Below are 72089 nucleotides of genomic sequence, written 5' to 3'. Positions count from 1 at the left end.
CAGTATGGAGGTGGAGCCTGGCACTCAGCATCAGCAGCAGTCTTTAAGGGATCAGTCCCAGGAAACACATGGACTTGTACGTTGCTGGGAGGAGGTGGCTGCGGACCATGTCGTGCCTAGTGACCCAGAGGACTCCGGACCGAATGCCTCAGCAAACCTACGCTACATGGCCTCCCTGATCCTGCAAAGCCTGCGTAAGGATCCTCGTATTTGTGGTATCAAGGAGAAGGACCAATACTGGCTGGCAACCCTCCTTGATCCACGTTACAAGGGTAAGGTTGCGGACCTTATCTTGCCATCGCAGAGGGAGCAGAGGATGAAACATCTTCGGGAGGCCTTGCAGAAAGGTCTGTGAAACGCATTCCCAGAGACTGGGAGGTTTCAAACTCCTGTTTCTGGACAACGTGTTGCTGAGGCTTCGGTCAGTCAAAGAAGGAGCGGTGGAGAAGGTGGCCGTCTGACTGATGCGTTCAGACAATTTTTTTGATCCGCAGCCCCAAGGTATGATCGGTTCCAGCAACCATCGCCAGCGTCTGTGTTACATGGTGCAGGAATACCTAGGGGCAAGATCTGACTTGGACACCTTTCCCACCGAAAATCCTCTGGGTTACTGGGTCTTGAGCATGGATCACTAGCCAGAGCTTGCACAGTATGCAATTGAGCTACTGGCCTGTCCTGCATCCAGCGTTCTTTCGGAACGCACATTCAGTGCTGCTGGAGGCTTTGTAACCGATCACAGGGTGCGTCTGTCCACCGACTCGGTCGATCGACTGACCCTTATAAAAATGAATCAGCCTTGGATCACCACCAGCTACCAAGCACCTGATGCTGATGTAACCGAATAATTTCTTTTGAAATCTCAGATCCCTTCAAAGACTGCCTATGCTGATGCTGAGTGACTATCCTGAGTAATTATCCTCTTTCTCCTCAATGATCACGCTGATAGCTTGTAAGAACATTTTTGGTTCTGGGCGCCAGCACCAGTGCCTAAGGCCCAATTTTTCAGCCCCTGTTTAACAGGGGCACGTAATTACAATTTTTGATGCAATACTTTGCAGCAGGGCTCGTTCCTGCGTTCCAACTAGAGTATCTGTGAGGGGTTTCAGTGTTGTGGCACCAGCACCAGTGCCTAAGGCCCAATTTTTCAGCCCCTGTTCAACAGGGGCATGTAATTACAATTATTGATCTAATATTTCACAGCAGGGCCCGTTTCTGTGCCCACCAAGAGCGAGTGAGGACTTGCAGTGTTGTGGCACCAGCACCAGCACCACTACCAATGGCCCAATTTTTCAGCCCCTGTTCAACAGGGGCATGTAATTACAATTCTTGATCTAATATTTCACAGCAGGGCCCATTTCTGCGCCCACCAAGAGCGAGTGAGGACTTAGTGTTGTGGCACCACCACCAAAGGCACAATTTTTCTGCCCTTGTTCAACAGGGGCATGTAATTACAATTCTTGATCTAATATTTCACAGCAGGGCCTGTTTCTGCGCCCACCAAGAGCGAGTGAGGACTTACAGTGTTGTGGCACCAGCACCACTACCACCACCTAAGGCCCAATGTTTCTGCCCCTGTTTAACAGGGGCATGTAATTACAATTCTTGATCTAATATTTCACAGCGGGGCCCTGTGAGGGCTTACAGTGTTGTGGCCACAACAACACCTAAGGCCCAAATTTCTGCTGAGTATATAGGGCAGGCCCCTACTTTTAAACATCCAACTTACAAACGACTCCTACTTGCAAACGGAAGGAGACAACAGGAAGTGAGGTGAAATCTACCCCTAGGAAGGGAAATTCTCTCCTGTAAGAGTTAATATGGGAAAAACATTTCTCCTTTCCACTGATGCTTTATCCCGAATCGTTGTTTCACAAAAAACCCAAAATTTTCAAAAAACATTTGTCATTGGGACAAAAAGTGAGGTGAAATCTTCTGAAGAGGAGCACAGACAGCAAAACAAATGTCACAGGGGTGATAACCCTTCCCTATGTTTTCCAAAAAGCTTAAAAAAGATTTTTTGGCTGGAGCTAAACATGTTAAAAATGTACCCGTTCAAAATTACAAACAGATTCTACTTAACAACAAACCTACAGTCCCTGTCTTGTTTGCACCGCCTGTATACTGCTGTTCAGAGTATATAGGGCCTGGTGGCCCCACACCTTTCCTTTTTTTAATTTGGGTGCGGGGTTCCCCTTAATATCCATACAAGACCCAAAGGGCCTGGTAATGGACTGGGGGGTACCCATGCCGTTTGTCTCACTGATTTTCATCCATATTGCCATGACCCGACATTACATTAAACCCGCAAGCAGTTTTAAATGACATTATTTTCTTTAAAAATGACATTTTGTGCAGGGACTGTTCTAAGCACGGGAAACACGTGCCACTTTACAGGCATACTATAGACACCCCCAGGTACGATATTTAAAGGAATATTTCACTTTTTTTTTTTTTTTTTACTTTAAGCATCATTAAAATCACTGCTCCCGAAAAACGGCCGTTTTTAAAAGGTTTTTTTGCATTGATACATGTCCCCTGGGGTAGGACCCGGGTCCCCAAACCCTTTTTAGGACAATACCATGCAAATTAGCCTTTAAAATGAGCACTTTTGATTTCAAACGTTCGAGTCCCATAGACGTCAATGGGGTTCTAACGTTCGTGCAAATTTTCGGTCCGTTCGCAGGTTCTGGTGCGAACCGAACCGGGGGGTGTTCGGCTCATCCCTACTCTTGATATGGGAGTTACTCTAAAGCAATATTTGGAAGTTACGGCTTCTTTTTGTCAATCTGACTTTCTCTTCGTTCTGTTCCATGGGAAATATAGAGGCTCCAAGGCTTCCGTCAGATCCATCGCTGCTTGGGTGGTCCAAGCTATCCAATGGGCTTACAGAGAGAAGGGCTTGGCTCCTCCTGAGGCAGTTACAGCGCACTCTACTAGAAGTCTTTCAACTTCTTGGTTGCACCTGATGTGATCTGCAGAGCAGCTTCCTGGTCTTCAATCCATACTTTCATGTCTCACTACTGTGTTGAACCAGCAACTTTTATCTTCTATCAATTTTGGTTTGAAAGTTCTGTCGGTTGACAGTGTTAAATAAATCTTTTGTTCAGCATTTTGCATACCTGGGTGTGTTTGGCGAGTTATTTCCCACACGTTGCTGCCATGGAGTCTGTCAGGAAAATGGAAAATTGCTATCAAAATACTTACAGTAATTTTCCTTTCCTGATGGACTCCATGGCAGCAGGAGTTCCCTCCCAAATGACTGAAGTAGGCTACTTACCGAACACGGCCGTGGGCAGGGAGCAAAGATTTATGGGAGTAGTGTCCTATAGGGTATTAGAGGCGGGACTAAACCCACACGTTGCTGCCATGGAGTCCATCAGTAAAGGAAAATTACAGTAAGTATTTTGATAGCAATTTTCCATTTCTATAGCAGAAAGTAAAACATTATATATATATATATATTATATATATATATATATATATATATATATATATATATTTTTTTTTTTTTTAATTGTCTGCCTATTTTTTTGTTTATAGCGCAAAAAATAAAAAAAACGCAGAGGGGATCAAATACCAAAAAGAAATCTCTATTTGTGGGATTAAAAGGAGATACATTTTATTTGGAGACAGCGCTGCACGACCGCGCAATAGTAATTTAAATTAACTCAGTGCCTTATCGCCAAAAAATGGCCTGGTCATGAAGGGGGTAAATCTTCTGGAGCTGAAGTGGTTAAAAATAACTCAAATAGCACTTTCAGTTTGTGGTACAGTTTGATTTCACGTTAGGGATATTTTTAACACATATTAAAATGTTTGGTAAAATAAAATTTAACCACTAGGCGTCCGCGCTATAGCCGAAAGACGGCTACAGCGCGGACTCCAATTGCCGGGAGGGCGTCCCTGGACGTCCTCCTGTTCACTTCCGCAATGCGCGCTCCCGGGAGCGCGCATCGGGGAAATTCTGCTCTGGCCGTGTCCCTTGGACACAGCCAGTCACAGATCGCCGTGAACGGCCAATCACAGCGGCCGTTTACAGCGCGATCCGAGCTTCCAATGAGAGATGATCTCAAATGTAAACATATGAGATCATCTCTCAATGCCGGCTTTCTCTCCTCACACAGAGACCGTGTGTGAGGAGAGAAAGCGATCTGTCATTACTGTGAGTTGCCGAGCCTTCAGTGAAACACCATACAGTGCCCATACAGTGCCCATACAGTGCCACATCAGTGCCACAGTGCTTCCATCTGTCATCAGGGCCATCTGTCAGTGCCATCTGTCGTTAGTGCCACCTGTCAGTGTCACCTGCCACATCAGTGCCACCTGTCAGTGTCACCTGCCACATCAGTGCCACCTGTCAGTGTCACCTCCCACATCAGTGCCACCTGTCAGTGTCACCTGCCACATCAGTGTCACCTGTCAGTGTCACGTGCCACATCAGTGCCACCTGCCACATCAGTGCCACCTGCCACATCAGTTCCACCTGCCACATCAGTGCCACCTGTCAGTGTCACCTGCCACGTATCAGTGCCACGTATAAGTGCCACGTATCAGTGCAATCTGTCAGTGCCATCTGTCCTCAGTGCCACCTGTCTGTCACCTGCCACATCAGTGTCACCAGTGTCACCTACAACATCAGTGTCACGTATCAGTGCCATCTATCACCAGTGCAATCTGCCAGTGTCACGTGTCATCAGTGCCACATATCTGCCATTTTTCATCACTATGTCACAAAGAGTATATTCAGCCGAGGAGGCATATAATATTCTTGCGGCCGACGAGAGCAACGGGGAGCTCTCCGCTTCAGATTCCTATTCAGATTCTGAGTCTGACGTGGACTACGAGCCTGTCCTCAGCAGTGGTACACTGACAGCCTCAGAGGAGGATGAGAGTCCGCCCGCCAGACGAAGACGTACTAGTGAGGATGCAGTGCCATCCACCAGCACCGCAATGCCATCCACTATCACCACAATGCCATCCACTATCACCGCAATGCCATCCACCAGCACTGCAGTACCTCGACAAAGTCCACGTACCAGTGGGGTGTCATCTCAGGCCCAAAGGGTTAGGTCCCATGCCAGCCTTCTCTACTCCCTTGAGAACCCCTTATGGCTGCCACCCAATTCAGGAGAAGCTATCATTCCCCCTTTTACTGCCCAGCCAGGAGTCCAGGTGGATACAGAAAATTTTTCACCATTAGATTTTTTCAACCTTATTTTTACTGAGGACATGCTTGCATCGATTGTGGCCCAGTGCAATCTATATGCCCAACAATACATAGCAAGTAACCCAACGTCCTATTATGCCCGTCCCTACGAATGGAGAGCCCTAACAGTGGAGGAGTTTAGAATTTTTTTGGGCCTCACATTCTGTATGAGACTAACCAAAAAAAATGTATTACGTTCCTATTGGTCTACCCTCCCCATCCACCACATGCCCATCTTTTCCTCTGTAATGCCCAGAACCAGGTATCTCATGATTATGAGATTCCTACACTACAATGACAATACGCAGTGCCCTCCCCGAAATGACCCACGATTTGACAAGCTATATAAAATTCGCCCACTACTAAAATATTTTTCTGATATCTTCCCCCAGTTATTTACCCCAGACCAGCACATATGTGTGGATGAGTCCCTGGTCAAATTTAGTGGCAGATTGGGCATAAAACAATTTATGGAAAAAATATAAGGGGTTGCGCTAATACCTGTGTTCCTCAATACAGTGTCTATAGTGAAAATAATTGAGTCTTAACTGTGAATAAACCAGAAAGTATTGTACAAACATGACATGTAAAAAATTCATCAAGTGAGACCATCAAAAATAATATCTTAGTGAGTCCCAAACACCAACAAAACCCAATAAGAGTCCAAGTGATGATAATAATTAATCCGTGACAGCGGGGAAGGGTCCACCACCAGAAAATAGAAGGGGTAGCTCCTTACCAGATGGCCATGACCCCCCACTACAGAGGATCACAGCAAGCAGAAATCTTTACAAGCCAGAGTTAGGAACTGCCCACGATAACCACCAGAGGTCCTCTCAACATCAGTCACAGCAACGAAACCATGGCAAAGGTCCCATAAAACACAGAGGAAGCTCACATAGTGTAAAACTGATAAATTTATTGGATAAAACGAATAACAAAATGCACACTTACAAAGCGTGATGGAATAAGCAGCCTCAAGTCCGGCTCCGTGGCCACCGGAGCTCGGACAAACCCGTCCTGCTGGAGTACAATTCGCTCGGGGGTGACGTCAGCGCGTCGTCTGGCTCCGCCCTACGCGTTTCGTGACCACATCACGTCTTCCAGGGGCACAGGCGGCACGCTGCGTCACCTCCCCTAAATAATCCCAGACCTAAACCAAACCTCATTGTGGATCGCTACACACTATGGGCGGCTCAAACCACCGCAAACACTTCCGGTATCCGGATGCGTTCCACAACAGAGGCTGCATAATCAGGGCAGTCTATGTGGGCCAATGCATATTTATACCATGCCTATACATTCAAATAGCCGATCTATACATAAACGTTCTGCAAGTGCATAATATGCCCAACTGATAAATAAAAAACACATAGTAAAATATAAAGTGAATGGGGTAAATCATTCTGACGTATCTTGATAATATTAAATAATTCACTAGTAACAGGAACTTTAAGTTGAATGGTTTGACCCAATATAACCATAGGGACCCACAGTATCTGTTTGATAAATTAAAAAAACTTAACATCTAAACCCAGATTTAGAAAGCCAGAAGTATCAAAATCAATGGATCATGGTCACTAATCTGTCTATCCCAAACGGGTACAGCGGCGCCACCTCGTGGTGGAGTCCTACATATCCATTGGGTGGCGAGCAACGTCGTTTCTTCGATTTAATTAAAAACAATCAAAAGAATGTGATAAGGCTGGCTTGACTCATAATCCATGAGTCGGGGCTGTGGAAAGAGGGATCCCCAAAGGAACCTCTATCCGATGGCCCAAAAAATTTTTTTATTTTAAATTCATCAACAGACCCCACTTCTAAGTTCTAAAAACCGGAAGTGTGGTCATAAATTGGTTGTAGTCTCCAGCCAACAATCTCATTAGTATGGAATAACGCCATCTAGTGGATGTATAAAAAATTTTTTTTACGAATGCCTGTATTGAGGACTACATAGCCAGTGTGTCCTCATTCAAATTAAAAACTATCAAACAGATATTGTGTGAATCACAAAAATATAAAATTAGATGGAAATAAAAAGAACTGTATTAATCTGTAAATCTATAAACATGACCTAACCTTCTACCAGCTGTTTCCTATACCACACAGACGTGCTTGGAGGAAGCTAAGACAAGCAGCGGGCTATTATACCCCCCCACCTTCCATACTCCATCAAGCAGGCTGTCCTTCCAGCCCTCATAGGGGGAAAAGAGGAGGACTGTGTCTGTTCCGCCTTATGGGGGACATCCTTTGTGAAGCAACCTCAGCCCACCCTGGCTTTCACTCCTGTGGTCTACTTGGTCTTTTGGTCTTTTCTCTATCTGCTTGAACCTTGGTTTTGCGATTCCTGTGTGGCCGTGACGGACGGCAAATTGCTTGAGTCGCACTGGATGCTGGAAATGTCCTTAGGAAGTTTTACATGATTTTCAAGGGATGAAACACCCACTCTGACCAATTATCGTTACCCCTGAAGAAGAGGTCAACTTTTTTGCATACCTCGAAACGTTGGGTTTCTATGATCATTGGTTATTTACCTGTATCATTGCAATTGGTCATTTTTCCTATACAATTGTTTCTTCCCATTATATGCATCCATTTTACTGTATATACGGTTAGGTCATGTGTAATGTTTTTAAAAAATGTTAAATAAATAAACTATAATACTTTTATACATAAATTTAAAATTTCCTACTATTTTCTACTTTATCAGAGGTGACCCCGCCAAAAAGTCCCGTTAGAGGAATTGCACTCCGATAGGGGATGCTTGTGTTTGGCTAGAAATTGGGATGGGGGCCCACCTCTAGAAATTTACAGTGCCTATTGGGATGACACCTCCTTTCTTTCATCATTCCACAATAACACCGTCATGGAGATAACCAGGAGGAATGGGGTAATCCAAAAGCCCACATGCATCTTTGAATACAACAAGTATATGGGGGGTGTCGACTTCAACGACCAGATGCTCGAACCCTATCTTGCCACGAGAAGAACATACCAGTGGTATAAAAAAGTTTCGATATATTTGTTCAATTTGGCCATATATAACAGCTATGTTATTTATCATAAATCCACTGCAAGCCCCAAATCCTTCCTTGGATACCAGGAGGAAATCATCACTGCCCTTATATACCCGAACGGCCCACCAGAAACCATTCGATCTGATGTGATTAGTAGACTGTCCGAACGCCACTTTCCCGAAAAAATCCCCCCCAGACCAACAGGCCAAAAACGGCAGAAAAAATGCCGGGTGTGCACCAAAGGAGGAGTGAGAAGAGACACTACTTTTTATTGTCCCCAATGTCCTTCCCAACCAGGCCTCTGTATAATTAACTGTTTCCGCCGTTACCATACTTCACTAAATTATTAGTAAACTATGGTAAACATAACCCTCACTTCCTGCCATTTACCTTCACACCCCTTATTCCTCTGCTTGCTCTGTAACTGACCCTGGCTTGTTTTTCGACCACGCTTCTGCCTACCGATTCTGTTTATATGTCTGCCTGATCTGGAACTGACCCTGGCTTGTTTTTCGACCACGCTTCTGCCTACCGATTCTGTTCATACCTCTGCCTGATCTGGAACTGACCCTGGACTGTCTGACCATTCTTTTTGCCTGCCTCTTGGACTGATCTTGTACCCTGCTACTGGACTAGTGGGATTCATAACACAGGGGTCTCACATATGTGAGGGGCTCCAGAATTGTTTTTCTGGATGAAGAAAACATTTTTTTTGTTTTCTCATTCCTAGATTAGGGTCTGGAGACTCGGAGGCTTCAAAGAGATTTGGGTGGGAGAAGCCTCTACCCCTGTCCCCATTCTGTCCTGAACGAGACCCTACTTCTGCCTGCTGCCTGTAGGACCTATGCCATCATGCCTCTGCCTGTCGCATGAACTGACCACACCACATGGACCTGCCTACTACCAGGACCAATATATTGGCACTGCTGACAATTTCTGCCTGCACTGACCCTGGACTGTATATGGACAGTATCCCTGCCTGCTGCCTGTACTGACTATGGACAGTGTTCCTGTCTGTTGCCTGGACAATTGCGTTCGCTTTTGCTGACCAAGTCCCTGCCTGCTGCCTGGACCAGTGCTATCCTCCTGTGGACAACTGTGCTACTAAAACCACAGGTAATCTTTTTTTTTACCCTTTGCTCAGCAGAATGTATTTTGGGGTGTAATTCTTGGTATGTGCATGCTATGTGTCCCTAGAACACCTGACGGTGTTCCTTGTATGTGGCCAGGCTGTGTAAAAGTCTTATACATGTGGTATCGCTATACTCAGGAGGAGTAGCAGAATGTATTTTGAGGTGTCATTTTTGCTATGTACATGCTATGTGTTGGAAATAGCTTATAAATGGACAACTTTGTGTAAAAAAAAATGCGTTTTCATTTTTTTCCACATTTTCCAAAAACTTCTGGAAAAAAATGAACCGTTCAAAAGACTCATTATGCCTCATAGATTATACGTTGGGGTGTTAGCTTTCCAAAATGGGGTCATTTTGTGGGCGTTTCCATTGTCCTGGTGCTCCAGGGCCTTCAAAAGTGTAATAGGTGGGTGAGAAATGAGATGTGTAATTTATGCTCCTAAAACCCTTGAAGATGCTGTTTCAATATTGTGCCTCTGTATGTGGCCAGGCTGTGTAAAAGTCTCACACATGTGGTATCGCCATACTCAGGAGGAGTAGCAGAATGTATTTTGGGGTGTCATTTTTGCTATGTACATGCTATGTGTTGGAAATAGCTTATAAATGGACAACTTTGTGTAAAAAAAAATGCGTTTTCATTTTTTTCCACATTTTCCAAAAACTTCTGGAAAAAAATGAACCGTTCAAAAGACTCATTATGCCTCATAGATTATACGTTGGGGTATTAGCTTTCCAAAATGGGGTCATTTTGTGGGCGTTTCCATTGTCCTGGTGCTCCAGGGCCTTCAAAAGTGTAATAGGTGGGTGAGAAATGAGATGTGTAATTTATGCTCCTAAAACCCTTGAAGATGCTGTTTCAATATTGTGCCTCTGTATGTGGCCAGGCTGTGTAAAAGTCTCACACATGTGGTATCGCCATACTCAGGAGGAGTAGCAGAATGTATTTTGAGGTGTCATTTTTGCTATGTACATGCTATGTGTTGGAAATAGCTTATAAATGAACAACTTTGTGTAAAAAAAAATGCGTTTTCATTTTTTTCCACATTTTCCAAAAACTTCTGGAAAAAAATGAACCGTTCAAAAGACTCAATATGCCTCATAGATTATACGTTGGGGTGTTAGCTTTCCAAAATGGGGTCATTTTGTGGGCGTTTCCATTGTCCTGGTGCTCCAGGGCCTTCAAAAGTGTAATAGGTGGGTGAGAAATGAGATGTGTAATTTATGCTCCTAAAACCCTTGAAGGTGCTATTTCAGTATTGTGCCCCTGTATGTGGCCAGGCTGTGTAAAAGTCTTACACATGTGGTATCGCTATATTCAGGAGGAGTAGCAGAATGTATTTTGAGGTGTCATTTTTGCTATGTACATGCTATGTGTTGGAAATAGCTTATAAATGGACAACTTTGTGTAAAAAAAAAATGCGTTTTCATTTTTTTCCACATTTTCCAAAAACTTCTGGAAAAAAATGAACCGTTCAAAAGACTCATTATGCCTCATAGATTATACGTTGGGGTGTTAGCTTTCCAAAATGGGGTCATTTTGTGGGCGTTTCCATTGTCCTGGTGCTCCAGGGCCTTCAAAAGTGTAATAGGTAGTTAACAAGTTAGATGTGTCATTTATGCTCATAGAACACTTGATGGTGCTCCCTGCATGTTGGGCCTCTCTATGTGGCTAGGCTGTGAAAAAGTCCCACACATGTGGTATCGCCATACTTAGAAGGAGTAGCAGAATGTATTTTGGGGCGTCATTTGTGGTATACACATGCCATGTGAGAGAAATAACCAATTACAATGACAATTTTATGGGAGGAAAAAAAAAAAAAATCTTAATTTTGCAAAGAATTGTGGGAAAAAATGACAACATCAAAAACCTCACCATGCATCTTACTGAATACCTTGGAATGTCTACTTTCAAAAAAGGGGTCATTTGGGGGGTATTTGTACTGTCCTGACTTGTTCGGGTCACAAGAAATGAGATAGGCCACCAGTATATCAGGTGTGATCAATTTTTTATGATTTGCACCACAACTTGTAGACTCTATAACTTTCACACAGACCAAATAATATCCACTAATTTTGGTTATTTTTACCAAAGATATGTAGCAGTATAAATTGTGGCCAAAAATTATGAAGAAAAATTAATAACTTGCAAAATTTTATCACAGAAACGAAGAAAAATGCGTTTTTTTTCTAAATTTTCGGTCTTTTTTCATTTATAGCGCAAAAAATAAAAAGCCCAGAGGTGATCAAATACCACCAAAAGAAAGCTCTATTTGTATGAAAAAAAGGACACAAAATTCATTTGGGTACAGTATTACATGACTGAGTAATTGTCATTCAAAGTGTGAGAGCGCTGAAAGCTGAAAATTGGTCTGGTCACGAAGGGGGTTTAAGTGCCCAGTTGTCAAGTGGTTAAGTTTTATACAAATGTTCAATTGTCCGTTTGTTGTATATGTGCACCTAAAAAGTCCCTCTTGTTTTATTTTTGTTTGTTTGTTTTTTGTTTTCTTCCTTGTTTCATATACATTACTATACTATCAGTGTTTGTATTTTTCATTCTTATTTTTATACTGTTGCTTATGCTCAGGGGTCTTGGGGACCACAGATCTTCGGAAAAAAAAGAAAAAAGTATCTACGCCAAAGCAACTCTCAAGGCGTGACCGCACAGCGAGATTTTGTTTAAAATAGCAAAACTGGAAAACGGGTTTGTCTCTACATAAGAATTATTCGGTCACAGACAGACACACGATCATGATGTCTTTGTGACCAGACTGGAAAAATTACTCTGCAAAGTACACAGAAGTATAGTACTGTATGTCATTTATGATAATGATGGATCTTGACGCCTCCCTCCACCCCACCCTCAGTGTAGTATATAAGAAGAGGTTTTGGAAACTGTCCTGCACTGGATGAAATCCAATATCCTTCCATCATGACAATGGCTTTAGTAGGTCTGCTGGTTCTCTTTGCGCTCGTACCTTCAGGTAAGGAATCCAATCAGCAAACATGTATTCATTTTTTCCAATGCATTAATTTTTATAGTGATTTATGGTATAAACCATAACATACGTTGTACATTTTTCAAATGCTCTATATACATGCTGAAAAACAATTTTCTCTGTATATTTGTTTGAATTGATTTTAATTAATAAGCTATCAGCTATTAACTTTCTCCCCAATGTACATATTTTGTTCAACAATCTAACTACCTGTTGGTAGCAATTTGTGACACAAACCATCCGATAATTGGTATCTTTTTCAAATTCATAAGCATGCTGTGAAAATATTTTCATGTGTGTTTTATGTTTAATTTGATATATTAAACATATCTATATATACCTATATATATAGATAGATATATCTATCTATCTATCTATCTATCTATCTATATATATATATATATATATATATATATATATATATATCTATAGATATATATATATATATATATATATATATATATATATATATATATAGATATATATATATATACAGATATATATATAGATAGATATATATAGATATATATCTATCTATATATATCTATCTATATATATATATATATATCTATATCTATATATATCTATATAGATATCTATATAGATATATATAGATATATATCTATATATCTATATATCTATATAGATATATAGATATATATCTATATAGATATATCTATATATATATCTATAAAGATATATATATATATATATATATATATATATATATATATATATATATATATATATATATATATATATAGATATATATATATATCTATCTATCTATCTATCTATATCTATATATATATATATATATATATATATATATAGTGTGTGTGTGTGTGTAAGAAAGAAATACAACAATCGGACAATTCGATGTGTGTGGGCTCCAGCGGACTTTGTTTTCTCAAAAGTTGGACGGACTTAGATTTGAAACTTGTTTAAAATTTATCCGTTGAAATTGAGTCCGGTCGAAAAGTCCGCCGTCTGTATGCTAGTTCGACGGACTAAAAAGCCACGCTAGGGCAGCTATTGGCTACTGGCTATGAACTTCCTTGTTTTAGTCCGGTCGTACGTCATCACGTACGAATTCGACGGACTTTGGTGGTTTGTGTGTAGGCAAGTCCGTTCATTCAGAAAGTCCGTCGTAAAGTACGTCGAAAAATCCGCCGGGCAAAGTCCGCCGTAAAGTCCGCTCGTGTGTACGCGGCATTACACACACGGAAGTGCTACTTATATAATTTTTTTTTTTTTGAATGGCACTTCCATGTGTTGAAAATGTATTTCTTTCTTATACACACACACACACACATATATATATATATATATATATATATATATATAAAAGTGTGTGTGTGTGTGTGTGTGTATAAGAAAGAAATACATTTCTAACACACGGAAGTGCCATTCAAAAAAAAAAAAAAAAATGTATTTAAGTAGCACTTTCGTGTGTTAGAATTGTATTTCTTTCTTACACACACACACACACACACACACACATGATGTGTGTAAAGCGCTGCGTAAATTGACAGCGCTATATAAGTGCCTGAAATAATGGTAGCCAATCCGCTTCCAACTTCAGCTTGTTCAATTAAGCTTTAACAATAAGCCCTCGCATAATTTCAAAGCCGTATTTCAGTCTGACTTCGGTGGGCGACTTGAAAGGCACCTGTGGGGGGGACTTTTGGAAATCGGTGCGGCGCCGCAAAGTTGACGTCACACCGATTTAGTAGACATGTGCAATTAGTTTCGTAACTAATTAAAATTGGGCCAAATTTTGCATCATTCGGATGCATCTGAATGTCCGAAAGAAAAAATTACCAAGTTTCAACTAATAGAAAAGAAATTATAGCAAAAATAACGAATGAATTCAACATGATGCGTTCATTGGTTAAGGGTCTAATGAAACAAAAAGGTCAACTTGGACTGTAAGATTTACTCCGATCAGCTGATTCATTTTGTGCTGGAGGTTGGATTGCTGGTAAAGTGTATTCCTGAGAAGGGTGTTGTATTGCAGAGGAGAAGAGATATCCGGGGTCCCAAACTGGCGGTCCTCCAGCTGTTGCGAAACTACAAGTCCCATGAGGTGTTACAAGGCTGACAGTTACAAGCATGGCTCCTCCCACAGGCAGAGGCATGATGGGACTTGTAGTTGTGCAACAGCTGGAGGGCCACCAGTTTGAGACCCCTGAATATTGTCCATTGTTTGGAAAGTAATTTGTTTATTGAATCCAATCACGTTGTGTGTGTACACACACAACGAAATTATGTATTTTACGAATGGAAATGGGCTGCGATTTAACATGCAATTGACCTGTCAAATTGTGCCGATGTGAACGGGGCCTAAACCTGGAAGCTAATTGGTTTGTATGCAGAGCTACACCCAATTTTGCACTCAAGTTTTAGTAAATCAACCCCATAGTGGCTTTATTTAGCGGTTTTAAAAAAATGTTTTCTACTGATGCTTAACTTCCCAATTTTATTGAGCAACTTAACCACTTGCTGACTGTTTCCTAATTTTAGACAGGAAATATGTAATGGTTTTGTACATATATTATCTGTATGCCTTTAGTCAAGCATAACAAGTTGCAGTTGACAAACCTGTGTGTGTGTGTGTGTGTACGCTAGGAATGAGCTCGAACATCTACTGTTCGCCAGTTCGCCGAACAGCGAACAATTTGGGGTGTTTGCGGCAAATTTGAAAGCCGTGGAACACCCTTTAAAAGTCTATGGGAGAAATCAAAAGTGCTAATTTTAAAGGCTAATTTGCATGGTATTGTCATAAAAAGTGTTTGGGGACCCGGGTCCTGCCCCAGGGGACATGTATCAATGCAAAAAAAAGTTTAAAAAACTGCAGTTTTTTCGGGAGCAGTGATTTTATTAATGCTTAAAGTGAAACAATAAAAGTGTAATATTCCTTTAAATTTCGTACCTGGGGGGTGTCTATAGTATGCCTGTAAATGGGCGCATGTTTCCCCTGTTTAGAACAGTCTGACAGCAAAATGACATTTCAAAGGAAAAAAAGTAATTTAAAATTAACGCGGCTATTAATGAATTGCCGGTCCGACAATACACCTAAAAGTTCATTGATAAAAACGGAATGGGATTTCCCCACAGGGGAACCCCGAACCAAAATTTAAAAAAAAATGGCATGGGGGTTCCCCTAAATTCCATACCAGGCCCTTCAGGAGCGCCCCTCCCTCCTGAACCATACCAGGCCACATGCCCTCAACATTGGGAGGGTGCTTTGTGGTCCCCCCCAAAGCACCTTGTCCCCATGTTGATGAGGACAAGGGCCTCATCCCCACAACCCTGGCCGGTGGTTGTGGGGGTCTGCGGGCAGGGGGCTTATCGAAATCTGGAAGCCCCCTTTAACAAGGGGACCCCCAGATCCCGCCCCCCCGTGTGAAATGGTAAGGGGGTACAAAAATACCCCTACCATTTCACAAAAACCTGTCAAAAATGTTAAAAATGACAAGAGACAGTTTTTGACAATTCCTTTATTTAAAGTCTTCTTCTTTCTTTCTAAAAAAAATGGCATGGGGGTCCCCCTAAATTCCATACCAGGCCCTTCAGGAGCGCCCCTCCCTCCTGAACCATACCAGGCCACATGCCCTCAACATTGGGAGGGTACTTTGTGGTCCACCCCAAAGCACCTTGTCCCCATGTTGATGGGGACAAGGGCCTCATCCCCACAACCCTTGCCCTGTGGTTGTGGGGGTCTGTGGGTTGGGGGCTTATCGGAATCTGGAAGCCCCCTTTAACAAGGGGACCCCCAGATCCCGCCCCCCTGTGTGAAATGGTAAGGGGGTACAAAAATACCCCTACCATTTCACAAAAAAACTGTCAAAAATGTTAAAAATGACAAGAGACAGTTTTTGACAATTCCTTTATTTAAAGTCTTCTTCTTTCTTCTATCTTCTTTCTTCTATCTTCCTTTGGTTTCTTCCTCCATCTTCTTCTTCCTCCGATCCTCTGCTTTTTGCTCCGGTGTTCTCGTCTGGCATCTTCCTCCATGGCGTCTTCTTCGCTCTCGGGCCGCTCTGCATCCATGATGGGAGGCTCCCTCTGTGTGACGCTAACGGGTGACCCTGCCCCCCTCTGACGCAACAGGGAACCCTATAGGGAAGTCCCCGTCGAGGCCCCGTGTGTCAGAGGGGGTGGGGTCACCGGGTGGCCCCGCCCTCCGTTATTTAAGAAGTGTCAGAAGACGAGAAGCGTCACACAGCGGGAGCCTCCCATCATGGAGGCGGAGCGGCCCGAGAGCTAAGAAGACGCCATGGAGGAAGATGCCGGACGAGAACACCGGAGCAAGAAGCAGAGGATCGGAGGAAGAAGCCGAAGGAAGATAGAAGAAGATAGAAGAAATAAGACTTTAAATAAAGGAATTGTCAAAAACTGTCTCTTGTCATTTTTAACATTTTTGACACTTTTTTGTGAAATGGTAGGGATACCCCTTACCATTTCACACAGGGGGGGGCGGGATCTGGGGGTCTACTTGTTAAAGGGAGTTTCCAGATTCCGATAAGCCCCCCGCCCGCAGACCCCCACAACCACCAGGCAAGGGTTGTGGGGATGAGGCCCTTGTCCCCATCAACATGGGAAAGGTGCTTTGGGGGGGACCCCAAAGCACCCTCCCCATGTTGAGGACATGTGGCCTGGTAGGGTTCAGGAGGGGGGCGCTCCCTCTTCTCCCCCTTTTTTCCTGCGGCCTGCCAGGTTGCATGCTTGGATAAGGGTCTGGTATGAATTTTGAAGGAGACCCCCACGCCATTTTTTTTATTATTTTGGCGTGGGGTTCCCCTTAATATCCATACCAGACCTGAAGGGCCTGGTTTGGATTTTAGGGGGCCCCCACGCCATTTTTTTAAAATTGTGGTTTGGGGTTCCCCTGTGGGGAAATCCCGTGCTGTTTTTATCAATGAACTTTTAGGTGTATTGTCGGACCAACAATTCATTAATAGCCGCGAGTAGTTTTAAATTACTTTTTTCCTTTGAAATGTCATTTTGCTGTCAGACTGTTCTAAACACGGGAAACATGCACCCCTTTACAGGCATACTTTAGACACCCCCCAGGTACGAAATTTAAAGGAATATTACACTTTTATTGTTTTACTTTAAGCATTATTAAAATCACTGCTCCCGAAAAAACGGCCATTTTAAAACTTTTTTTTGCATTGATCCATGTCCCCTGGGGCAGGACCCAGGTCCCCAAACACTTTTTATGACAATAACTTGCATATAAGCCTTTAAAATTAGCACTTTTGATTATTCATGTTCGACTCCCTTAGACTTTAACAGTGTTTGCGTGTTCGAACAAATTTTTTGCCTGTTCGCATGTTCTGGTGTGAACCGAACAGGGGGGTGTTCGGCTCAACCCTAGTGTACACCCATCACTTTTTTTTTTTTTTTGTAAACATTTTATTATATCTTTTTATGTGACAACACTGAAGAAATTACACTTTGCTGCAATGTAAAGTAGTGAGTGTACAGCTTGTATAACAGTGTAAATTTGCTGTCCCCTCAAAATAACTCAACACACAGCCATTAATGTCTAAACCGCTGGCAACAAAAGTGAGTACACCCCTAAATGAAAATGTCCAAATTGGGCCCAATTAGCCATTTTCCCTCCCCGGTGTCATGTGACTCGTTAGTGTTACAAGGTCTCAGGTGTGAATGGGGAGCAGGTGTGTTACATTTGGTGTTATCGCTTTTACTCTCTCATTCTGGTCACTGGAAGTTCAACATGGCACCTCATGCCAAAAAACTCTCTGAGGATCTGAAAAAAAGAATTTGTTGCGCTACATAAAGATGGCCTAGGCTATAAGAAGATTGCCAAGACCCTGAAAGTGAGCTGCGGCACTGTGGCCAAGACCATACAGCGGTTTAACAGGACAGGTTCCGCTCAGAACAGGCCTCGCCATGGTCGACCAAAGGAGTTGAGGTCACATGCTTAGCGTCATATCCAGAGGTTGTCTTTGGGAAATAGACGTATGAGTGCTGCCAGCATTGCTGCAGAGGTTGAAGGGGGGGGGCAGTCTGTCAGTGCTCAGACCATACGCCACAACACTGCATCAAATTGGTCTGCATTGCTGTCATCCCAGAAGGAAGCCTCTTCTAAAGATGATGCACAAGAAAGCCCGCAAACAGTTTGCTGAAGACTTATTTGGTTCAGATGGTGTCAAGCGTGTGTGGCAGCAACCAGGTGAGCAGTACAAAGACAAGTATGTCTTGCCTACAGTCAAGAATGGTGGTGGGAGTGTCATGGTGCATGAGTGCTGCCGGCACTGGGGAGCTACAGTTCATTGAGGGAACCATGAATGCCAACATGTACTGTGACTTACTGAAGCAGAGCATGATTTCTCCCCCCCCCTTCAGGAGACTGGGCCGCAGGGCAGTATTCCAAACATAATGACCCTAAACACACCTCCAAGACAACCACTGCCTTGCTAAAGAAGCTGAGGGTAAAGGTGATGGACTGGCCGGTCATGTCTCCAGACCTAAACCCTATTAAGCATCAGTGGGGCATCTTCAAATGGAAGGTGGAGGAGCACAAGGTCTATAACATCCACCAGCTCTGTTATGTCGTCATGGAGGAGTGGAAAAGGACTTCAGTGGTAACCTGTGAAGCTCTGGTGAACGCCATGCCCAAGAGGGTTAAGACAGTGCTGGAAAATAATGGTGGCCACACAAAATATTGATACTTAAATATTGATACTTGAAGCCCATCCCCCCCACAGGTAGAATCACTCCATAGGACACACTTAACCCCTTCATCGCCCCCTAGTGGTTAACGCCTTCACTGCCAGTGTCACTTTCAAAGTAATCAGTGCATTTTTATAGCACTGATCACTGTATAAATGACAATGGTCCCAAAATAGTGTCCAATGTGTCCGCCCTAATGTCGCAACCCCGATTAAAAATCGCAGTTAGCCGCCATTGCTAATAAAAAAATATATATATTAATAAAAATGCCATAAAACTATTCCCTATTTTGTAGACGCTATAACTTTTGCGCAAACCAATCAGTATACGCTTATTGCAATATTACTCCCCCCCCAAGATTGTCCCTTGACCTCACAAATGCACTTATGGAAGAATGATCAAACATTCCCATAGACACACTCCTAAACCTTGTGGACAGCCTTCCCAGAAGAGTTGAAGCTGTTATAGCTGCAAAGGGTGGGCCAACTCAAAATTGAACCCTACAGACTAATGCCCCGTACACACGGTCAGACATTGATCTGTTATTCAGACAACAAAATCCATGGATTTTTTCCGACGGATGTTGGCTCACACTTGTCTTGCATACACACGGTCACACAAAGTTGTTGGAAAATCCGATCGTTCTAAACGCGGTGACGTAAAACACGTACGTCGGGACTATAAACGGGGCAGTAGCCAATAGCTTTCGTCTCTTAATTTATTCTGAGCATGCGTGGCACTTTGTGCATCGGATTTGTGTACACACAATCGGAATTTCCGACAACGGATTTTGTTGTCGGAAAATTTTATAGCCTGCTCTCAAACTTTGTGTGTTTGAAATTCCGATGGAAAATGGGTGATGGAGCCCACACGCGGTCGGAATTTCCGACAACAAGGTCCTATCACACATTTTCCCTCGGAAAATCCGACCGTGTGTACAGGGCATAAGACTGGGATGCCAGTAAAGTTCATGTGTCTGTGTAATGGCGGGCGTCCCAATACTTTTGGTAATAGTGTATCTATGGCCATTGGTACACCACTGGTTAACAAAAAAGAATGTGGGAAATGTCTTGAAACTAGATAACTTGATGGTTTAAATAGCTTTAGCAGGGTCAACAAACTTAACAGGTTAAACAAGCCCTCCTAGAGATCCATTTTGTTTTATAAATCGTCTGAATTGTTCACAGTTCACATCTCCTACCTTTTGTGAGCTGCTGTTTTCAAAGTTTGAGTCTTTTCACACGGAGCAGTCCACCCGGGGGACTCAGCTTTGCTCACCGGGGAATCGATCTGTTAATCCCGGCAGAGCAGGCGGATGACAGGTCCATCTCCACTCACTGCAGAGACGGACAAAGTCCCACTTTCCTCTATGGGGAGATCAGATGAAAACAGACCGCCTGTCCATCCCCATCCGATCCTTCAGACGGATGGAAAATGGGGTCAACATCCATCTGGATTTCAAGGATCTGATAGCAGCGGGTGTCATTGGATATGTCGCTATTGACATTTGCCTCTCCTATAGAGACGAATGGAACGTCCATCAGGTCTGCCTGAAACTCACGCAAAAGAAGTCCTATTTATGTAAGAAATAGAAGCCTCTGGGAGAATTTGCTGCACAAGGGTGAATAGGATCAAAAAAAAAATGCAGAGCCAATAGAAACAAGTACTGTACAATTATGTATCCAAATCATTGTAATAAGCATAGTAAAATCCTCAGATGTCCATTAAGAAGTGCTCAATTCAACATCAGGTCAGCATCATGGCTAAGTGGTTAGCACTTCCACCCAGAAGCACCTGGGTCGTTGGTTCAAATCCCAACCATGGCACTACCTGCCTAGAGTTTGCATGTTCTCCCTGTGCCCTTTGTGGGTTTCCTCCCACGCTCCATAGACATAGCGCCTCGACGTACGTTTCGTTGTTTACGTCTTCAGGAAGCATACCTGGTCACTAATGAGCATGTTATTTTATAGTGGGAATAATTTGTATGTAGAGCCTAATGCGCAGCCACAGTCTCAGTTAGGGACCAATACCAAATTTGTTCTTTATTACATTGGCAAAAAAAACAAAAAAAAACAGTGTATGTTGTTGGAAAAAAATGTCCTTATCCCACACATATATGAGCAGGCACTACCCTGATGTATAGATATCTGCTTCACAATTGGATTAACACATTGTTTTAATCATAAGACTGTAGCCATTCTATATGTATGTTTTGCTGTGGATTTTTCTTTGCTATTTCCACTCAATTTATGTGTTTTTCAAATTTTTTGGGGGATTAATTATTTTTATAGACACATGTATTATAGTGGGCTGGTACATCCAGATTGATCAGCTGGCACGTATTATTCACAATTAGCGCCCCCTGGATCTAGTCATGTATTTTTTAAAATCGTAACTCGGTTTGCGAGTCTTGTCTCGCAAAACGAGCATGATTCAGGTCAAATCGTATGCAGTACCGCGTTTGGTCTGAAGTGGGGGGGGGCGCCGGAGCTGAGCGCAGCTGTTCGGAGATGCGCGGAAAGGCCCGAGGACAGCTCTGTTGACCTCGGCAAACCTCGGGAACAAAGTCTTTCTCAGGTTTGCCGAGGTGTCCTCAGGCCTTTCCGGCCATTTACGAGGCTTTCCAGCAACCTCCCTCCCACCTCTGGCCGGATGCGGTATTGCATGCCGTTGAAGTCAATGCGGAACAAATTATTTTCGTTTCCATTGACTTCAATGGGGAAACTCGCTTTAATATGCGAGTAATTTGGATTAAGAGCATACTCCTGGACCAGATTATGCTCGTAATCCAAGGTTCCACTGTATATACCGTATTTATATTTATATATGTTTTTTTTAATACTATTTTAACTGGTCATGCAACGCTGATGCAAACAAAATATTTATAATTTTCTTCACACAAATAGAGCTCTCTTTTGGTGGTATTGGATTGCAACTTTTTTTTTTTTTTTTCCATTTATCACAAAAAAAAAAATTGCTGTGATCAAATACCACCAAAAGAGCTCTATTTGTGTGAAGAGAATGATAATTGTGTGGTCATGCAAACAAAATATTTACCAGATAAAATAGTAAAAAAAAATGGCCTGGTCATAAAGGCAGTAAAACCTTCCGCAGCTGAAGAGGTTAAAGGAAATCTGTGCTTTTCCGGCTGGCCCAAACTACAGGAGGCGGAGACATTGGGGCTCCACCCACTGAGCACAGGAATTCAGCACTCCCAGAAGTTTTCAGAATCACCAAGATTTTTCAATGGGTGTTTTCTAGCAGTCAATTTAAATGTGCTTTTTTATGGTAATAAGACATTTAGATGTACTGTTTTTTTTTTTTTTTTTTTTAAATACATTTGAGCTAATTATATTTATTTTTTTTATTTTTTTCAGGGTTTTCACTTTCCTGCATTAAATGCATTCATTCTAGCAGCACCATCTGCACAGGAAGCTCAGAGACCTGCCAGTCGGGATACAGTTGCGCTACCACATTATTTGTGACAACACCAAGTATGTGAACTCAATTTATTATCTTTTAATAGTATAATCATGCTTTAATTTGTATTTATTTGTGTTTCCCTTCTGTGTGTCTCCTGTGATTACATCATTCATTTCAACATAAGACAGCCACAGCACAGCTAAGTCGGGGGGGAGGGGCAACCCAAAGAGTACCCAAATCATTTCAGGGGTCCAAAAACCACCTCTTCATCAAGGCTTGATTGAAAACAATGTGAATGGACTAGAAGTGAACTGGCCCTTTAACCCTTTCACTGCCAGATCGTGTGTGTGTGTGTGTTTCCCCCACACATGGCTAAAATGTAAATTTTGGACTGAAGATTAGTTAAACCCTATTTTATTTCTGAAAGCAGACCCCCTGGAGAATAAAATGGAGATGGTCCAAATTTTTAACCATGTCCCACCCAGCCTATAGTCAAATGTCGGGGGGGGGATGCTTTCCTATCCAGGCTGGACTTCCTGTCAGGAAATGCCGATTTAGGGGGCAGCACCGCGCTCTGTCACCGGTTGTGTCTGCTGATGACTGATCCACTTGCTGCCGGTACCATATGACCGCCGTTACGAATTGCAGCAGGTCACATGACCGTTGTACACCATGGATGGCTTCTTTTTATGTCATCCATTATGTACAATTGTGTTGCTAGCTGTGATTGGTCAGTTTGATCACATGGTACAGACGGGGCCAATCACAGCCCACCTGTACCATGTGATTAGCCTAGACCAATCACTGCTAATCACAAAAAAACTGAGTAAAGTGCTTGCTTATAGCAGTAAATTACAAAATGTGTTACCACTTAAGGACCGGAAGGCCATTTTTTGCAATTACGGCACTGCGTTATTTTAACTGACAGTTGTGCGACTAAGGGGCCCCATCAGGGTTGCCAGCCTCAATAAAACCAGGGACAGTATAAAAAAATATGTGTTTTTTAAAAATCCCAAGATTATAGCTGCCCCGCTTCTCCAGTACCTTTTCAGTGTGTGTATGTGTATTCTGGGTGTGTATTCTGTGTGTGTATATTGTGTGTCTGTGTGTGTATACTGTATGTGTGTGTGTGTGTATACTGTGTGGCCCCATAATCTCCTATTGCCTGGGGGCCCCATAATCTCCTATTGCCTGGGGGCCCCATAATCTCCTATTGCCTGGGGGCCCCATAATCTCCTATTGCCTGGGGGCCCTATAATCTTCTCCTATTGCCCGGGGGCCCCATGAGTTGTCAGTCCGCCCCTTGGTGCTAGGGAATATAATCTTCAAAAGTTCGCAAGCAAGTTCAAAGGCACGTTGTACTGTAAGTAAAAAAAAAATACTTGCTGTTATTGGCATTTTTTTATAGTCAGCGGCAGTCTCTTTAAAGTCATTACATAACTATTTTTTCTATCATGGGTGCATTGCTGACCAACTAATATTCACAAACTATTTGTATTCAGGTTCAGGCAGCGCGACTTCAACTCTCACACGAGGATGTTCCCCCAACAACCAATGCAACATCACTGGAAGTCTAACCTTTACAGGCGGCAGGGTCGCAATCTCAACCGCGTGCTGTAACACCGACAACTGTGCGTCCGCCATACCGTCTGGTAAGTACATTCCTAAATTTTCTTTCTTTACCATAGGTGTCACAGTTGCATAGCTGGTAAGGTTGAACAAAGACCCCAGTCTAGCCAGTCTATCTACGCCCCATGAAATTTTTTTTTCCCAGCATCGTGTGTAATATATCATTTTATGTTTTTTTTTTTTTGCGCAAAAAATAAAAACCACAGAGGTGATCAAATACCTCCCAAAAAAAAGCTCTATTTGTGGGGGAAAATATTATAAATTTCATTCGGGTACAGTATAGCATGACCGCGCAATTGCCATTCAAAGAGTGACAGCGCTGACAGCTGATAATTGGCCAGGGCAGGAAGGAAGTAAAAGTGCTCTGTATTGAAGTGGTTAAATTAACCGCTTACCGACCAGCCGCCGTCATTTTACTTTTAAAGCTACGAGCCGTCGTAGATATACGTGGGATAAAAATAACGAATGCCGCATCTAAACGAATGGAACGCAACAAATTACTTTTTGTTATTAATTTGTTCCCTTCCATGTGTTTAGATCCAGCGTTCGTTATTTCGGATAATTCGTAACTTCAGATAAATTCGTATTCATTACGTTCACTAACAGCCAAATTTTAAAAGGAAATTCCAATACCTATAATTTAAAAGTTTAGTAATAGTTGAGTTATTAGTTAGTTGTTTCAGATTTTCATTCTTATGTCTGAGTTTTGGATTTCAAATTTACGCAAAAAACGAAAACTAACGAGTTTTCGTCAGTGCACGTGTCTAGAAACCAAACAGGTGCGCTAAGAACTTACTAAGATTACTACATCCATCTTTTGCTGCCCCTTTACGATCCAATCACAGGCTCAGAGCAGGCAGGTGACCTAGCTATATGGCTTAAAGTGACTGGGTTATTTTACAAGGTGATAATTTACATTTAGTTCACAATAGAAATGAAAGGAAGAACAGGTGTGTGGACATGCATACACTTTTTTTTTTTTTTTTTGTGTGTATGTATAAACATTTCCTCTGTTCTCAGCTACATAAGAGCTGGGGGGAGAAGCAGCAGCACACTGAACTTCCCAGTGAATGGCTATGCTGGTAGGAGGGGGGGCATAAGAAGCTCAGATTTGGGGGGGAAGAGAAATGGTAGGACACTAGTCTTCTGGCTGTGCCGGGAGGGGGGCGTGTTAAGACCAGTCTGATAATTGGAGGAGAATAGAGTTCCCGGCACAGCTAGAGAACTGACCATGGTGTGCGCTCCTGCTTAGTGTGGTCAGTTTTTAATAGGAAAGCAGAGGGACATAGTGTCACTTACCTTTCTAGCAGTCCAGGGTCCTTTCACAACATCATGCAGAGGCCAGAGCTCCTCCCCCTTTACGGTCACATGACCTGTCTTCCTGACCTCTTCATTTTCTCCTAAGCTGAACAGCAGGCTGCGGAGGCGGCTGTGGAGCCAGCCGTGGTGAGCGGGCCGGCGCAAGGAGCAGCCCAGCTGCTTTGAGAGTGGGGACCTGGGACTCTGCCAAAAAGAAATACGGTCATCTCTGTGGAGCCGGCAGCAGAAAGACGCAGCGGCGGATGAGAGTGGGGAGAAGTGACATGCGGCCCCCGGCCCACCGGGCACATGCTCAGTGTGCCCTATGGCCAGTCCGGGCCTGGACACGAACATGAAAAATCTAAAGTGCTAATTTTAAAGGCTTCTATGCAAGTTATTGCCATAAAGTGTTTGGGGATGTTTAAAGCATGTACCCGACACTGTGGTCGAATAGTTTGGGGGACTCCTCCGTGCATGATGGTGGGGCTAGGGAAGGAGTGACTGTGGACAAGGAGCCGGTGGAATAGGCCGCTTTGGCAGGCAAAATACTCTGAGCCTGGGTGACAGAGGATGAGGAGGATGAGGACGGCTTTGTTATCCACTCCACCAACTCTTCTGCATGTTCTGGCTCAATAACACGGCCAGCAGCAGAAAAAAAGGACAAGCGTGCCCCACAACCACCTGCAGAGGATGCACCATGTCCACGACCAGCACTGTTGACTGTAGACACAGAGGCTGCTTGCCCTCTTTTAGTGGCCTGTGAGCGTCTGCCTCTCCTTGGTGGCCTACCGGACATGATGTGTATATTTTGTTTTGCAACACCACACTACACTGTATTAGATACTGTGTACACCACCTGCACAGTACCGTGTTTCCCCGAAAATAAGCCCGGGTCTTATATTAATTTTGACAACAAAAGACACAGTAGGGCTTATTTTCGGGGTAGGTCTTATCATGCCATGTGCTGCCTCTCTCCCTCCCTGCCTGTCACGAATCCCCTGTGTAAAAGTGCTTGTAGAATGTTGGTATCACACAATGCAAAACTGCTGCATGCTGAGATGTAGTGCCACGTACCTTCTTTCGCTTGTGTCGCGCCGGAGGTCTGCAGAGGAAGGGGAGCCCGAGATCCCCCGCTGACATCTCGGAGAGGGAGAGATTAGCTGAGTGCATCTCGTCACTTCCTTAGCCTGCTGAACCTATCCTCCCTGCTCTGAGCACTGTGTGCGGGGGGGGGGGGCGAAATCCCCTGCTGACAGCTGGGAGGAGAGGAGCAGATCAGCAGAGCGGCTGTATTCCAAAGGTACTTGGCACAATTGACACACACAGTCTACACTGTTCACACAAGCACTGTACACTAGGGCTTATTTTCAGGGTAGGGCTTACATTGCAGCCCTTCCCGAAAATCGAAGTAGGTCTTATTTTCGGGGTAGGTCTTATTTTTGGGGTAGGTCTTATTTTCGGGGAAACACGGTATTGACAACGGTACGGTATTGTACTACGGCTGTACTGTATACACCACCAGAAGTGTAGTCGAAACTGTACACACTGTATTAAATACTGTGTACACTGCCTGAGGTGTATTAGAAACAGTGCTACACTGAATGTATATATGTGTGTGTGTGTATATATATATATATATATATATATATATAATATATTATGCTCAAATACACTGCCACTAACTGAATAACCTGCCTAATCTGAATCGAGCTATCTCTCTGTCCACACCAACAACACTACACACGGCCGCCGTGTAAGCAGCCTTATATAGTGTGGGGCGTGGACTTGCCCCCCCTGAGCCATAATTGGCCAAAGCATGCAGGTCAGGTGATCAGTGCATTATGAGGCATTCCGCGGCGCTCAAATTTGCCACGCACGCCCCATAATGTTCTGTGAACACCCGATGTTCGTGTCGAACGTCAAGCTCCTCCCTATCCCACAGTATATATCTGGTCTCCCACAGTACACAGAACATAGCAAACTGAGCATGTGCAAGCTGACTCCACTAACGTTGTCTTATCCAGACAAGTTTTGGGGATAATGCAAGAAGGGGGGGGGGATCTGTGCATACAGGATCAAACAGCCTTTTTACACAATGCAGAGGATTAACCCCTTAGGCTCCACAGTGAGTATAACAAGCATGCTTTACTGCATATACAGTCTGATTTTACTGTTGTGGGTTTAGTAACAGTTTAACTTATTTAATGCATCTCTATATCATGCTTTTTTTTTTTTTTTTTTGCTTTTTTTCTATGCTCATTTGCTGGGAAGGATAGATAGCTTGTGTATATTGTATGCTTATTTTTTAATACTATGTATGTTGTGTATTTTCCTGAAGTTGTTAGTAGTTTGTAACGCTTTCTTGTTTAGCACAATAATATACTGCACAGGCTTTTATGCTTTACCGCAAAGCAATATTAAAAGGCAAAGCAAAACGGCAAAGTGCAACATACCATAAATATCTCAAACATATATAACTTATGGAAAGTTTCACTTTTTATTCTTTTGCACATTAGCCCTGAGGAAGGCTTTGCCCACAAAAAGCAGTGGCTGTATTTGAAATGTATGTTGGTTAAGATCAAAAACTCCTGAGTCTTATGAACGTTTTCACAAAGTGCTGCTGAATACCCACCCTGCAGGTTTTGCATGTGATTGTAAAGATTACCCAAAGTGAGATTTCACCAGTCACTAAGCTCTGGGGACAATTCCCATGCAAAGTGAACAGCCTATTGGCCTTTTAGTAAACCAACCCCTTGCAGGATCCACAGGATTTTTCAGTATTTATGGAAAATGCTGTTAGCATGAAAAAGAAAAGAATATTAATGAAGCCACATCTAAGGACCAGTAAGCTGAAATAAATATATAACATTTGCATACAGTGGCGGGACAAGGTCATCTACAGCCCAAAACAAACTGCGCCGCCCCCCCCAGATGTATGAGCATTTTGTGTTCGCAACAATCCTAGCATACAGTAAATGCTCTTCCCCATCCCAACACATTTTCCCTCCTAGAACAATTCTTACCTCCTGCTGCCCCCAAATACTCCCCCAACGCAAATCTCTTGGCAGCACCCCCCCCCCTCACATGATACCACAGGGCCCAGGGCAGCTGCCCCTTCTGCCCCCCCCCCGTCCCGGCCCTGTTTGCATATGTAGGTTTTAGTTATAATTGATGGATCTCTCAGGTAACAGACTATTTTAGTTGATTTGTAGTTTTAAATATCTATAGCCAAATAAGACTTTTCAAATGTGAAACCAGAAATAAAACTATTGTATATTCTGCCTTCTGTGTCACCATAAAGTCAAATTGTGACCATTGCAAATTTTTTTTTTTTTCTGCAGTGCCAACAGTTAATAGCACCTTAAACAATCTGCGGTGTTTTACCTGTGCCTCAAGTGACAATTGTAGCTCCTCGAACACCCTGCAGTGCACAGGCCTTGAGACCCAATGCGGACGACTGTCTACGTCTACTACAGGTACATTCTATGTTATTGTGACATGCAGAAGCATGCCTTGGCTTCCAGGAGAATAATATGATGTTGTATAATGACATTGATGAGAATCTGTCTTCTGGGCACATGGGGCTGACGTTGACCCCTCTTTAAATAAAAAAAAAAATAAAGTTGGACTTTAAAATAAGATTAGAAAAAAAGGTCAAAGATGGGATTTTCCAAATGCCTGCCAACACAGCAGCAAGCTCATCAAGAATCTTGAAAGTTGGGATTTTCTCCAAATGCAATTTTTTTGGGGAACAACACTTTAATGAAATAAAAATATTATATATATATATATATATATATATATATATATATATATATATATATATATATATATACACGCAGTGGGTCAAAAAAGTATTTAGTCAGCCACCAATTGTGCAAGTTCTCCCACTTAAAAAGATGAGAGAGGCCTGTAATTGTCATCATAGATATACCTCAACTATGAGAGACAAAATGTGGAAACAAATCCAGACAATCACATTGTCTGATTTTTGAAAGAATTTATTTGCAAATTATGGTGGAAAATAAGTATTTGGTCACCTACAAACAAGCAAGATTTCTGGCTCTCACAGACCTGTATCTTCTTCTTTAAGAGGCTCCTCTGTCCTCCACTCATTACCTGTATTAATGGCACCTGTTTGAACTTGTTATCAGTATAAAAGACACCTGTCCACAACCTCAAACAGTCACACTCCAAACTCCACTATGGTGAAGACCAAAGAGCTGTCGAAGGACACCACAAACAAAATTATAGGCCTGCACTAGGCTGGGAAGACTGAATCTGCAATAGTCAAGCAGCTTGGTGTGAAGAAATCAACTGTGGGAGCAATAATTAGAAAATGGAAGACATACAAGACCACTGATAATCTCCCTCAATCTGGGGCTCCACGCAAGATCTCACCCCGCGGGGTCAAAATGATCACAAGAACGGTGAGCAAAAGTCCCAGAACCACACGGGGGGACCTAGTGAATGACCTGCAGAGAGCTGGGACCAACGTAACAAAGGCTACCATCAGTAACACACTACGCCGCCAGGGACTCAGATCCTGCAGTGCCAGACGTGTCCCCCTGCTTAAGCCAGTACATATCCGAGCCCGTCTGAGGTTTGCTAGAGAGCATTTGGATGATCCAGAAGAGGATTGGGAGAATGTCATATGGTCAGATGAAACCAAAGTATAACTGTTTGGTAGAAACACAACTCGTCCTGTTTGGAGGAGAGAGAATGCTGAGTTCAGGGGCGGACTGACCATTGAGCCACTCGGGCACTGCCCGAGGGCCCTGGGCCACTAGGGGGCCCTATCAGGGTTGCCAGCCTCAGTAAAACTAGGGACAGTATGGACCAGGGACAGCAAATAGACAGTATGGACCAGGGACAGCCAATAGAAACAATGTCTGTGTATACTGTGTGTGTGTATACTATGTGGCCCCATAATCTCTGATTGCCTGGGGGCCCCAAAATATCCTATTGCCCGGGGGCCCCATAATCTCCTATTGCCCGGGGGCCCCATGAGTTGTCAGTCTGCCCCTGCCTGAGTTGCAACCAAAGAACACCATACCTACTGTGAAGCATGGGGGTGGCAACATCATGCTTTGGGGCTGTTTCTCTGCAAAGGGAACAGGACGACTGATCCGTGTACATGAAAGAATGAATGGGGCCATGTATCATGAGATTTTGAGTGCAAACCTCCTCCCATCAGCAAGGACATTGAAGATGAAACGTGGCTGGGTCTTTCAGCATGACAATGATCCCAAACACACCACCCGGGCAATGAAGGAGTGGCTTCGTAAGAAGCATTTCAAGGTCCTGGAGTGGCCTAGCCTGTCTCCAGATCTCAACCCCATAGAAAACCTTTGGAGGGAGTTGAAAGTCTGTGTTGCCCAGCGACAGCCCCAAAACATCACTGCTCTAGAGGAGATCTGCATGGAGGAATGGGCCAACATACCAGCAACAGTGTGTGACAACCTTGTGAAGACTTACAGAAAACGTTTGACCTCTGTCATTGCCAACAAAGGATATATAACAAAGTATTGAGATGAACTTTTGATATTGACAAAATACTTATTTTCCACCATAATTTGCAAATTCTTTCAAAAATCAGACAATGTGGTTGTCTGGATTTGTATCCACATTTTGTCTCTCGTAGTTGAGGTATACCTATGATGACAATTACAGGCCTCTCTCATCTTTTTAAGTGGGAGAACTTGCACAATTGGTGGCTGACTAAATACTTTTTTGCCCCACTGTGTGTATGTATATGTGTGTATGTTTATGTGTGTATGTTTGTGTGTGTGTGTGTGTGTGTGTGTGTGTGTGTGTATGTATGTATATATATATATATATATATATATATATATATATATATATATATATATATATATATATATATATATATATATATATATTTATATATAATGTGTATGTAGCAATAACACTCACGGTGGAGCTGCTGGTTTAAAACGGGCTGTTACCGTCACCTTTGTTACCTCAATTTCACCAGAACCAGGTCTAGGGTCCCGTTGAGTTTAATACCAGACACTGTAGACACCAGACACTTGAGTATCTTTTCCAATGCTTTAATAAAGAGTAACTGAAGGCAGTAGCAGGAAAGAGGTAGAAGAAGAGTTGCAGGGAAGTTCAAATACCTTTTCTTGATGTAGTATTATGAATTGGAATCTTGTAGATGAATGTACTCTCCTTTTAGAGTTGAATCTTTGCCTGCCCGGATAGGTTCCTCTCACTAACCTAACAACCGACACGCAGCACGAACAAAAGTCTCTGCCACAGACTTGAATGGAATAGAAACCCGTACGATCCTCTGCCACAGGATGTAATGGTTTAAGATGGACAGCAAACACAGCACTAGAACCTTTAACCCGACCCAGCAGTACTATGCGGTAGGTTAACTTTAGGATGCGTCCTCCAACCGAGTCACCAAGCCCCTCTCCAGACCATCAATCTGCATGATCCTCCCCTGGGATCTTCTCAGTTGTCCAGCTTCTTCCCGTAGGACAGACAGCACAGGACCATTCCCTTGCCGCTGTGGTAGGCCCCAGACAGGCTTCTGGGCCCACCCACACGCTGCAGCAGCGTGGTCCTCCCGGTCGGAGGAGCACGCGGTAGTACTCCTAACACATACCTGTCCGCCAGGAGGGCAAGCAGGTGGAACGAAAAAGAACCCTAAAACATGGCTTCTGTCCCATAAACACCTTCTCCCAGAATGCAACTCGGAGGACCACCTCCACCGAGTTATCTCCAGGACAGAAGAGTACTCATACGCTTCAGCGCGTTGCCTTTCCAACACCGACCCATGGCGACAACGACACCCACAGGCACAGTGTGAAACTACATGCAACACAGCCAAACTGGAACAGAGGCTAAATCTGACTATGAATAAAACAGATAACCCACTAAATTTACCTATAAGCGGTAGATGAAAATCTACCAGCGCTACATGTATATACATACATACATACATACATACATACATACATGCTTGTGGAATGGAGGCAAACTACGGTACTTAAAAAATCTCCATAGGCAATGTTTTAAACATGTTTAAAGAGTAATCTTTTTTGAGTTAGGGGGTCTAGCGCTATAATTACTCATTCTAATGTTCACAACGATACCTCAGACATGTGGCACAAACTCCGTTTACATATGCGTACGCGACTTGCGTATGTGTTCGCTTCTGCACAGAAGGTTGAGGGAGGGTGCTTTAATTAATATTTTAGTTTTTTTTGTTTTACACTGTCCACAATTTTTTTTATATCTATCCCTATTACAAAGAATGTAAACATTCCTTGTAATAGAAATAAGGATGGTAGGTCCTCTTTATGGAGAGATCCGGACCCCAAATCTCCTCTTTACCTTTTTAAAAGCAAAAGATCCAAAAAATAGATATTTTGCTTTTAAAAAAAAATTGTTTACTTCTGCCCTAAACAAGAAATTACATTACTCCAGTCCTCCAAGGCCATAGAGGGGCGATCACCGGGGGGGCAGCAATGTCCCTTCCTGCCACTTCGGAAGGGGATCCATCGGTGAATGAGCCGCTCGCACTTTGTATTACTGAGAAAGCCAGCTGCCGGCTAAAAGATACTGAGGTTTTGGCTGATGGCTTCAGCCATAACCCTGGTAAACCACTTGCAAACCCCAAGTATTTATTTTATATGTAAACACAACCAAACAGCTAACACAAAGATATAAGTGAACAATCAAACATATGACAAAATACCTAACTATAATACAATCTATTCAAGATGAGGAACATGGGTCACAGGAAATACCAGAGATGTTAGGGATCCAGGACTGGGATCAAGTACAAAGAGTAGAAATAAAGGCAGAAGGGTGCAGGGTACAGAATGCAGGGCAAGAGCAAGTTCAGGAGCAGGACAAATGGCAAGCAGCATCTGACTTGTCTAAGCAAAGCAAAACACTGACACAAAGTATACTAGCAGAGGAGAGAATAAATATCCTCCCAACAACCAGCATCAGGTGGAGACTGATTACTAGAAACCGCTGGCTGCTGGGAGACACCCACTGGTGGACACGAACTACAACTTTGCGCTCTGGGAAGCACTGTGCCACCAGCAGGTGACCCAGGTCCTGATGGAATGTTTACTTACAATACCCAAAATATATGTAGCCCACTAGATAGTCGCTGTTTGCCTGAGGAAGGGGGTGTTTAGGACCTCTCCAGACCAATTCTAGGTCACTGGAAGACATTTTTTTGCAAGAGAATTGATGAAAAGATCAAGAATCCACCAGTTGCATAACCGTATCAACATTGAAATGGAACAGCAAAGTACACAGTTGTAATATATACACTATATGACCAAATGCTCATGAACAACTTACTATCCCATCAATATAAGCTTGTTGAATAGCCCATGTTGTATGATGACCTAGAAGGCCATCTGAATGTTTCTTCTGGGCACATGAAATTTGCATTGACCCCATTTTATAAAAAAGTTGAACTTTAATCACTTGCCGACCGCTGCACGCCGATATACGTCGGCACAATGGCAGCAATGGGCGTACCTGTACGTCTCCTTTAAATAGCGGGGCTAGCGCGCACGTGCCACGTACAGTGTGACCGGACCCGCAGGACCAGTTTCCCCGTTCTGCCTTGTGACATGACAGATCACTTCTCCCTGTCATCGGGAGCAGTGATCGCTGTCATGTGAGTGGAAGCCCCCCCCCCCCCACAGTTAGAATCACTCCCTAGGACACACTTAAACCCTTCATCGCCCCCTAGTGGTTAACCCCTTCCCTGCCCGTGTCATTTACACAGTAATCAGTGGATTTTTATAGCACTGATCGCTGTATAAATGACAATGGTCCCAAAATGGTATCAATTGTGTCCACCATAATGTTGCAGTCGTGATAAAAAAAAAATTACCGCCATTACTAATTTAAAAAAAAAAAATTAAAAATAAAAATTTTGTAGACGCTATAAATTTTGCACAAACCAATCAATATACGCTTATTGCGTGTTATTTTAGGTAAAAAAAAAAAAAAATGTAGAAGAATACATATCGGCCTAAACTGAGGAAAAAAAATGTTTTTTATATATTTTTGGGGGATATTTATTATAGCAAAAAAAAAAAAATTTTCCAATTGTCGCTTTTTTGGTTTATAGCGCAAAAAATAAAAACTGCAGAGGTGATCAAATACCACCAAAAAGCTCTATTTGTGGGGAAAAAAAGATGTCACTTTTTTGTTTGGGTGCAGCGTCGCACGTACGCGCAATTGTCAGTTAAAGCGACGCAGTGCCAAATCGCAAAAAGTGCTCTGGTCAGGAAGGGGGTAAAATCTTCCGGGGCTGAAGTGGTTAAAATGAAACTGAAGAGGGGATTTGCCAGAGCAGCCTCATATGATTGTCCTTATGGGGTCAGGGGGTACTTCTGCTTCTTGGTAAGTTCAAGTAAAAAAAAAAAATTCAGCCAATACTGCCCTGTCCTTAGAGTCTTGGAGGCTGCTTGAGAGGAAAGTGGAGTGAGGACCTCCCTTGGAGGTCCTCTCACCTGGGACACCAAAAACCCGACCATCACACCGATATGAGCTTGTTGGACATCCCATTCTAAAACCATGATTAATATTATAGAGCTGGCCCCCTTTGCAGGTATAACATACCCCTTCTTATCTGGAAAGGCTTTCCACAGGATCTAGCAAAGTGTCTCTTGGAATCTTTGCCCATCCACCCAAAAAAGCATCGGTGAGGTCAGCTGCTGAGGTTGGATGAATAGCCCTGACTCTCAATCAGTGTTCCAATTCATCTAAAAGGTGATCAGTAGGGTTGAGGTCCGGGATTTCTGCAGACCACTCTAGTTCCTTCACACCTAATGTGTCTAACCATCAACAGCTAATTTGGGTGACAGGCTGCATAGACCGGCCATATGGGGAAAAAGTCAAATATCTAATTATACATGTGAGTAATTTTATATAAGTGGCATCTTCGTTTTAGTGTTATTGCCTTGCAAGCTTTTTTTTTTCTTTACTATTGTTTCATGTTTTTAACCCCACAGGATCTGTGACATCAGCATCCACCATCCGCGGCTGTGCCACGCCAAGTGTCTGTAACTATCTCGGAAACTGGAATATGACATTTGTAGACTATAATATAAGTGCAGCTGTGACAACCTACTGCAGTAACGGTAACTTCAACCTCCACAGCTCTTTTTTATCTGCCCGCCTTCTTAGCTTTCTTCTTATTTAAATTCTTCTTTTAAAGATGTTTTTGTGTCTATGCATACATATGGTAAAGGTAAATATTTTAAAGTAGAAAAACAATTGCTTAAAATACGGTATAACACTTCCCATTAAAGTGGAACTTTAGTTATAAAATAAAGTCCCGCTAGATCACTTCATGCTGGCCCCTTTTGCAGGTATAGGTATGTAAAACAGAAGTGCCTCTACTCATTAAAATAAAGTAATACACTGCCTCACCCTTCTCTGCACATGCTCAGTTGCCTTCTATTTTTCAGCACTGCCTTAACTTTAGAGGCCACTTTGCTGACAGCCTAAAGATTTACTGCTGCTCAGGGGCTCTGGGCTTCAATAAATTGCAGCCTCCGGCAAGAAGAAACAGGAGCAATGCTGGAGGCAATTTACAGCATACACTAATGTTTGTAGCATAATTATTAATGTGAAATGTATGTTCCTTGCTAAAGAACATTATTTTATCGAGTTGTTATGGAGAAAGTTCTGCTTTAAAGTCTACTTCAAGCCAAAATGTTGGAAAAAATCTCTACAATGAGGACACAAAAATAAAAAGATGACAAAAGATGTTAATGGTAGAATAATCAACCATTTATGGAGAGAAAATGTACAGTGCCATATACAGGCAGTCCCCGAGTTACGAACGGGCTAGGGACCGTAGGTTTGTTCGTAAGTCGGAACAGCATGGGCAGAACGGCAGATATGTCGTTTTCAGATGTTCCATCGAATGTGCCCGCCGTCGAAAAGGGTCCGTCGAATGTGCCCGCCGTCCCATTTCGTAAGTAGGAGCCGTACGCAAGTCAGATGTTCGTAACTCGAGGACTTCCTGTACCAAAAAGAACTATCCAAAACATGCTGAGGAATCAAAAGGTTCCAACACTAGGAGACTTTAAAGGCTCTGTACCAGAGGTGAAAATAACAGGAAGTATAAAAATACAAATTTTCATTGATCTCAATACATATTATAATAACAACCAATTGGAGTAATATACTTCCATGATTTTTCAGGGCATCTTAAAATGGTGCACCATAAGTGCTAAAAAGATGTAAACCTAGTCCACAGTGATATCATTTCACATTCTTCAAGTTTAAAGTCCACCGTGTTTCACAGCCTAAACGCTGCTTCTTCAGGGAAAGTCTGAACTCTTAACGGCAAGGTTTTATTAATACATGTGAAGTGTCACCCTGACATACTGTGGACCCCCATAAGGGAGCATTTGACGAAGATTGGTCTTATTGCTGGTTGTGTTAAAATCGAGCGAAATACCTGTGGGAGGGTCTACAGACTTTCATACAGTGTAATACTGACAATGGTCTGGCTCTGGAGTCTGGATCCACCCACTTTCCTGTCATTTTGCTTGATTGATGTCCTCTCTCTGCTCGCTCCCGATACTTCACAGTCCTCCCTACTCCCCCACAGCATGTTTCATTGGTCAGAAGAGTCGGCAGAGATAAGAGCACTTCAGTGAGTGTCTAAGATAGGAGAAGTCACTGATAGTGCTGTGTATGTAAGTGTGCTCAACATATTACTATATGGATGTAACAGCACACAGGCATTCCATGCATTACTGGTATAGTAAAATAAAATCAGAGCTAATGTAATGAATCCTTTTATTGACTATTTGGATTTTTTTTTATGAGACAATGAAACCTTCCATTCACATCTACTTGTATTTTCATACTAAAGCCCAGAGCTCCTCAGACATGGACAGAGCTTTGCTCCCCCATAATTGGGGTATTACCTAGTACCCCAATAGCAATAATGTTTTCTTCATTGTAAATAGAGTATTACCGGATCACGTGCCATACAGTACCATAGGGAGATGATGGGACTGTATAGGAGTACAGTGACAGAGGGCTGATTTGTATGTACAATAAAGGAGACTCTGGGGACATATGGGGGGTCACTATAGATGTGGGGTTGTCAGTCTCCTCTCCTATGTACTGTACACAGGTATGCTCTCTACACATAGCAATGTGTACATTTCAGAGAACAGACACAGGTCACTATGCTCCTCACCATGTCTCCTCTTCTGATAGCACTGTTATATGTGTAGAGATATTACCAGTGTTAATTTCTGGACATGAGAAGTGTTCAGTGCCCCCCCTCCCCACCCCCCATTGGCTGATACAGACGCTGATACAGACTTTAAATAGAATAAGTAAATAAGTGAGGGGAGTGGGGGGGGGGGGATTCAGAGGACACAGGAAAATCAAAGCCCAGGGGAGAGATGTTGGAGTCTTGCAGAGGAGAGCTTGCAGATAACAGCCAGAGAAAGATGAGAATTTCACTGCTTGTATCACACAGTCTCTCTGCTTCCGGGTTTTAGTTGGGAGACACGCTGTCATGGAAACGGAGGCACGTGAAGAACGTGCTCGTTCTAGATAGCAGCCTGGGTGTGCACCTCTTCACCAAACACACCCACATGTCCTCTGGAGGGAGTGAAGGAGGGGCTGGATTGTGGAGATGTTTCCACCCCCAGGAAACTTTTGAAATGAGAAAGAACCGTTAGAGGCTGATTCTGGGATCTTCAAAAGACTATTCTACAAAAACTAAAGGACTGCGGAAAGAAAGTAATGCAATGCAGGTATGAGGGTAGCATGTACTACCTATTTTTGCATTCCCATACTTCTCCTTTTAATATTACATAAGTTTACTGTATTTTTTGTGTTCACCATTTTGTGCTGTGCAATTCAAGTCAAGGTCCATTACCCCTATTGTCTCTGCATTTGCTACAACCTAATTTTTTTTTTTTGAATAGCCTCAGGTGATGCACAGAGATAACAAATCCTCCTGCATAAGTTTTTTCTTGTTTATCTGCAGTCATCTTCTTTACCTTACACCTCTTCAAAAGGGCAGAAAAGCGTTAAAGGGGTAGTAAACCACACCTTTAAAAAAAAAAAGCTTGCAAGGAAACAGCATAATGTTCCAGTATGCATCACATACTAGCATGAAATTATGAAATACTTGCCTTAGAAAGGAAGCCCTTACAGGGCTTCCAGCTAGAGTTGCCACCTCATCCCTTTAAACCCGAACACATATGAATTACACATGTTCTGAGGCTAATTAAATGCAGATAAGGCACCAAGTGAGTTTAATTACCACCTCAATCAGCCACAGAACCTGTGTAATTCATATGTGTTTGGGTTTAAAGGGATGAGGTGGCAACCCTACTTCCAGCTCCACCTGGTCTGCCTTCCAGGTTCGTGTGCTCCGACCCTCTGATCGGCTGAGCCGCGATGTCACTCCCTCTCATGCGCACAGGGTGACAACGCACTGCTGGAAGGCTTCATTTTCCAGGTTAGTCTTTCATAATGTGCGTTGCATACTAGCACATTATGACATTACTTTGCAGGGGGATTGTGTGTGTGAGAATGTATGTATGTATGTATATATATATATATATACATATATACAGTAATTATACATTTTAAGGCCATTTTTTACTATTTTAACTGGTAATTGTGTTGTCATGCAAAGCTGATGCAAACAAAATATTTATCATTCTCTTCACACAAATAGAGATCTTTTGGTGGTATTTGATCGCAGCTTTTTTTTTTTTTTTTTTTGTGATATAAATGAAAAAGATAAATTGTTAATTTCTCTTTCTCATTTATATCACAAAAAAAAATGCTGCGATCAAATACCACCAAAAGATCTCTATTTGTGTGAAGAGAATGATAAATATTTTGTTTGCATGACCGCACAATTACCAGTTAAAATAGTAAAAAAAAATGGCCTGGTCATAAAGGCAGTAAAACCTTCCACAGCTGAAGAGGTTAAAGAAAATCTGTGCTTTTCCGGCTGGCCCCAACTACAGGAGGCGGAGACATTGGGGCTCCACCCACTGAGCACAGGAATTCAGCACTCCCAGAAGTTTTCAGAGTCACCAAGATTTTTAATGGGTGTTTTCTAGCAGTCATTTTAAATGTGCATTTTTATGGTAATAAGACATTTAGATGTACTGATTTAAAAAATACATTTGAGCAATGTTATTTAATTAATTATTATTATTTTTAGGTTTTTCACTCCTCTGCAATAAATGTATTAATTTTAGTGGCGCTAATTGCACAGGAAGCTTGGAGACCTGCCAGTCGGGATACAGTTGCGCTACTTCAATATCTGTGACAACACCAAGTATGTGAACTCAATTTATTATCCTTTAATAGTATAATCATGCTTTAAATTTGTATTTATTTTTTATGTATTTATTTTTTCCTGTATGTGTCTCCTGTCATTCCATCATTCACTTCAACATAAGACAGCCACAGCACAGCTAAGTCGGAGGAGGGGGCAACCCAAAGAGTATCCAAATCATTTTAGGGGTCCAAAAACAACCTCTTCATCAAGGCTTGGTTGAAAACAATGTGAATGGACTAGAAGTAAATTGGCCCTTTAACCACTTCACTGCCAGATCCTTTTTTTTTTATTTATTTTTTCCCCCACACAAGGTTAAAATGTAAATTTAGGACTGAAGATTAGTTAAAAACCCTATTTCATTTCTGAAAGCAGAAACCCTGGAGAATAAAATGGAGATGGGCCAAATTTTTTAACCACGTCCCACCCAGCCTATAGTCAAATGGCGAGGGGGGGGGGGGGGGTGGGTGCATTCCTATCCAGGCTGGATGCCAAGGCCATCTTTAATATTGATTGGACCCTGGGCAAACATTTTCTTGAGGGGGGGGGGGCCGCCCCATGGTCTGGGGTGGTGAGGGGACCCATCAATAGACAGAAAACTCCTAGGGATCATCTAACCAAAACCTCCTTCTCATTCCCAAATACCGCTACAAAGCAAAGGGAGAATGAAGATTCACAGTCCAAGGACCTCGGCTATGGAACGCACTTCCGACCCACATCCGCATGGAAGAAAACCACCTGGCTTTCAGGAAAAAACTCAAGACCTTCCTCTTCTAGAAGCTGACAACACCAAACGCATTTAGCGCCTTGAGGCGATTCAGTTCGCATTTGCAGCGCTTTATACATTTTTCATTCATTCATTCATTCATTCATTCAGGGATCCTAGACCTCCTGAGATTAGTGGCAGTGTCGGGGGGAGGGTGTGATCAATGGCAATGCTGTGTGTTTGTTTTTTTGGGGTTTTTTTGCCAACGCAACTACCAATATAAAGAGGAGTTTTAACACTGGCCACCAATGTAATAGGGGTTTACACTGACCACTAATGTAATAGAAGCATTCACAGTAGCCACCAATGTAAGGAGGGATTTACACTGACCACTAATGTAAGTGGAACCTCCACACTGGTCACTAGTGTGAATAAAAGGATTGTACACCAAGTCCCAATGTAATGAGGAGATTTACATTGACCACCAATGTAACAGACATTTAGCCTGCGTTCACATTGGTGTGTGTCGGGAACGCATGCAAAATCACTTTCCTGAAACCACAAACGTGCTGCCCTTTAGCAGATACACAGCAGTGCCATTAATTGTTAATGACACCCTCACGCATCTGCTGACATGTCCTGTGCAACTGTGTGATTTTGAAAAAGCATTAGGGACTTTCTTCAGCATTTCTTTGAAAAGAATTGGGCTGCCCTACATGCGACCTACATCTTTATCCACCCTGTCAGTACACCTTTGCATCTCAAAACCCCTGCTAACCTCTGCACCCCAAACCTCCCCCATCCTCTCCACTCCAATCCTCCTCCCCCTTTAACTCTACCTGCCTCCTCTGCTCATCTTTGCACCCACCTTCCTTACCTCCATACATCCCTTCCTTGCTTACCTGTGCACCCCAAACTGTAATTCCTTCTCTGCCTACCTCTGCACACCCCACACTACCCCCCCCCCCCTACTAATTTGCTTACCTTTGCAGAACAGGCGGATGTTAGGATTAATGACCACAGTTTTAGGCAGGACTTTCAAGCATGCCCCTTTACCTCCCCAGTGGGCAGCATTCAGTATAGGTGATGGTGGATATGACCTCAGAGGGGCATGATATACATATGAATGCTGCCTCTATTTACATAGAATGCTGCCTGCCCGCCACTATTTACATATGAATGCCGCTGCTATTTACATATCAATGCCAGTATTTACATGTAAACACAGGGTCTGCAGGTGAGTCATCTGTACACAACAATAGGGCAGAACTGGACAGCATTAATGGCAGCATTTCACACAGGACTTTCGCACAGGACTAAAACTTCAAGGGACATGGGAATTTAAACTGGGGTAGTTGGCAAGTATGAGTGAGGCAGCTGCTTTGGGCCCCTCAACAATAACAGGGCCAGGGCAGCTGCCCCTTTTGCCCTGCCTTAAAGACTACCCTGTGGACGTCCTGTCAGGAAGTGCCGATTACGGAGCAACACCACGCTCTTGCATATTGAGACGAAACCGGTTGGGACGGGCCTCTGCTGATGCCACTGCGATATTTGATTTTACCTACATGCCTTTTAATACCCTCTCAAATGTGAGTGACCATTTTACTTATTTCAATAAAATGCCTTTTATGTAAATGGAATCACACTATGTGGCCCAATTTTTTTCCTTTTACCATATATAATACTGGGAGGATCCGTTCTTGATCTTTGGTCACTGTTCCCTTGATGGATACCTATTGATGTTATACATTGTGACGGACCCCTGCCTGATTGGTCTACATCGGAAACTGCGTATGCTGATTTTCTTCCCTGGGTGTTACACCACAAGCTCTGTTGACTCATCAGGAGTATGTCTAGTTGGGTTCAACTTGTCTGCACAGACCGGAGACATCCAGAGCTGCTACACAGTGGCAAATACTGTGACTGCACACAACCCTGCAGGGGTAAGGCTATCTGGAGAGTGCAAGCATAATAAGAGCATGTTTTAGAGGCACCATCACCAAGCCAACACCTGGACAAGAAGTTTCTAACATAATATTGGCTTCCAAAAAGGAGTCATCCCTTTGAACCATTTAAAAAGACTTTTGAAAAAAAAACGGAACTTTCTTTTCCAATAAGCACTGGTTTTTAGCACACAAGTCACTACCCTGTTTCCCCGAAAATAAGACCTAGCGTGATTGTCAGTGATGGCTGCAATATAAGCCCTACCCCCCAAATAAGCCCTACCCTGTTTCCCCAAAAATAAGCCCTACCCTGAAAATAAGACCTACAAGGACTTTAACTAGGGCTTATTTGGGGGGTAGGGCTTATATTGCAGCCATCACCGACAATCACGCTAGGTCTTATTTTCAGGGAAACAGGGTATATTATATGTTAGCACAAGTCACTTTATAGTACACTAGCACTTTCCTAGTTCTAAGCAGTATTTTCATCTTGTTATTTATACAATGGAATGTAATACAGGATCGCGGTGGTTTATTTACAGAACCAGCACGTTATTTTTCAACTAAATGTTTAACCACTTGGCATCCGCGCTATGGCCGAATGACCTGAATTCCCGGGAGGCTGTCATATGATGGCCTCCCCTGTGCACGCGCTCGGCGCGCTGTGATCACCGAGTCATTGAGGCTCGGGTGATCACCGATCTAAGGAAGGGGCCGGTCCCAGGCCCCTTACCATGTGATCAGCTGTCAGCCAATGACAGCTGATCACATGATGTAAACAAAAGATTGGTAATCGTTTTTTTTTTTTCTACTCACGCTAACAGCGTGAGTAGAAAAAAAAGCCGATCATTGGCTCAGATGTGAGGGACATCGGTCCTGAAGTGGAAGAGGCACATCTGCCTCATTAGTGCCACCTAACAGTGCCACCTAACAGTGCCCACAAGTGCCACCTATCAATGCCCACAAGTGCCACCTATCAATGCCCACAAGTGCCAGCTATCAATGCCCACCAGTAGTGCCAATCAGTGCCACCTAGCAGTGCTGCCTATCAGTGTAACTGATCAGTGCCCATCACTGCCGCCTATCAGTGCCCATCACTGCCGCCTCATCAGCGTACATCAATGAAGGAGAAAAATTACCTGTTTTATTTTTTTATAACAAAATATAATAAAATTAAAAAATTTAAATTTTTTTTTTTTTAACAAAAAGTAAAAACTGCAGTGGTGATCAAATACCACCAAAAGAAAGCTCTATTTGTGGTGAAAAAATGATAAAAATTTCATTTGGGTACAGTGTTGTATGACCGCGCAATTGTCATTCAAAATGTGTCAGCGCCGAAAGCTGAAAATTGGTCTGGATAGGAGGGGGGTTTAAGTGCCCAGTAAGCAAGTGGTTAAACAGTATAACCTACATCAAGTTTGGGTAAAATCACACACAGGAGCACGGACAGGACTATATATACAAAAAAAAAATAAAAAATTTATTGGTAAACAACTGCCAGAGGCTGTAACACAAATTAAACAGATTTGGATTTCAGGGGCCATAAAAACAAAAGTTAGGTCCTATATATCCCAATTTTCGTTTTATTGATTCACGTATTTGGCTTTGAAACATATTTTTGTCAATAAGTCATTATTTATTTTCAGCACAACACTAGGATTTTTGTGCACATGTTTTCGCTATTTAAACACATTTTTTAGGCTTTACACAAAAGGAAGGAGACCACACAAAGCACAAAACGGTGGTTCATCACCAAAAACCCAACTCCACCCAGGTGGAGCCGTATCCGTAGAGGCAGCAGCTCCATATCTCAGCTGTACCGTATCCATTGCGCGGATTCATCTCATACAGCTTGCAGAGTGTGTAAAACCACCCAGGGCCACACAATGTACGGAGGTGGCAGTAAAAGGGTTAATGGTATTTCTTCCAGTGTGATTGCCAGCAGCTGGCTTGGCAGCATTTTAGGTAGGTGGATGTAGAGAAGGGTAATATATTACATGCCTAACAGTTCATGGAGAGGGCTAAGAGGAGGGGCAGAGGAGCTGGGCCAGCACTGAATTGAATTAGACACTCTCACGTGGGGAGAGGACAATGACATTCAAAGAGGAAGAGGGGGGTGCTAGGGAATATAATCTTCTAAAGTTCGCAAGCAAATTCAAAGGCACATTGTACTGTAAGTAAAAAAAAAAAAAAACTTTTTTCTGTGCTGTTACTGGCATTTTTTATAGTCAGTGACGGTCTTTTTAAAGTCAATACTTAACTTATGTGCAGTTTTTTCTATCATGGGTGCATTGCTGACCGACTAATATTCACAAACTATTTGTATTCAGGTTCAGGCAGCCCGACTTCAACTCTCACACGAGGATGCGTCCCCAACAACCAATGCAACATCACTGGAAGTCTAACCTTTACGGGCGGCAGGGTCGCAATCGCAACCGCGTGCTGTGACACCGACAACTGTGCGTCCGCCATACCGTCTGGTAAGTACATTCCTAAATTTTCTTTCTCCACCATAGATGTCATAGTTGCATAGCTTGTAAGGTGGAACAAAGACCCCAGTCTAGCCAGTCTATCTACGCCCCATGAAATGCCAGTCTACAGCAAACATTTTTTTTTTTTTCACAGCATCGTGTGTACATTTTTTTTTTTTTGCGCAAAATATGAAAACCCCAGTGGTGATCAAATACCTCCCAAAGGAAAGCTCTATTTGTGGGAAAAATATATTATAAATTTAATTTGGGTACAGTGTAGCATGACCGCGCAATTGTCATTCAAAGAGTGACAACGCCGAAGGCTGATAACTGGCCTGGACGGGAAGGAAGTAAAAGTGCTCTGTATTGAAGTGGTTAAATTAACTGTTTGCTGACCAGCTGCCGTCATTTCACTGCGGCAGGTCGGCACGATCCCGCGAGCCGTCGTAGCTATACGTGGGATCGGGATAGCAGGCGCCCGCTGCACTGCGGGGGTGCCAATGCTCGTGACTGACGGTCGCGGGCACGAGAGTCAGAACACAGAAGTGTTTGTGTGTGAACACCCAAATCCCTGTTCTGTTCTGAGAGGAGTGACAGATCGTGTGTTCCTCTTAGCTAGGAATCACGATCTGTCACTTCCTCTAGTCAGTCCCCTCCCCCTACAGTTAGTATCACCTCCCAGGGAACACAGTTAACCCCTTGATCGCCCCCTAGTGTTAACCCCTTTCCTGCCAGTGACATTTTTACAGTAATCAGTGCATTTTTATAGCACTGATCGCTGTATAATTGCCAATGGTCCCAAAAATGTGTCAAAAGTGTCCGATGTGTCCGCCATAATGTCGCAGTCCCGATAAAAATCGCAGATCGCCGCCATTACTAGTAAAAAAATAAAAAAATTTTAAAAATTTTAAAAACCTATCCCCTATTTTGTAGACACTATAACTTTTGTGCAAACCAATCAGAGGCTTATTGCGTTATTTTTGGTTAAAAAAAAAAATAGAAGAATACATATCGGCCTAAACTGATAAAATTAGCTTTTTTTAAAAAAATGGATATTTATTATAGCAAATGTACAAAATATTGTGTTTTTTTTTTTTCTTTTCTTTTCAAAATTGTCGCTTTTTTTGTTTTATAGCACAAAAAATAAAAACCGCAGAGGCAATCAAATACCACCAAAAAGCTCTATTTGTGGGAAAAAAAGGACGTCAATTTTGTTTGGATGCAGCGTCGCACGACCGCGCAATTGTCAGTAAAAGTGACGTAGTGCTGAATGGCACAAAATGGCCCGGTCATTGAGCAGCCAAATCTTCCGGGGCTGAAGTGGTTAAGTTATACTTGCCTACTTTGTGCAAGGGTTTTGCACAGAGTGGCCCCGATCCTCCTCTTCATCGCGTGCCCCCACCGAAAGCCGCTTTCCCTGGGGGCACTCGTGCGGGTGCGCTCCCGAGTCCTGCTGCTGCGTCCATTGACTCAGACAGCAGGCGTTGGCCCCTGGCTCCCGTGTCACTGGATTTGATTGACAGCGGCGGGAGCCAATGGCTCCTGCTGCTATTAATCTATCCAATGAGGACCCGAGACAGCAGCTGAAGCTTCTGTGCTCTTCCCCGTTTCTGGACAGATTGGGTTCAGGTAAGTAAAACGGGGGGCTCGGGGGGGGGGGTTGAGCTGCAGCACAGGAGCATTTTCACCTAGTGCCTAGAATGCATTAAGGTGAAAAATCTTGAGGATTTACGACTACGACTAACTTTGTGTGTAATATAGGTTTTCTTATATGCTGTGAAAAAAGGCATCCTTTTCTCACTGGATGCCATTCTCCTTAACCACTTGCCGCCCGCCATATAGCAGAATGACGGCGGCAAAGTGGTTTCAATATCCTGACTGGACGTCCGCAGGATATTGAGCCGCTGCGCGCCCCCGGGGGCGCGCATCGCGGCGATCGTTGTTGCGGGGTGTCAGTCTGACACCCCGCAGCACCGATCTAGGTAAAGAGTCTCTGACGGAGGCTCTTTACCATGTGATCAGCCATGTCCAATCACGGCTGATCACGATGTAACTAGGAAGAGCCGGTGATCGGCTTTTCCTCACTCGCGTCTGACAGACGCGAGTAGAGGAGAGCCGATCGGCTGCTCTCCTGACAGGGGGGGTCTGTGCTGATTGTTTATCAGCACAGCCCCCCCTCGGATCCTACCCAGGACCAGCAGGGAAGCTGCCCAGGACCACCAGGGAAATCAGCTACACTGGACCACCAGGTATGCCCCCTAGACCCCCAGGGAAATACTCATCAGTGCAAAGGCAGCTGCCAATCAATGCCCAGGCATCTGCCAATCAGTGCCCACGCCAATGCCTACCACTGCCAGTGCCACCAGGGATGCCTATCAGTGCCGCATATCAGAGCCACGTATCAGTGCCCATCAGTGCCACGTATCAGTGCCCATCAGTGCGCTTATCAGTGCCCATCAGTGCCCAGCAGTGCCACCTATCAGTGCCCATCAGTGTCACCCATAAGAACCCATCTTTGCAGCCTTTCAGTGCCGATCAGTGTTGCCCATCAGTGCCCACCAGTGCCACCCAGTGCCACCCATGAGTGCCCATCAGTGCTGCCTATCAATGCCCATCAGTGCTGCATATCAGTGCCACCCATCAGTGCCGCCTACCAGTGCCCATCAGTGCCGCATATCAGTGCCCATCGTCTGTGCCCGTCAGTGCCCGCTCATTGGTGCCACCTCTTTGCTGCCACCTTATCAGTGCCCATCAGTGAAAGAGAAAACTTACTTATTTACAAAATTTTTAAACAGAAACAAAAGCAAAACTTTTATTTTTTTCAAAATTTTCATTTTTTTTTTTATTTGTTCCGCAAAAAATAAAAAACGCAGAAGTGATCAAATACCACCAAAGAAAGCTCTATTTGTGGGAACAAAATGATAAAAATGTAGTTTGGGTACAGTGTAGCATGACCGCGCAATTGTCATTCAAACTGCGACAGCACTGAAAGCTGAAAATTGGTCTGGGCAGGAAGGTGTATAAGTGCCCGGTATTGAAGTGGTTAAAGTGGTTGTAAACCCTTACAGACCACTTTGACCTACAGGTAAGCCTAGATTAAGGCTTACCTGTAGGTCCAAGAAATATCTCCTAAACCTACAAGGTTTAGGAGATATTTGCAAAAAGACACCGCTGTCTCCGGCGCATGCGATGCATAGTAGCCCATTATGCTTTACCTTTGCAGGGAAACAAAGAAGAAGGGTCTTACTTCCCCTTTAAATCTGAATGCCAGGCAGGTGAAAACACCAAATGATGCAATAAAATACAAAATTATTACATAAAGTGTATATAAAATACAAACTAATGTAAATGATTGAATTTAATCTGATTTCAGCCCCTTGTAAAGACCCTTTACAGCACCAATCAGTTTAGGAGAGGGAGAGGTGGCATTAACCAATAGACATGTGCAATACGCTTCAAATTCGTGTTTTAACAAATTTTCACAAAATTTGTTAATTCGGAAATATCTGAATTAACGAAAACCCGTTTAACGAATATTCGGAAATTCGAAAATTTGAAAATCTGAAAACTTAATTACTAAACTTTTTAAATTATAGGTATTGGAACTTACTTTCAAATTTGGCTGTTAGTAAACGTAATGAATGTGAATTTATCTGAAGTTACGAATGATATGAAACGACGAATGCCGCATCTAAACAAATGGAACGGAACAAATGACTTTTAATTAATTTTTTGTTCCATTCCATTTGTTTAGATGCGGCATTCGTCGTTTCATATAATTCGTAACTTCAGATAAATTCACATTCGTTACGTTCACTAACAGCCAAATTTGAAAGGAAATTCCAATATCTATAATTTAAAAGTTTAGTAATAGTTGAGTTATTAGTTAGTTGTTTCAGATTTTCATTCTTTTATGTCCAAGTTTTCGGATTTCAAATTTTAAGAATTTCTGAAAAAAAAAAAAAAAAAAAATTTTTTTGTCAGTGCACATGTCTAGAAACCAAATGGGTGCGCTAGGAACTTGCTAAGAGATGACTACATCCATCTTTTGCTGCTCATTTACGATCCAATCACAGGCTCAGAGCAGGCAGATGACCTAGCTGTATGGCTTAAAGTGACTGTAAGTTAAAACCTTGTAAAATAACCCATTCAGTTCACAATAGAAATGAAAGGCAGAACAGGGGTGTGTGGACACACATTAGCCCCCCTGGGCCATGATTGGCCAAAGCATGCAGGTCAGGTGCATACTTTGGCCAATCAGCATACAGCAATGCACTGCAATCTCACAGTGCATTATGGGGCGTTCCGCGGTGCTCGACTTTGCCGCAAACGTCCTATAATGTTCTGTGAACACCTGATGTTCAAGTCGAACGTCAAGCTCCTCTCCCTATCACACAGTATATATCTGGTCTCCCACAGTACACAGAACATGGAAGTGCAATTATAGTAAATATATAAAATCTAAAGGGGGGGGGGGTTTGACTCTTTAGCAATACACACCAAACTGAGCATGTGCAAGCTGACTCCACTAACATTGTCTTATCCAGACATGTTTTGGGGAGGATGCAAGAAGGGGAGGATCAGAGAAGACAGGATCAAACAGCTTTTTTTTTTACACAATACAGAGGATTAACCCCTTAGGTTCCACAGTGAGTATAACAAGCATGCTTTACTGCATATACAGACTGATTTTACTGTTGTGGGTTTAGTAACACTTTAACTTTTAGTGTATCTATTTCATACTTTTTATTTATTTATTTATTTTTTTATGCTCATTTGCCGGGAAGGATAGATGACCTGTGTGTATTGTATGCTTATTCTTTTGATACTATGTATGTTGTGTATTGTTTTCCTGAAGTTGTTAGTAGTTTGTAACACTTTCTTGTTTAGCAAATAAACATACTGCACGGGCTTTTATGCTTCACCGCAAAGTAATATTAAAAGACAAAGCAAAACAGTAAGTGCAACATACCATAAATATCTCAAACTTATATAATTTATGAGATTTATGGTAAGTTTCACTGTTTATTCTTTTGCACATTATCCCTGAGGAAGGCTTTGCCCACAAAAAGCAGTGGCTGTAATTGATCTCAACCAACAAACATTTCAAAAACTCATATGAAAGTTTTCATGAAGTGCTGCTGAATACCCACCCTGCAGGATTTACATGTGATTGGTGAAATCTCACTTTGTAAAGATTACCCAGTCACTAAGCTCTGGGGACAATTCCCTTGCAAAGTCCAATTTCCCATGCAAAGTGAACAGCCTATTGGCCTTTTAGTAACCAACCCCTTGCAGGATCCACAAGATTTTTCAGTATTTACGGAAAATGCTGTTAGCATGAGAAAGAATATTAATGAAGCCACATCTAAGGACCAGTAAGCTGCAATATATAACATTTGCATACAGTGCCAGGACAAGGTCATCTACAGCCCAGGGCAAACATAACAAACTGCGGGGGCCCCCCGAAGCTCCCCCAAGATGTATGAGCATTTTGTGCCCCCCGCAACCCTCCTAGCATAGAGTAAATGCTCTTCCCCATCCCAACACATTTTCCCTCCTAGAACAATTCTTACCTCCTGCTGCCCCCAAATACTCCCCCAATGCAAATCTCTTGGCAGCACCCCCTCTCCCCACCTCACATGATATCACAGGGTCCAGGGCAGCCGCCCCTTCTGCCCCCCCCCCCTTGTCCCGGCCCTGTTTGCATATGTAGGTTTTAGTTATAATTGATGGATCTCTCAGGTAACAGACTATTTTAGTTGATTTGTAGTTTTAAATATCTATAGCCAAATCAGACTTTTCAAATGTGAAACCAGAAATAAAACTATTGTATATTCTGCTTTCTGTGTCACCATAAAGTCAAAGTGTGACCATTGCAGTTATTTATTTATTTTTTTTTCTGCAGTGCCAGCAGTTAATAGTACCTCAAACAGTCTGATCTGTAGCACCTGTGCTTCAAGTAACTATTGTAGCTCCTCGAACACCCTGCAGTGCAGCGGCCTTGAGACCCAATGCGGAGTAATGTCTACATCTCTTACAGGTACATTCTATGTTTTGTGACATGCAGAAGCATACCTTGGCTTCCAGGAGAATAATATGATGTTGTATAATGACATTGATGGGAATCTGTCTTCTGGGCACATAGGGGTTAAGGTTGACCCCTCTTTATATTAAAAAAAAAAAAAAAAATCAAGTTGGACTTTAAAATAAGGTTAGAAAAAAGGTCAAAGATGGGTTTTTCCAAATGTCTGCCAACACAGCAGCAAGCTCAAATAATATAATATAATATAATATAATATTATATATATATATATATATATATATATATATATATATATATATATATATATATATATATATATATATATATATATATATATATATATATATATAATATTTTTGTGTTGCGCAGTCATGCAGTCAGTAGATACCTGACATTGCATGCTTGTGGAATGGAGGCAAACTACGGTACTTAAAAATCTCCATTGACAATGTTTTAAACATGTTTAAAGGGGTAACCTTTTTTGAGTTAGAGGAGGTCTAGTGCTCTAATTACTCATTCTAACGTTCACAACGATACCTCAGACCTGTGGCACAAACTTTGTTTACATATGCGTACGCGACTTGCGTATGTGTTCGCTTCTGCACACAAGCATGGAAGGATGGGGGTGGGTGCTTTAATTTTTATTTTTCACTGTCCCCAATTATTTTATTTTTCCCTTTTTGAAAAGAATTTAAACACCCCTTGTAATAGAAATAAGGATGGCGGGTCCTCTTTATGGAGAGATCTGGGGTGAGAAAGACCCCAAATCTCCTCTTTACCTTTTTAAAAGCAAAAGATCCAAAAAATAGATTTTTTGCTTTTTAAAAAAAAAAAAAAAAAAAATTAAATTGGTTACTTCCACCCTAGACCAGAAATGACATCACTCCAGTCCTCCAAGGCCATAGAGGCGTTCAGAGGCCGCATTGTCAGATCATTTCTCGGGCACTCCAGTGAAATTGGTAAACCCAAGAAACGCTAGCGAGCCACTGAGGGGGGGCAGCAATGTCCCTTCCCGCCGCTTCGGAAAGCGAACCATCGGTGAATGAGACGCTCGCACTCCATATTACTGAGAGCAAGCTGCCGGCTAAAAGATACTGGGGTTTGGCCTGATGGCTTCAGCCATAACCTTGGTAAGCCACTTGTAAACCCATCCAAACAGCTAACATAAAGATATATAAGTGAACAATCAAACGTATGACAAAATACCTAACTGTAATACAATATTTCCAAGATGAGGAACATGGGTCACAGGAAATACCAGGGATGTTATGGATCCAGAACTGGGATCAGGTACAAAGAGTAGAAATAAGGCAGAAAGGTGCAGGGTACAGAATGCAGGGCAAGAGCAAGTTCAGGAGCAGGACAAATGGCAAGCAGCATCTGACTTGGCTAAGCAAAACACTGACACAAAGTATACTAGCAGAGAGAATAAATATCCTCCCAGCAACCAGCATCAGGTGGAGACTGATTACTAGAAACCGCTGGCTGCTGGGAGGCACCCGCTGGTGGACACAAACTACACCTTTGTGCTCTGGGAAGCACTGTGCCACCAGCAGGTGACCCAGGTCCTGATGGTCTGTTTACTTACAATACCCAAAATACAGTATACGTAGCCCACTAGATAGTCGCTGTTTGCCTGAGGAAGGCGGTGTTTAGGACCTCTCCAGACCAATTCTAGGTCACTGGAAGAAATTTTTTTGCAAGAGAAATGATGAAAAGATCAAGAATCCACCAGTTGCATAACCTTATCAACATTGAAACAGAACTGATGGAACAGCAAAGTACACAGTTGTAATATAAACACTATGGGGGTTATTTACTAAAGGCAAATCCACTTTGCACTAAAAGTGCACTTGGAAGTGCAATTGCTGTGGATCCAAGGGGGACGTGCAAGGAAAATAAACAGCATTTAAGCTTGCACATGATTGGATAATATCAGCAGAGCTACCCCTCAGATTTACAGCGACTGCACTTCCAAGTGCAAATTCAAGTGCACTTTGCACTTGTAGTGCAAAGTGGATTTGCCTTTTCGTAAATAACCCCCTATATGTCCAAATGTTCATGAACACCACCTTACTATCCCATCGATATGAGCTTGTTGGATAGCCCATGTTGTATGATGACCTAGAAGGCCATCTGGATGTTTCTTCTGGCTACATGAAACTTGCATTGACCCCATTTTTATAAAAAAGTTGAACTTTAAAATAGGACTAAAGGGGGGGCTTTGCTAGAGCAGCAGGCTCATTGAAAGTTCTTTGTCCCAGAGATTCTCATGTGATTGTCCTTATGGGGTCAGGGGGTACTTCTGCTTCTTGGTAAGTTCAAGTAAAAAAAAAAAAGTTTCAGCCAATACTGCCCTGTCCTTAGAGTCTGGGAGGCTGCTTGAGAGGAAAGTGGAGTGAGGACCTCCCTTGGATGTCCTCTCACCTGGGACACCAAAAACCCGACCATCACACCGATATGAGCTTGTTGGACACCCCATTCTATAACCATGATTAATATTATAGAGCTGGCTCCCTTTGCAGGTATAACATACCCCTTCTTATCTGGAAAGGCTTTCCACAAGATTTAGCAAAGTGTCTTTGGGAATCTTTGCCCATCCACCCAAAAAAGCATTGGTGAGGTCAGCTGCTGAGGTTGGATGAACAGTCCTGACTCTCTCAATCAGTGTTCCAATTCATCCCAAAGGTATTCAGTAGGGTTAAGGTCCGGGATTTCTGCAGACCACTCTAGTACCTTCACACCAAATGTGTCTAACCATCAACAGCTAATTTTGGGTAACAGGCTGCATAGACCGGCCATATGGGGAAAAAGTCAAATATCTAATTATACATGTGTAATTTTATATAAGTGGCATCTTTGTTTTAGCGTTATTGCCTTGCAAGTTTTTTTTTTTTTTTTTTTATTTTCTTTAATGTTTTTAACCCCACAGGATCTTCGACATCCACCATCCGCGGCTGTGCCACGCCAAGTGTCTGTAACTATCTCGGAAACCAGAATGTGACATATGGAGACCAAAATATAAACGCAGTCGTGACAACCTACTGCAGTAATGGCGGCTTCAACCTCCAGAGCTCATTTTATCTGCCCGCCTTCTTGGCTTTCTTCTTATTTAAATTCTTATTTTAAAGACGTTCTTGTGTCTACGCATACATATGGTAAAGGTGAATAGTTTAAAGTAAAAAACAATTGCTTAAAATATGGTATAACTCTTCCCATTAGAGTGGAACTTTAGATATAAAATAAAGTCCCGCTAGATCACTTCATGCTGGCCCCCTTTGCAGGTATAAAACAGAAGTGCCTCTACTGATTAAAATCCAGTAATACACTGCCTCACCCTTCTCTGCACATGCTCTGTTGCCCTCTATTTTTCAGCACCGCCTTTAGAGGCCTGTCTGCTGACAGCCTAAAGATTTACTGCTGCTCAGGGGCTCTGGGCTTCAATAAATTGAAGATTCCAGCAAGAAGAAGCAGGAGCAATGCTGGAGGCAATTTACAGCATACACTAATGTTTGTTGCATTATTATTAATGTTCCTTGCTAAAGAACATTATTTTATCAAGTTCTTATGGAGAAAGTTCTGCTTTGAAGTCTAATTCAAGCCAAAATGTTGGAAAAAAATCTCTACAACGAGGACACAAAATAAAAATAAAAAGATGACAAAAGATGTTAATGGCAGAATAATCAAGCATTTATAGAGAGAAAATGTACAGTGCCATATACCAAAAAGAACTATCCAAAACATGCTAAGAAATCAATAGGTTCCAACACTAGGAGACTTTAAAGGTTCTGTACCAGAGGCGAAAACAACAGGAAGTATAAAAATACAAATTCTCATTGATCACAATACATATTATAACAACCAATTGGAGTAATATACTTCCATGATTTCACAGGGCATCTTACAATGGTGCACCACAAGTGCTAAAAAGATGTGAACATAGTCCACAGTGATATCATTTCACATTCTTCAAGTTCCAAGTCCACCGTGTTTCACAGCCTAAACGCTGCTTCTTCAGGGAAAGTCTGAACTCTTAACAGCAAGGTTTTATTAATACATGTGGAGTGTCACCCCGACATACTGTGGACACCCATAAGGGAGCATTTGACCAGGATTGGTCTTATTGCTGTGTGATGTTTGCTTTGTTGCAGTCCCTGCTTCCCCTGTGTGTAGTCGTGTGCTTACGCCATCCCCTGCCTACTTATTTGGAGAAAGATGGGGTCGTCCTTGCTGTTGGTGGCACTGTGATGCTAAGGGGCATTAATGAGACCTACTTGCTGTTAAGAGTTGAGACTTTTGCATTTGGTCCCTGAAGAAGCAGCATTTCAGCTGCGAAACACCATTTACCACCATTGTCACTATCAGGAAGCAATGACGTGCAGCCAATGCCATAGCTTACTCCATCACATCCCAGAATAGTTGTGTAGTCTGAAAACGTTGCACTCTACTTGAGGTGGTCATGCTGAGCATAGACTAATACAGGTTCTTCTACTTGAAGATATGGATATGCAAGTGACATGTCTTCCTACAGAACAAGCAGACATCACCAATATCATCATCATCAACCCACATCGTCAGGAGCTACCAAGGAAGAAACATAATTGCCTATGACAACCACCACCACCTAAAGTGCTCTGTTAGCTAGCCTCTCATCTTCATGCCTTCCAGCTGAAAGACTCAGTATATTGGAAACTTCTGGATATATCTAAATGTTTTGTGTAGTGAATTTGAAAAGAAGATGTGGAACAAAAGGCTAAAAAAAAGAAAAAATATAATCGTGACCTAGCGGATTACTCCAATCAGGTTGTCTTTAAATGGCAGATTAAAACGGATGAACCTATGGAGGGCGTAGGCACGGACTTACCCACTATACCAACACAACCACCCCCCCCTCCTTTGTTTAATACCACGATACTTCCAATACAAAGTGATGGAGGCAATGTGAGGGGATCTAGAGGACATTCCTCTCAGGACCACTATAATGGTTATGGTTCTATTAGATCGAAACATAATAACAAAAATAAGAAAAATAACCATAATCAGTATAGACACCTTGGAGGTTCACAATTGCCTCACCAGTATGGTAATGGCCCTGGAAGATATGAGGTATACCCTCAGAGGACTCCCTATGGAAATAATTTTCCAACACAGGGGACACCTTATAGCAATGATCCCCCCTCCCTGAGGACCCCCCATAGAAATGTTTATAAACATCAGGGGCCCAGGGATGTGAGGGAAGACCCCAGGGATTTTGTTAATTCCCATAGGGGGAGGATAAATAGGGGTACACCCGGCAATAGGGGTGTTCCCCTACGTAATAGGTTTGCCCCACTTTACCGGGAAGAAAATTATGGCTCAGAATCTGCTATTTTGAGACATCCTAATGACCGATATTCGGAACAAAGGAATGAACAGCAAGATTCCCCTTATGACCTTGATCGGATGGAACACAATTGTTTTTTTCCCATGGGCAACACCAGGCCAAAAAGGGGGTTCGAAGAAAAAGAGGCACTAGAGGGGGGAGGAGGGTCAGGTCCAAAGAAAAGAAGACACTAGATATTACTGGTGTCTTTAACCTAAGCTCAGCACAACTCTCTCAAGGGGAACAAGCTGTTCTCAGTCGAGGGCTTAAGTTTGCACCCCCCCGTGCACTAAACAAATTTGAAACATTTATAGATGTCCATAAATTCATTCGGAAAATGAACATAAAAAGACATTTTTTGTTAAATCCGATTGGAAATCGGAGTCAGGTGGCTTCCACTAATGCATATCATAATACTAATGTGGTCCCTACTACTATTACCTCTGATGTTAATCAAGAGGTTAATCTTACACCCACTGGTGGATTGGTAGAAGCAAATATGGTTCAGATTAGACATACTAATCTGGCTAATGCTTCATTGTTCAACCCTCCTGGTTTTGTAGCTCCTTCCATTCAAGTGTTCAAAGAGATGGTGATTAAGGATTTAATTGCTCTCAAGACACCAAGATCTGGCAGCAATTATAATCTTCAACATAATATTAAACAAATCTGTGCACGTAATGATATTATTATACGCCCCGCTGATAAGGGTGGTGGTGTTGTCGTTTCGAATAAAACGGACTATCTAGATGAAATGAACAGACTTTTATCTGATAGTGTAACCTATACTAAATTAAGGTCGAATCCTACTTTTAAGTATAAGAAAGCACTTCTATCATTGGTTGAGTCTGGATTTCAAATGGGCATTTTGAGTAAAAAAGAAAAATTACACCTGGTGCCCTCAGCACCAAGGGTACCAGTTATGTATTATCTGCCCAAAATCCATAAAAGTCTAATAAAGCCACCCGGTCGCCCTATCATTAGTGGCATAGATTCGATTACATCAAGAATAGGCCGTTATGTTGACAATTTTTTGCAACCTCTTGTGGTTAAAACACCTGCTTATTTGAGGGATACAACTCAGGTAATCAAACTTGTGGCTGAGTGTGACTGGAGGGAGGGTTGCATTCTGGCTACTGCCGACGTTGCCTCTCTCTATACTGTCATATCTCATGAACATGGCTTCGAAGCTGCTAAATTTTACTTGGAACAGGATCTACTCTTACCTGCCAATCAGAGGGAATTTGTTTTAAATCTTTTGTCTTTTGCTACCAGTCATAATTATTTTTGGTTTGGGGGGGATTTTTTTCTGCAGACAGTTGGTGTGGCTATGGGGGCTAAGTTCGCGCCCAGCCTGGCGAACCTCTTCATGGCCCGCTGGGAAAGTGAAGAAATTGATGCCAATCCCCCTAAAGAGCTACGCCTCTGGAGAAGGTACATCGACGATGTCCTTCTCTTGTGGGAGGGCGATTTACCTTCTCTAGAGGCCTTCTTTCACAAGCTCAATTCAAATGACAGAGGGATCTCCCTGCAGTATGAGACTAGCCACACTCAAATTCATTTCCTAGATCTTAATATCTGTGTCAAGGATGGTAAATTGATTACAACCACTTACTTCAAAGAAACCGACCGTAATGCCTATATTCCGCTTGATAGTTGTCATCATGCCTCTTGGCTTAGGGCAGTTCCTAAAGGGCAGTTCCAGCGGATTAGGCGTAATTGCACCATCTTAGCGGATTATCAGCAACAGGCCCAGATCCTGAAAGTGAGATTTCTGGATAAGGGATATGATGAGAGGGAGATTAATGATACCATCATTAGTGTTGGTAATATGAACAGGGACACTATGCTTCAAGGACCCAGTAGGATTAACCAGGGAGATATTAATAAATTTGCTTGTTCCTTGGTGACAGGATATTCCAACCAGCATTTCTCAGTTAGTAAGATCTTTAAGAGGTATTGGAACCTGTTGAAGAATGATAAAGTGTTGGGTCCGGTTCTCCCTGACCAACCTGTAGTTATTTTCAGAGGAGCACCTTCTTTGCGCCATAGGATTGCCCCTAATGTTGTAAACCCCCCCCCAAAACCATCTCCTTTTTTCAAAGCATGAAGGGTTTTTACCCCTGCAGGAAGTGTGAAATATGCCATATTAACTCTTTTAGAGGATGCAGGTGTGAATCTTTTCAATCCACCCAAACCAACAAATCGTATAATATAGAGTCCTTTATTACATGCTCGACGGAGTGTGTAGTTTATATGATTCAGTGTCCATGCTCTAAACAGTATATAGGGCGTACTAAGAGAGCTCTGCAGGTACGCCTTTCTGAGCATATAGGGAACATTAAACGCGGGTTTAGTAAACATAACCTTTCTAGACATTATGCGAAATACCATAATAAACAGCTTAAAGGGACCTTGTTTGTTGCTTTGGATAGGCTCCAGCCCCATTGGAGGGGTGTTAATAAAGTGAGAGCCATATCTAGGTGTGAAACGAAATGGATTTTTTTGATGAAATCCTATGTACCCCTAGGCCTTAATGTAGACTGGGACATAAATTGTTTTATCAATAATTCTTAATTTTATCCCATTCTTGCTTTTTAGTTTTCTTTTTTTATCTCATTTTTTTATTTTTATTTTTATATTTATTTTTATTTTTATTCTTACTTATTTTTTTATTTTTATTATTTTATTATTTTTTTATTTTTATTTTCTTTTTCATTTTTATTTTTATTTTTATTTTATTTTATTTTTATTTTTATCCTATTTTTTATTTTATTTTTATTTTAGTATTTTTTATTTTTCTTATTTTTATTTTTATTTTTATTCTATTTTTATTTTTATTTTTATTTTTATTTTCCTTTTTCTGTAATTTCTTTAATGATCATATATTTTTTGTGATTCTGTATTTTTTGTATTTATCATAATTATGTAATATGTAAACATATTTCTTGCGGTATGGCTTTGTGCTGTCCATGAGGTTTTAGCCTGCTGGTGTGTATGACCCATCGGCCTATTAGTGGTATGGTTTTTGTCCACTAGACGGCGAAAATTTTATTCCAATTTTTGTTTCTTTATTTTTTAAATACTTGTCATTGGTATTTTTATTAGCCACCACCAGATGGCGGAATTTCTATATATTTTTTCTTACTTGTATGTTCCTTATTTGGCTTATAAGAGGCCGCCAGAAGTCAATATGGTGGCGTCTGTTTTGTTCCCATCCTTTTGGTCTGAATGGCCAGTAGTCAAAATGGCGGTGCGGGACTATTTAAACCATAAGCGTGATGACCGCGTCACCCGGCCAATCCCCAGACGACGTCCTATCGTGACGAAACGCGTAGGGAGGAGCCTGTGACGCTGACGTCATTACGCTTTCTATGTGATTGATGGGACATACATAGTAGGCAGGCGGAAGCTCGTGGAGACGCCGCGATCGTTATGTTTGGTTACACGCTGTCTTTGAAAGAAGATTTTTGTAAGTGCAATCTTTTAGCTTAATAAATTACGCTGTTTTGCAATTTTACGCTATGGGAGCTTTTTCTTGATTTTGTCTTTTGAGTTCCACATTTACTACTGGATAGATCGGTATAGGTTGTGGGTGACCTGATAATTTCCCAAATGCCTGGTGAGACCACTGTCATAGTGGTCATTCTGAGCTGGTAAGGAGCCTCATACCTCACTTGGGTGCAAGTCACACTGGATGCTGGATTCACCTGTATCACCTGTGTCACATCTCTCCTGATTATATGCACCTTGAGCATCTATTCACTTTACTTATGGACTTTTTTGAATATTTATAATTGGGACTCGCTCTATCACATTTTTTATTTATTTATATGTGATTTTTTATAATTTTTCACACTTGTTATATGGTGAAATATCTGTCTCTGTTATTTATGGGAGACTTATTCTGTATACTTATATTTCATTTTTGGTGGATTAACCTTATTTGTTTATGGTCATTTTTAGTATGTTATACAATTCATATCTTGTCTTAGCGCTGCACTTATTCTGTTTTTTTTGGTGTTTTGGAGTTTAGTATTGGACTTTTAGTGCTGGCAGCTTTTACTATTTCACTTATTAATTTACACTGTTCTAGCGCAGCGTTAACCCTTTTCTTGGGTTTTTTTATTTTATTAGTGAATTTTTTTACTTTATTGACTTGGAGGTACATCAGTGGATTATTTTGAAAGGTCCATCAGTGGTTGCTCACTGCTATTACTTTTGCTATGCTCTGGCACCTTCTACCACCACACAAAAACACTTAAAAAAATAAAAAAATATTATAATTATTAAGAGCATAAATCACACCGATATAGATGGATGTATTACAACAAAAAAAAAATAAAACTGAAATATGCAGTTAAACTACAAGCCACTAGAGGGAGCTGTGGTATTCTGTGATTTTTTCCTTGTCAAAAGATTGTATTTAGTTCACAATAACAGGCATAACATACATGTTAATGAATATGTGATGACAGTTGGAACGAAGCTCGTTATTACATGAGCAAATTAAAGTACAAAACATGTAATATATTACGTTATATAACCTGGAGTATTGGTGAAGAGATTTTAAGAGGGTACAATTTGAATAAAGATATTCAACCAATCCAACAGTAGTAGTTGCGGAGATTCTGTGGATGAAATACTTATACTGAAAAACAAAGAGCTTCAAAAATCATAAGAGGGACGGGAGAGAGAAGATGAGAAAAAAAGGGGAGGAAAAAGGGAAAGAGAGGAGTAAAGAGGGGAAGAAGTTCACAATATTGATCTGAGAGCCAGTGTGTGGTAGAGTAAGGTCCTAAATCCATCAATTATAATCAACTACCAGGGCGGGCGGGGCTTCTGCCCTGGGCGCAATGTGGGAGGGGGCGCTAGGTTGTGAGCAGAAAAATCTGTCCACAAAATGTAGCTGTAAAACTTGTATGACCCTGTTGCCTGCCTAATTCAAGGATTATACGCTCCTGCTCACTGCTCTGTGGCAGCAGATGCACCTCTTTCCAGGATCCCTTCTTGGGTTCCTATGAGTCTCCCCCTCTGGATCGGAGCTGATACAGTTCCAGCGAAAGTGCATGTGGGCGGAGCAGGAAAAGAACCGCACGCTGCAGCATCGCTCTTTGGTTCCCGCCCAGCACACAGCAGAGCTCTCCTCCAGAGCAGAGTGGAGATGTGTAAATCACAGATGACAGACTGGATCCTCTTCTACTGTGAGTCCCGACTGCTCTGCATTCCACACTGTGATATAAACATGCCCTGTATATTTCAGTGCAGGTTTATTGAAAGTGAAAGTAAAATTCTTGAACAGCTTAGGAATTAGTGTGACATTTCAGGTGCTACATATATGTATTCTACAATCACATTATATCTTGTTAAAAATCATTCTTTTTAGAAGATATAATGTGTACAGGCCCAGATTTGCCCGGTGGGCCGGGGCCGCATGTCCTTGCCTGCAGGGCCAAGGCAGGCTGCTCGTTAAGCCCGCGCCAGTCCCCCGACCTTTCCGCGGCCGCCCGGCTGCCAGTTCAGCTCAGGCTCAGCCATGGGCACCAGGGGGACGGAAACATGAAGGGGGAGGAGCTAGAGGAGACACCTCTCCGCGGCCGCCAGTATAGTTCAGCCGGGGGGCGTGAACACGAAGGGGAGAGGAGCCTGCTGCAGCCTGATCAGAGAGAATGTAAGTGCGGCCCCCTGTAACCTGAATAGGAGGAGCAATGGGGTGGCTGCATATAGAAGAATCATTCTCTCCATCTTCCTCCCGCAGTCTCCGAATGCCTGCTTCTGCTCCTCTCCCTCTCGCAGGCTTTCAGGTACTGCGGGAGGAAGATGGAGAGAATAATTCTTCTATATGCAGCCACCCCACTGCTCCTCCTATCCTGCTTATCTCTGCTGCCCCCACAGTGCTCTCTACCCCCCCATAGTGCTCTCTACCCCCCCACAGTGCTCTCTACCCCCCCATAGTGCTCTCTACCCCCCCACAGTGCTCTCTACCCCCCCATAGTGCTCTCTACCCCCCCACAGTGCTCTCTACCCCCCCACAGTGCTCTCTACCCCCCCCCCACAGTGCTCTCTACCACCCACAGTGCTCTCTACCCCCCACAGTGCTCTCTAGCCCCCCCAGTGCAGCAGGCTCCTCTCCCCTTCGTGGTCACGCCCCCCGGCACCAACGGCTGAACTATACTGGCGGCCGTGGAGAGGTGTCTCCTCTAGCTCCTCCCCCTTCATGTTTCCTTCCCCCTGGTGCCCATGGCTGAGCCTGAGCAGAAAGGTCGGGGAACTGGCGCGGGCTTAACGAGCAGCCTGCCTTGGCCCCGCAGGCAAGGACATGCCCGGTTTGCCCTATGGCCAATCTGGGCCTGTACACATTATATCTTCTAAAAAGAATGATTTTTAATAAGATATAATGTGATTGTGGAATACATATATGTAGCACCTGAAATGTCACACTAATTCCTAATCTATTCAAGAATATAAGCATTACACAGCAAAGGATGTGATTTGACTAGAGTTATTTGAATAATTGGGAGTTATTCACGTTATATGTTATAGTATTTTACATTTTTTTTATTTACAGTACCAGGAGTGTAGTCTTAACTCCCTCACAAAATGTTTTTGCAGCACAGGGATTTTGGTCCCACATACATGTGATATGTAATTGAATATTTATGAGTTGTTCACATTAAATATTTTGGGATTCGCCCCCTCACAAATTTTGTTTGCAGCACTGGTATTTTTGTTCCACATTAATGTGTTATATAATTCACTTGGTCATATTTGATAATGACACATACACTAAATTTTAGGGATGCACCGAAATTTCGGCCGCCGAAACATATCGGCCGAAAATGGCCTTTTCTGCAATTTGCCGAAAGAGAAACGTTACCGATAATGGCGCCGAAAAAAGGGGCGGGGCCATCCCACCAGGTGCCACACATGTTTCATCCCGGTACGCCCCTCAGAGTCTCCCCTCCCTCCTTCTTCTCTTTTCACTCCTGTCCTACACAGCCTCCCCAGTGCTTGGTAATGAATGTCGCGCTCACACGCTGTGTGTCAGAGCTGGATCTGAATCGCCGCGCAGCCGATGTAAGGATGTCCCGCCTCCTAGACCGCCTCTTGTGATAGACGGCACTCTGATCCAATGCTAGGAATCATTGTGCCGTGTGTCACAGGAGGCGGGACATCGGCTGCATGGCGATTCAGATCCAGCTCTGACACACAGCATGACATCGCATTACCAGGCACTGGGGAGGCTGTACCTCATGGGCACTGGCGGGCTGCATGCCATGGGTACTGACGGGCTGCATAACATGGGCACTGGCAGGCTGTACATGATGGGCACTGGTGGGCTGCATGCCATGGGTACTGGCGGGCTGCTGCATCTGATGAGCACGGTCATTGATGAGGCTGCATGGCATGGGCACTGGCGGGCTGCTACATATGGACACAGGCACTGGTGAGGCTGCATGACAGGCACAGACAGGCTGCTACAACTGACTGGTAGGCTGCATCTGACAGGCACTGGCTGTACCTCATGGGCACTGGCAGGCTGCACATGATGGGCACTGGCAGGCTGCACATCATGGGCACTGGCAGGCTGCATAACATGGGCACTGGCAGGCTGTACATGATGGGCACTGGTGGGTTGCATGTCATGGGCACTGGTGGGCTGCATGCCATGGGCACTGGCGGGCTGCATGCCATGGGTACTGGCGGGCTGCATAGCATGGGCACTGGCAGGCTGTACATGATGGGCACTGGTGGGCTGCATGCCATGGGTACTGACGGGCTGCTGCATCTGATGAGCACGGGCATTGATGAGGCTGCATGGCATGGGCACTGGCGGGCTGCTACATATGGACACAGGCACTGGTGAGGCTGCATGACAGGCGCAGACAGGCTGCTACAACTGACTGGTAGGCTGCATCTGACAGGCACTTGTGAAGCTGCATTTGATGGACACTGGTGAGGCTGCATTGATCTCCTGTACCACGTCTGCAGTCTCTGACCATCTCCTGTACCATAACCCCAGTCTCTGACAATCTCCTGTACCATGTCCCCAGTCTCTGACAATCTCCTGTACCATGTCCCCAGTCTCTGACAATCTCCTGTACCATGTCCCTAGTCTATGACAATCTCCTGTACCATGTCCCCAGTCTCTGACAATCTCCTGTACCATGTCCCCAGTCTCTGACAATCTCCTGTACCATGTCCCTAGTCTATGACAATCTCCTGTACCATGTCCCCAGTCTCTGACAATCTCCTGTACCATGTCCCCAGTCTCTGACAATCTCCTGTACCATGTCCCCAGTCTCTGACAATCTCCTGTACCATGTCCCCAGTCTCTGACAATCTCCTGTACCATGTCCCCAGTCTCTGACAATCTCCTGTACCATGTCCCTAGTCTCTGACAATCTCCTGTACCATGTCCCCAGTCTCTGACAATCTCCTGTACCATGTCCCTAGTCTATGACAATCTCCTGTACCATGTCCCCAGTCTCTGACAATCTCCTGTACCATGTCCCCAGTCTCTGACAATCTCCTGTATAAAAATATTTTTTTAAAACAGTCACTTTCGGTATCGGTGTTGTTTCGGTATCGGTTTCGGTTTTCGGCCTAGTGTATTTTTCATTTTCGGTATTGGTTTCGGCACCAAAAACCCCATTCGGTGCATCCCTACGTAAATTTGATATAATATATAGGAGTACTGCTATGCACTAGGGTGTATATACTTCTGGTCTCTGTACTCTGCAGTTTACTGCTCTTGACTCCTGCACATTGTATATTACTGTACATGCTCTACCTCTGCACACTCTACACACTGCTCCTGATCCTTGTACTTTGTAATTTATCCAATCCTGACCTCTGCACTATATATATATATATAAAAAACATTAAAAACATAACGAAGGGACACGTTCTCCAATGCAAATATACATTACTGAATTTTCGGGTCATCAAAATGATCAGATCATGTACATCAATAGCAATGTTGCAGTTTAACAATGATTATCTCTTTTGTGTCAGAACCACCTTGGTGGTAATAGGTAGGAAACAAGTGTGAATTGATGTGGGGTTAATTTTCTCCATGTGCTTACCATTTGGAAGCACGGGATACACCTGTGGGATAACATCCACCTGTGTTGAGATTTTGAATAAAAGAGGGAGGTGTTTGTAGAATGTTCACACAAAGCCATATAGCCTGAGGAAGAGCAGGGATGCTCACAACTGTATACAGTATGCTATTGATGTACATGATCTGATCATTTTGATGACCTGAAGATTCAGTAAAGTATATTTGCATTGGAGAACGTGTCCCTTCGTTATGTTTTAATGGATATTGGTGGAAGATAGGGAGTCCGCCCTGACATCGTTCCAGCTCAACAACAAGGATAAAGAAAAGGCAGTAACCCACCCAAAGTTTGAATATATATATGTAATAATTGGTCATTGGGGGGCGCAGCTCGGCATGTTTGCCCTGGGCGCTGGTTGACCTTGTCCCGGCACTGACCTGGAGGATGGGGTAAACAGTTCAATCTCTGTATTTGCGGACGATACTAAGCTAAGCAGGGCAATAACTTCTCCGCAGGATGTGGAAACCTTCCAAAAAGATCTGGACAAATTAATGGGGTGGGCGACTACATGGAAAATGAGGTTTAATGTGGAAAAATGTAAAATAATGCATTTGGGTGGCAAAAATATGAATGTAATCTATACACTGGGGGGAGAACCTCTGAGGGAATCTAGGATGGAAAAGGACCTGGGGGTCCTAGTAGATGATAAGCTCAGCAATGGCATGCAATGCCAAGCTGCCGCTAACAAAGCAAACAGAATATTGGCATGCATTAAAAGGGGGATCAACTCCAGAGATAAAACGATAATTCTCCCACTCTACAAGACTCTGGTCCGGCCGCACCTGGAGTATGCTGTCCAGTTCTGGGCACCAGTCCTCAGGAAGGATGTACTGGAAATGGAGCGAGTACAAAGAAGGGCAACAAAGTTAATAAAGGGTCTGGAGGATATTAGTTATGAGGAAAGGTTGCGAGCACTGAACTTATTCTCTCTGGAGAAGAGACGCTTGAGAGGGGATATGATTTCAATTTACAAATACTGTACTGGTGACCCCACAATAGGGATAAAACTTTTTCCGCGGAAGGGAGTTAAATAAGACTCGTGGCCACTCATTAAAATTAGAAAAAAAGAGTTTTAACCTTAAACTACGTAGAGGGTTCTTTATTGTAAGAGTGGCAAGGATGTGGAATTCCCTTCCACAGGCGGTGGTCTCAGCGGGGAGCATTGATAGCTTCAAGAAACTATTAGATAATCACCTGAATGACCGCAACATACAGGGATATACAATGTAATACTGACACATAATCACACACATAGGTTGGACTTGATGGACTTGTGTCTTTTTTCAACCTCGCCTACTATGTAACCCATAGTTTGTAGATGCTATAACTTTTGCGCAAACCAATCAATAAAAGCTTATTGGGATTTTTTTTAACCAAAAATATGTAGCAGAATACTTATTGACCCAAACTGATGAAGAAATTCGATTTTTTTTTTGGGGGGGGGGGGGGATGTTTTATAGCAGAAAGTAAGGAATATTGTCTTTTATTCAAAATTGCTGCTCTTTTTTTTTGTTTATAGCGCAAAAAATAAAAACCGCAGAGGTGATCAAATACCACCAAAAGAAAGCTCTATATGTAGGAAAAAAAGGACATACATTTTATTTGGGTACAGCGTCGCACGACCGCGCAATTGTCAGTTAAAGCAACTCAGCTCCGTTTGCTTTTAATATTAACCCCTTGACACCCAGGCCAATTCGAACATTTCTGTCATACATGTAACAATCTGCAATTTTTTTTTTTGCTAGAAAAATACTTAGAACCTCCAAACATCATTTTGTTTTTTTAAAGCTCTATAGAATGAAATGGGTGTTGCAATTTTTTATGCCGCTCGGTATTAGTGCAGTGTTTTTTCAAAAAAAAAAAAAAAAGAAAAAAAAAATACACTTTAATTAGTTTTAGTGCACGCAAACACAATATAATACCCAATTTATGGTATGAAAGATTATGTAATGCCGAGTAAATAGATACCAGCCGCCGACCAGCTTGCCGACCAGCCGCCGTCATTTTACGATGGCAGGTCGGCACGATCCCGCGAGCCATCGTAGCTGTACATCGGCTCTTGGGACCGGGATAGCAGGCGCATACCCGCGCCCGCTGCACAGCGGGGGGTGCCAATGCTGGTGATGTCCGCCGGCCAGGAGCGATCGCGGGCACGAGAGGCAGAACAGGGACGAGTGTGTGTAAACACTCAAACCATGTTCTGTTCTGAGAGGCGTGACAGATTGTGACTTCCTATTAGCTAGGAACCACGATCCGTCACTTCCTCTAGGTCGGTCCCCTCCCCCTACAGTTAGAAACACACATAGGGAACACATTTAAGCCCTCGATCGCCCCCCTAGTGTTAACCCCTTCCCTGCCAGTGACATTTTTACAGTAATCAGTGCATTTTTATAGCACTGATCGCTGTATAAATGCAAATGGTCCCAAAATAGTGTCAAAAGTGTCCGACGTGTCCGCCATAATGTCGCAGTCCCGATGAAAAATCACAGATCACCGCCATTACTAGTAAAAAAAAAATAATAATAATAAAAATGCCATAAATCTCTCCCCTATTTTGTAGACGCTATAGCCTTTGCGCAAACCAATCAATATACGTTTATTGCGATTTTTTTTTCTTTTTTACCAAAAATACGTAGAAGAATACATATCGGCCTAAACTGAGGAAAAAAAATGTTTATTTATATATTTTTGGGGGATATTTATTATAGCAAAAAGAAAAAAAAATTGTGTTTTTTTTTTCAAAATTGTTGCTCTTTTTTTGTTTATAGTGCAAAAAATAAAAACCGCAGAGGTGATCAAATACCACCAAAAGAAAGCTGTTTGTGAGAAAAACATGACGGCAATTTTGTTTGGGTGCAAAGTCGCATGACCGCGCAATTGTCAGCTAAAGCGACGCAGTGCCGAATCGCAAAAAATGGCCCGGTCATTGAGCAGCCAAATCTGAAGTGGTTAAAGCTGAGCATGCCTGTGGAAAGACAACAAACTACGGTACAATAAATTATCCACAGCCAAGGCTTTGAAAACCTTTACAGGTTACTGGATTAGACTTACACAGAACGTCTGGCCCTAGAATTATTGCTCTCACTTTGATGTTCAGGGTGATACCTGCGAATGCGGTTTACGTATGCGCGCGGGACCAACATGGGCATTCACCTTTGCGCGTCAGCACAGGGGGCCGGGGGATGCTTTAAGTTTTTTTTTTAATCTATTTTATTAAATAGTTTTATTACATTATCCTTTTACTTTTTTTTAATCATCTTTATTTCTATCACAATGGATACATAATATCCCTTGTGATAGCAAGGGTCATGACAGGTCCTCTTTATGGAGAGATATGGAGTCAGACTCCAGATAACACCCCATATCTATCTTCTGGCCTACAGAGCATTTGATCTAACCAAGATAGGTTTGATCAGATGCTTTCACAAGCCAGTAAGGGCTTCTTTACTTCAAACTGAAACCGGAAGTGACAAACATCCTTGTTGCTTTCGGTTTGTGACGTCACACAGTGGGAGAAACGACATCAGTTCCTCTTACCGTGTGCCCAGAAGCTGATGCTGCTGGTCGCCTTCCTTACCGGACTCCCCGATGGGAGTGTCTATTTTATTTTTATTTTCCAAACATGACCCTGAAAGTTGTACTTCAACATTCCTCTTTTGATGGATGACACATCTTCATTCTTTCTCTGTGTTTGTTGTATGTGCAACTTCAATAAAAAAAAAAGGATAAAAAGAGTTTCAGAAGGATGGAAGAGGTTTTGGAGAAGTCCTGGGGCCGAGTATTCGAGGAGGAGACAAGGGAGCTAGAGATCAGGAGGTCCTGAGAAGAGCGGAGAGGACAGCTTGGGTGATATTTGGAGACAAGGTTGGTGATGTAGCTCGGGGGCAGAGTTGTGAATGGCTTTGTTTGTTGTTGTTAGTATTTTGAATTTAATTGGCTGGGCGATTGGAAGCCAGGGTAGGGATTGGCGGAGAGGGGTGGCAGACACTGAGCGGTTGGTAAGGTCGATGAATCTGGCAGCAGCATTCATGATAGAGTGAAGAGCCTATGGAAAGGTAAGCCTTTGAGGAGGGAGTTGCAATAGTCAAGGCGAGAGACAACGAGGGAGTGAATGAGAAGTGAACGAGTGAATTGAATAGTGGTTTTGGTTTGTGGTGCTCATATAGAGTCTAGTTGTGCTTAAAAGTGTTTTCAACAGAAATTCGGACTGTTGATTAAAAAAAAAAAAAAAAAATAGATCTACACAAATGTTCAATTGTGTGTTTTATACACTATATTACTAATAGTATTGGGACGCCTGCCTTTACACGCACATGATATTGCACTTTATTGCAATATCATGATCTGCATATTAAAGCACTTTCACTAAATGTGGACTGTTTAATGGGTTTGCATTGATTTTAGCATGCATGGAGCACTTTGCACATGCCAGTGGCAGCTGGTGCTCAAAATTTTTTTTTTGGGGGGGGCGCAAACAAACTAACAAATTCAGAAAAAAAGACATCAATTGCAGCCTCACTGTGCCCCATCAAACACAGCCACTGTTTCATCAAATGCAGCCACTGTTCCCATCAATTGTAGCCACTGTGCCATCAAACGCAGCCACTGTGCCCACCCAACGCAGCCACTGTGCCCACCAAACGCAGCCACTGTGCCCACCAAATGCTGCCACTGTGCCATCAATTGTAGCCATTGTGCCCATCAATTGTAGCCACTGTGCCATCAAACGCAGCCACTGTGCCCATCAAACGCAGCCACTGTGCCCATCAAACGCAGCCACTGTGCCCATCAACTGCAGCCACTGTGCCCATCAATTGCAGCCACTGTGTCCCATCAAACGCAGCCACTGTGCCCCATCAAACGCAGCCACTGTGCCCTCAAACGCAGCCACTGTGCCCATCAAATGCTGCCACCGTGCCCATCAATTGTAGCCACTGTGCCCTCAAACGCAGCCACTGTCCCCTCAAACACAGCCACTGTGCCCATCAATTGCAGCCACTGTGCCCATCAGTTGCAGCCACTGTGCCCCATCAAACACAGCCACTGCCCTCAAACGCAGCCACTGTGCCATGAAACGCAGTCACTGTGCCCTCAAATGCAGCCATTGTGCCCATTAATTGCAACCACTGTGCCCTATCAAACGCAGCCACTGTGCCCTATCAAACGCAGCCACTGTGCCCTATCAAACGCAGCCACTGTGCCCCATTAAATGCAGCCACTGCCCTCAAACGCAGCCACTGTGCCATCAAACGCAGCCACTGTGCCCTCAAACGCAGCCACTGTGCCCATCAAATGCTGCCACTGTGCCCATCAATTGTAACCACTGCGCCCTCAAACGCACCCACTGTGCCCATCAAACGCAGCCACTGTGCCCCATTAAATGCAGCCACTGCCCTCAAACGCAGCCACTGTGCCATCAAACGCAGCCACTGTGCCCTCAAACGCAGCCACTGTGCCCATCAAATGCTGCCACTGTGCCCATCAATTGTAGCCACTATGCCCTCAAATGCAGCCACTGTGCCCATCAAATGCTGCCACTGTGCCCATCAAATGCTGCCACTGTGCCCATCAATTGTAACCACTGCGCCCTCAAACGCACCCACTGTGCCCATCAATTGTAGCCACTGTGCCATCAAATGCCAACACTGTGCCCATAACACCGATATAATTTATTAAATAATTTTACCTGCTGTCCTGGGGGTTTCCCTCATGCTCCCCTCTCTCTCTCTCTCCTTCCTCTTGACGTCACTGCCAGACCCTGCTCCAGTGCCGAGAAGAAGATTCACGGAAAGCAGTGTGGAGGAGGGTAGGCGGAGCATAAGGCTCCACCTCCGTCAGTCACCGGCCACTTATGGGGGCGTGAGTCACACGCCGCCCCCCCCCCCGCATGAGAGAAAGTCCCCACCCGTCTATCCGATTCCCGGCTCCCGCAGCCGCCCCCCGCACACATGCAGCCCACTGCGGCTGTGTATGGGCGTGATTGGCAGAGGGTGGAGGGACATGACACGCCCCTCCACCCTCTGCCAAGCCCGCCCATACACAGCGGCGCCGCTACAGCAAGGCGGCCGCTGTGGGCTGCATGTGTGCGGGAGGCGGGAGCTGGAAATCGGGTGGGGGGGACTTTCTCTCATGCGGGGGGTGGCTTTTTTTGCCGCCCCCCGCAAAGTGCCGCCCTAGTCCTAGACCGACAAGGCCTAGGCCAACACACAGCCCTGGTCAGCTGGATATATAAAGTGGTCTGGGGGTGATGCAGGCTGGCGGGAGTAGGGGGCTGAAATGTAGTCAGATAGCGATGTTCAGGGGCATTGCTAGGTCTACAAAAGATCTGGGGCTAGAGCCCATAGCAGCATAGTAAAGAAAGTCATACACTTGGGTGGGCATACACATGTATATAATATACGTGTGTGTGTGTATATATCCCCAGAATGCTCCCCCCCTACATTAGGGTCCCCAGAGAGCCTCCCCCTTAAATCAGGGTCCCCAGAGAGCCTCCCCTCCCCTTGGGGACCCCTGCAGAGACTCGGGGCTATGGGCCCCAGATTCGGGGCTATAGCCCCAAAAGCATTCCCCTAGCGACGCCACTGGCGATGTTTATAATTAAAAAAAATATATATTGTGCTCATCTACTAATATATACAACAATACATAAAACAAAATTGGGATGTAAAT

The 72089-nt window shown here is 43.2% G+C and overlaps 1 protein-coding gene across 1 annotated transcript; it reads left to right on the top strand.

The window, feature by feature from the left end:
* Positions 1-12227: 12227 nt before the first annotated feature.
* Positions 12228-54605, top strand: LOC141110427 (uncharacterized). The gene is made up of 9 exons (XM_073601772.1): positions 12228-12337; positions 22438-22554; positions 23986-24135; positions 28753-28887; positions 35437-35565; positions 39651-39767; positions 44747-44896; positions 50796-50930; positions 53866-54605. The coding sequence occupies exons 1-9, from the start codon at positions 12286-12288 to the stop codon at positions 54060-54062; spliced, it is 1182 nt and encodes a 393-aa protein (XP_073457873.1). The 5' UTR covers positions 12228-12285; the 3' UTR covers positions 54063-54605.
* Positions 54606-72089: the final 17484 nt, after the last annotated feature.

The sequence above is a fragment of the Aquarana catesbeiana genome, linkage group LG10 (assembly GCF_042186555.1).
Source record: "Aquarana catesbeiana isolate 2022-GZ linkage group LG10, ASM4218655v1, whole genome shotgun sequence".
Classification (NCBI taxonomy): domain Eukaryota; kingdom Metazoa; phylum Chordata; class Amphibia; order Anura; family Ranidae; genus Aquarana; species Aquarana catesbeiana.
Note: the sequence above shows the minus strand (reverse complement) of the source record. Positions and strands in the feature narration are given on the sequence as shown.

Coding starts and splice junctions, on each gene's coding strand:
- LOC141110427 (XM_073601772.1), top strand. CDS start 12,286: ATGACAATGGCTTTAGTAGGTCTGCTGGTTCTCTTTGCGCTCGTACCT. Junction 44,897..50,795: donor TGCGTCCGCCATACCGTCTG/GTAAGTACATTC, acceptor TTTTTTCTGCAG/TGCCAGCAGTTAATAGTACC. Junction 50,931..53,865: donor AATGTCTACATCTCTTACAG/GTACATTCTATG, acceptor TTAACCCCACAG/GATCTTCGACATCCACCATC.